Source organism: Peromyscus californicus, unplaced genomic scaffold, assembly GCF_007827085.1.
Source record: "Peromyscus californicus insignis strain IS unplaced genomic scaffold, ASM782708v3 Scaffold_6__1_contigs__length_162567912, whole genome shotgun sequence".
Lineage (NCBI taxonomy): Eukaryota > Metazoa > Chordata > Mammalia > Rodentia > Cricetidae > Peromyscus > Peromyscus californicus.
In genome coordinates, this window is record NW_026294584.1 from 21,533,085 (window position 1) to 21,605,173 (window position 72,089).

A 72,089-nucleotide genomic window follows, 5' to 3' on the forward strand; every position below is an offset into this window, starting at 1 on the left:
TGTTTTTCTAATATCGAATATATCACAGGGGCTGTATTTTTAGGTTTGGTGATGATTTGCTGGTCTAGAAAAATGAAATATTTAACACATCTTCCCAAGTTTTTCCTTTTGTTGGATTTCAGTAGCATATAAAATGGAGTCAGCGTGGGAGGCCACAGAGGTTTCCTAGTGAGATCTGAGCTTGCTTTACCAGCAGGACTGCATAAGAGGATGAGTGGACCATGGGCTTGGGTACCAGGTGTTTGGAAGGGTCTACACTTGGTTGTAACTAGCAAGGGGGAGGTCTTTTGCCTTGCTCCTTGGCACTGTTATAAAAAGCCCCTTTGAATAAAGTTCTGGGCTGGTGGATAAGGATCCAGGCCCTCCCCAGGCTATCCTGTGTTTCTGTCTTTCTCTCCCCTCTATATTTCTATCTAAATCTCTTATCCTTCACTCCTTAAGAATACTCTGGGGGGAAAAGGTGAGGGTGGGTCCCCCACAAGACAGTCAAGTTATCTGCAAAGGCAGAGTGTCTCATAGTCTGCAGGTTCAATATAATTTTAGTCATGAAGAATTGCATGGGTATATGTTCCAGTATACTTTTCACATTAAAATAATATTCATTATTTTGTTATACTATTTTTACTGACCATTTTTACTTATGCTGAGAATTGCCTGTTCATGTCTGTTGCCCACTTATAAAAGGTGCATTTTTGGTTAACTTTAATGACCAAATTCTATATTAAAGATAAGAATCTTGTATCTTCTGTGTTGTAGATATTTTGGGTACTATTTCAATGATGTTCAGGATATTAAGTATCTTCTCTTTATGCTGAAAAAAATTGAGGGAAATCACAGAAAAATAATCATCAATACAGAAAGAACAGGGGAAATTTGTTAAGTGGTATCAAAGTCTAGGCTATATAAACTGTCAGATATTATTTGAATTATCATGGTGATCAATTAATTTGAACGCTTTAGAATCATAACGGATATGGCACATGATACCAAAAAAGTTGCAGGCATAATCTCTAAGCTACCTCAGAGTAACTTCTTCTTCATGTTTCACAAAGAAGAAAGTTTAGTTTTCCTCCTTAGCTCGAAATCGTTTGAGATGGGAAATGAAAAGCTAATTGTGTGAATTAAACTTAAATACACATGCTCAAACAGATAATCACTCAAGCGTGCATTGAAACAAGTCTGAGAACAGAATAAAAATGCTCCCCTCTCTCTCTTTTTGTTCCTGCTGTTTCTGTAGTTTTGACAGCACCGTTAGTGTTGATATGTGAGAAGAGCCACACAATTGGGTCGGGTTCTACAGCACCTGCCGCACCTTGCTTTGGGAGATTCTTTAATTCCTGTAACAATGGTGAGAAAATGGCCAATGTGCCAAGTGTGGAGCTACAAGCCTTTCTAGTGTGTTTTTTAAACTGATACCACAATTCCATGGTGACAGGTTCTGGACACTCTTCACTTTACATACGACAAAATGGACATCATGGGCTTAGATAATCATTTTCTAACTAAAGGTTTGAATCTGAAATATCATCAAGTAGCTCATGTTTTGAAAGCACTGCCCTCCTGGAGACACTATTAAAGGAGGCTGTAGAACCTATACAGGGGGCAGGCCCTGCTGGCAGAAGTAGGTTAGTTGAGATGGGCCTTTTATGAGTGCAGCTCAGCCTCTGGTTCTGGTCTCACTCTCTGCTTCCTAGTCTGCCATGATGTGAAAACGTGTCCTTCATCACAGGCTCCCAGTGCAATGGTGTTAAAGCCATGAGGCCAGGCAATCATGGATGGAGCCCTTTGATACTAGGAGCCAAAATAATATTTCCTTTCTTAAGTTCTTTCTGTCAAGTACTTCGGTAACAGCAATGGTGAAGTAGCTGATAGAACCAGACTCGAATAGTAGCAAATAGCAAGGTCATGATTCTTACCCAGGCCATACTGGTTCCAGAACCCTCGATACAGCACACTGCCCCTCCAAGCACAGACTGAGATAGAAGGAAATGTCACACAGTTATCTTTTTAAACACAGGAAGTAGTCTCTTTGGAGAAAAAGGAGAGGAAATTTGACTTTTCTAAAATTTATATATTTAGCAAATTATACTTGCAAGTATCAAGATACACAGAGGTGAGATTTTTAACAGGGGAAATCTGCTAAATGTGGCATTTGATCCTAGAATTGAAGGAGAGGTGGGAGAGGAGTGTCTCCTGTAATGGGGACTGCAGTGGGAAGAGACACAGACTCAGGGGACAGACTGGTCGAGTTTGCCCTGGGAAGGAAGCATGGAAATCATCCTGTACATACAGAGTACATGTTTGCCCACCAGGCACCGCATTAAAGATTCCCATTTTCCTCATTTGTTTCTTCTGTGGTCTATGAAATCAATACTGATATCACCTACGTCCCAATGAGTAAAGTGAGACATCAGCTGATGCTCCCAAGGTTCGCACGCTAGCTAGTGTTGGAGCAAGGCAGACACCCAAGGCACCCTGCTCGTAACCACTGTCTAACAACCACCCCCTCTTTTCCTCTGAAACGAGAAGGAATGAAGGAGACTGGGAAATGACAGGGATACATTTGTCTCTAGGAGAGAAATTATACTTAATGGTGTTTGTTTCTCTACGTAGTTGGGAGCTGGGCTGTTTGCCCAAAATGAGAGAATATGATCGGGTGGAAGATTTGAAGAAAGTTGTAAACATTCACATTCAGCTAGAAGCTGACTAGAGAACAGGAAGTTATATCCTTTGCAGGTAATCCTGAGAGTGTAGACCAGGAAGGAACCCTGTATTCATAACAAAACTCCTATGCTCAGGGTTTGAGACTTATGGCAATAATGGCAACTAGGCAAGCAGCCCTGGTGCCAGAATCACCAGGGACAGTTCATGGGGACAGGAGACACAGGTCTCTAATCTTTCAATCCAACAGCAATCTGAAGAGCTCAGCCAGGTCAAGTTTCCAGGTCAAGGCGGGAGACAAGAATTTTGGAAAAATCTGGGGCTTTTACGCTCTTGATTAGAAAGCATTGTCTTCCCTCTGGTATAATCAGGAGCTGAGGCAGAAAAGCAACACATTCCTAAGGACTCAACCTTGGTGAAAACCTTTTGTGCCACCCCAGGCCTTGTGACTGGGGCATCGAGAGCACCATGTGATGTGGCAATACACACAGTGTTCACCAGACCATGGGCATTTATGAGGCACCACCCCTGCCATGATCAGACAAAGAGTCTGCTCTCCAGACCAGCTGGTTAGCATAGATGATTGATAACCCAGTCTGTTGCCATGGGACTTTGCAGGCAGCCTTTTCCTTTTCATGGGGGTTCAGCACCAGGAACTCAGTATTGCACAAGTCAGTCCTTCCCATCTAATCAAGCTTCTCCCTTAGTGTGAGGTCAACTAAGGGTGCCTGATAGTAAGGGTAGTAAGTTTGAAAAGTTTCATCCCAGAATCTGGTCCCGGCAGTGATGGAAGAGGGGATCAACACGGTATTGTTCACAGGGTGAATAAAGAGGAATCTAGTACCCACATACTCCCATTCTCACTGACTTGTAGTTACCCACCAACTGCACCTAGTTTTTAATTTACATTCATTAGCATTTTGTACTATCAGTTATTTTATTTCTTTACTGAATTATACTAGATATAATTGAGTGCAAGTATTTTAATTTATAATCTGAAAATGTCCTATTTTTAAATTTGGGTGTGTGTATGTGTGTATGTGAGTGTGTGTGTGTGTGTTCACAGAGGCCAGAAGGGGGATCAGATCCCCTGGAGCTGGAGTTCCAGGTGGTTATAAGCCACAAGATACAGCTGCTAGCACCAGACCTCAGGTCCTCAGGAAGAGCAGTAAGCACTCTTAACGACTGGACCGTTTCCCCAGCACCACAACCTGAAATGGTCTGACACATGTCCATGTCAGTTACACTACCACCATCAGAAAAGCTGCGAGCAAAGACATCACCTCCTTGACCCTTTACAGCCAAGCCACTTAGTCACAGCAGGTATCAGGTGTCCTTTGCAGTCAGCCCACTCTGTCACATCTGAAGTCAGGTGTCCATGCTTTTCACCACATGCCGAGCTGTGTGTGGCTTCGAATCCTTATTCAATTTCCTTTTGGTCAAGTACATCTTGACTATAAAGTTACCCTATCAACTGGGGTGATTTAGAGATCACAAAGTCTAAAACAAAGGGCTAGAGATACAACTATTGCTGTAATAGTGCAAAGTGGAGGCTGAACTGGCAACAGCCAGTAACTATCCGGCAGAACCTTTAGGCCAGATTCCCAAAGCAGACTCTAGTGGACTCGTGCAGTAGGGACAACTGTCACATAGGGAAGCTCTAGCTCTGTCCACTTCTCTCCATCTCCATCTTCATGCCAGTCCACCGTCAGAGACAAGTTCTGGCTCTAGGAAAGAGTGATGCCAAGACCCCTTCCCCCTCCATTCTAAGCTCTACCTTGAATCCATCTTGCTGTGGATGTCAATGGTGCCTGATCCCCCAGTCTCAGTCCATGGCCTTCAGTGACCAAACCCACTAATTCCCCATCTACTGTGGTCTGTACATCTTTCCCTCAGTGCCTGGTTGGGCCCCCTTGCTTGGTCATCTCTGCCTTTGCTAAGTTCCTTCTCCTCGGCCTCAGTACCCAGAACACAGCCGTCTTCTCCCTGTCCTGCCCACTTGTTCTGACTACGCAGATCCATGCATCTCCCTTGGCCCTTACTCGTTTTGTAGTGAAGAAGTTTTCGTGACAAATTATGTTTATTTCTTTAGTTGTCAGAAGTAGGTTAGGACCCAGTAACATAAAAGCAGGATTCTTCCACTGAAACTCAGGATCCCTGTTTGGAAAATGGCCCCTGAATCAGAATCACTTGTGTTTAGACAGTGATTCAAGATGAACCTGCAAAGATAACCTGTGAATCCTGTCTGTAGCAGAGGATGGAGGAAGAAGCCTCAATCGGGCACTTGCCACGTGATCTTTGCCCTCTCTGGCAGTTGGAGGAGATGGTCCAACTGCAGAGAGTACATGTTACATATATATGTGACATAAACTATATATTTAAAACATAAGAGAGGCTTATTTTATGTTCAGCCAACTTGTAAACTAAGCTGCAGCTGTGACTGAAACTATTCTGTCTATAGTATAAATCATATACTATATACCCCTAAGGAAATACTGTCTGCAAGACCTTTATAATATGAACCCCTGCTATTTATTCCATAGAGACTAGAAATTTGAACAGTAAGAAAATTTAAGTTGGACTCATTGAAGAACTTAGGAGCAGTGAGATGGTTAAACCACACAGTGGACAGGGAGAATGCTCTCAAGTCACCGACGACACAGGAATTCTTTCTTAGATTGTTTTAGACAGGCCATTGGGAGACTGAAGGCTATCTCAGGGATGTGACAGTGTTTCTAAACGAGGACTTGGGCCTTTCAGGGTATGTGTTTCAGTATGCATGGCAGCTCCACTGTAGATATGTGGTGAGAATAAGGTAAAGGGATGGCTGTCAAAGAACGAAATCTCGGACTGCGCTCCATGGTGACCCTGGACTCCAGTGCCTTTATCGGGAGTTCATGCTACTCTTTCACATTTTGTTCTGTGGATTAAACGAAGGGATGAACAGCCACCCTCTGGCTCCAAAGGTTTTCCCAGCACAGTGGCTGCTCCCAGTTTCACAGCTTGCTGCTGAAGCAACAGAGGGAATTGCAAATTCTTCAGTGGGCTTTCTCAGCTGGGTGGAAACGGCTCCAAGGTAAGGATTTAATTAGGAAAAAGAAGCCACAGTATCTAGGTTTTTCACAGAGGTGAGAAGTTGAGCCACTCACAAAGGAGTTTCCTGCTACAAATTCTTCAGTGGCATGGAGTGTGTCTCACTAATTGGGGTGATGACCAATACGATGCCGACGGCCGGCCATTTGCCCAGGGTGGCTGCCTCCATTAGGAATGGCAATATGCCCTTTTTGTGTACTCTGAAAGATACCCAGTGGGGAGGCCTGAGGGGCTCCTGAAGCCTTTGTAGAGAGGGCAGGTCTGGGCAGGCTATGGGCCAGCAGGACTGAGCAGCCACCTGCTGACAGGCCCTTTCTTCCTCCTGAACAGATCCAAGGGATTCCATTAGAGAAAGCACTGCTTCAAGCATGCCATGGCTATCTTTAATGATTTCCACGGAAGGAAATGAGTCTCCCAAATCACTTATGACACTCAATTAGGTTACTTAGGCTGATGGATCCCAAGTGAAATCAAAGAATGGCATGTGTTGTTGAAGGGCCTGCAACTCTCCTGGCTTCGGGGCCCAGGGACGTCCCTGTCAGTGTCCCTGTATTATCTGTGAAGAGTAGTGGTTAGTGGCCCATCCAGGCACAGAGTGAGTGCCCAGTCAAAACTGGCTGAGTATAAATTTCAATGTTGCTCTTCCCTGCATCTGATCAGTCTCCAAGAAAACACTTGGAGGACTGAGAATGCTTGGTCTATACATTTTATATGATGGAGAAATGCTAATCACCTCCTCTAAAACACATTTTAAATGCTTTTACTGAAACAAATTTGAAATCACACAGGTGTGTTTCTCAATAGAACAAAAAGGACCAATTAATGCTGGTTATGGCGCATAATTGTACTCCCAGTATTTGGGAAGTGAAGACAGGACAGGCAGCCTGGGCTAAATAAGTGAGTTCCAAGTAGGCCTAGATCACACAGTGAGGCCTCTGTCAACTTGGCTCTACCAAATAACCGATTATTTTGTTTTTCTATGTGATCCTCTCACTAATGAATCAAGAAGGAAATAAAGATGGAAAATTAAGTCCATGCACAGGAGCCTTGCAATTGCCAGAAGACAACATCTATAACTTGTCTCAGTATTAGAAGGGGGCTAATGGGTGACATGTCTGTACACAGGTGTCAGGGAAGAGATCATCAACCAAGCCATGACCAGGAGGTCCTCCTTGAATGCATCACAGGAAGATTTCCTGCGTTTGTGCGGTGTTGCCCTCTCCAACCACCCCCCACCCCGTGCCTTTGACTCCAACTCTGTGCCCAGGGCCTCACCGCCCCCCCATGCCTTTGACTCTAACTCAGTGTGCCAGGCCTCACAGCCACTACAGACCTTACCACCCAAAGAATCAAAACTAGTTGTGCTGATTGTGATCAAAAAAGAAACCCACAGGAGACTAAACCCCAACCTGATCCATAGTCCATAAGCTGTGACTTCTAATTAAAGAGGGTTCGTTTTCTTTTCTAATTTGCACAGAGACACCATTCAGTTAATCAGAAGCCCTGTGGCTGTGTTCAGTTGCATTATCACGGCTGTCTTGAATGACTTATGACAATGCAGTAACTTCACTGAAAGCCTTGGCAGATGTAATATTTGCCATGCAAGCCCCCCAGAAGACAAGAATATGGAGAAAGCCAACTTCTGAATTGAAGGCCTCAAATTTTCCAGAACCGAGGAAACATGAACTTAGAGACACAAAAAGTATGCTATATACTAAGAAGACTTTTATAAAATAAACCCATTCCTGGATACATTTTGGTGAAACAGTAGAATTTAAAATTCTACAGCAAAATCAAAAGGGAAGATTGTTAAAGCAACAGGAAAGAAAATGATCCACAAATTATAGGTAGAGACTCACCACAGCAGTAAGGGAAGCCAAAAAGCAGCGCTGAAATAATATTTTCAAAGTTCTGACATAAAGTAACTGCCAACTTACACCCTCACCATAATTGTACTTCAAGAACAAAGGCGTAGGAGACATTTTTGGCAAACAAATTTGAGATCATCACTAAAAGATCTTTACTGAAGAAACCTCCAAAGTGTGATTTTTAAGAAGAAAGGAAAAAGAAATGTTTTTTTTTTTAATGGAGCTAAGCCTACACATGGCTGTTTGCAAAATAATAATAATAATAATAATAATAATAATAATAATAATAATAATAATTTCCTTTTAAAAGGTGTGTGTGTGTGTGTGTGTGTGTGTGTGTGTGTGTGTGTGTGTGTGTACCACATGAGTGTAGGTGCCTGAGGATGCCAGGAGAGGGCATCAGATCCCCCTGGAATTGGAATTACAAGCTGTTGTAAGCAATCTGTTGTGGATGTTGTGAACCAAACTCTGGTCCTCTGAAAGAGCATGAAGCACTCATAACTATGGAGCCTCCAAATAACAAATTTTCATTTGATATCAAAAAGAAAAAAAAGATAGAAACATTCACGATGGCAGAGAAGGTGATCAGAATTAAAAGTACATTAATAAGGATCTGAATATTCTCTCACAGAGATAAAGGATTGATTGCTAATTTTGCTAGATTTACTTGCAAAATTTGAAAAGTAGTCACTAGCACAGAAGTAAGTAAATAACTTTCAAGAGAGAAAGATGAAATAACAAATTAACAGAGCAGTCTGGAGAGGCAGCTCAGAGAGTAAGAGCATGCACTGCTGTTGTAGAGGGCCGAGCTTGCTTCCAAGGACACGTGTTAGAAGGCTCACCATCACCAGTTACCCTAGCTCCTCCAGACGAAACCCTCCTTTGGATTCCACAGGCACACACACGCATGTGCAGACACCCCCACACAGACACATACATACATATGCACAGAGTCAAAAACAACTAAAATAAACCTCTTAGAAAACTTTAAAAGAATCTCATCACCCCACAAAGGCTAGCAGAGACAGCATAGAAAATAAAACTGAAAAAAAAGAGACAAAGCCAGATGATGATTTTTTTAAGAAGCCAAATTATGTTTTAAAACCATAGCAAGTGCAATTGTATTAAATCTGTCATAAAAATAAGAGTATCGGAGTTCTAGAGATGGCTTAGCTGGTAAAGTGCTTCTCATCCAAGTGTGAAGACTGTGGTTTGATCCCTAGCACCCACATGAAAGTGGAGCATCCCAGCATGCATCTGTAATCCCAGGACTGGGAGGTAGAAAAGAGAGGGTCCTCGGGTTTGCTTGTATCGGTCTGGCAGTATCAGTGAGCTCCAGGGTCACATGTGTTAAAATGCAAAGTGCAAAAGATTGAGGAAGACATCTGATACCAGCCTTTGGCTACACATGGCACGTATGTGTGCACAGGCACACAGGTACACACACATACACACTCAAAATAAAAACATCAGGCAGTATACCCAAAACATATGAAAAGATGTGGATAGTTGAAAATGAGAGGATAGGAGAAAGCTATTCATCAAAAACTAATAAAAATAGAATTGAGAAAGCTATAATACTAGCAGATAAGACAGACTTTGAGCCATGAAATAAAGATACATAGAGTCTCAACCTACTGAAAAAAGTCTCTACTCCCCATGAAGATCTAATAGTTCTAGAATTGCTTCAAATCATATAAATCAGAAGTTGATAGATCATAGAAAGAAAATGACCCATCCTTTCTTACAGTGGGACATTTCAACACACCTCTTAGTCCTTAACGTGCCAAGGATACTTTAAAAGAAAAATTCAGCCATTTTACTGTTCAACAACTTCATTATTTTTGAGTGAAAAAAAATTATAAGTATCATTATGACCATAAGGACTTGATTTAATTCTAGTAAAATGTAAAGCAACTCCACACTTTATTTTAGAAAACCATGTTGTTATTGTATATAAAATTTTCAACATGCATTTAAAAACTTTTAAATTGTTTAGTGATATTTTTACATTACTATCTTAGTTTCACCCACTGATCTAGTAAAATCCACACATTTTAAATATGGTAACATATAAGACTTGACCAAACAATTTATAAGTTTGATATAATAAACATATATAGAAATCTATATCCAATAATGTAAGGATATACTGCTGAATAAATCATGGAATATTATATTTATGAAATTTGACCAAATGGAGCAATTCCAAAGAAATTTCAAACAAATAGAATCTAACCACCATATAATTAGGTTTGGAACCAATATGCAACAATCAATTGCATGAATAAATATAGAAATGAAAATGGAAATCCAAAAACCCTACTTTATTTGAATAGAATAACAAATGAAAGAAAGTTGAGAATAAATAATGTTGGAATGAAAGTTTTGCATGGCTCTTGCTACTTATGAGGCATGTCTTCATACCCCTTCTGTGTCTCAATCCATTCACTGTTTATAAGAACCTTTGAAAATGGAGACCACAACTGTATCTTCTACAGATGAAGAAACAGGCATGGAGAACTTACAGGAGTTTGCAGTTAGTAGTCCAGGAAGTAGAGCTAGCTCCTGATCTTTTCACCACTATTCTTTACCACACATTTCTCTAACGGCAGGCAAAATCTCTGGGAGATCCATCAAGTTTTATTAAGATATCTGTACATGAAAAATGAATGGAATACTGTATTTCTGACTGGAAAAGTTGCATATCATTAAGATATACCCCACCCCACCCCCACACATATGTACACAATTCTTAATTACACTCAATGCAATTTCAGTCAAAATTTTAACAAATTGTTTCATGGATCTAACAGACTGATTTTAAAGTTCATATGAAAAAACAAATAGTCAATGAGGCTAAGGTTTTACTGGCAAAAGAATAAAGAGAGGAGCTGTCTTTTACCAATTATAAAGCTTGGCTATATTTGAAAAATCAGGGTGCTATTCTGATAAAGAAAGGAGTTTGTCCAAGGGGATCAAATGAGCAGGAGGGAAAGTGGGCCTCGTAAAATAGTTGTCGTTTCTATTAGAGATGATAGTTGCATTGCACGTCACTGGGAACAGAACAGATTATTGAATAAACACTATTTGGGTGACTAAAATCCTACTTCCCAGCGTACTGTGTTGGTTGTTTCTCATAGCTGCTGGGACAGACCACCGAAGGGAAGTGACTGGAAGAAGGGTTTACTGTGCCTTGCAGTTCCAGAGTAGAGGGCATCCTGGCAGCCCAGTCTGGTGAGAGCAGCAGGAGAGCAGGTCATTTCACACCTGCCTCAGGAAGCAGAGGAGGACGGAGGCTTGTGCTCAGCTGGTTTTCTCCTTTTTATCCAGTCCAGACCCCCACACTGTGGAATGGTACCACCCACATCAACTAACCTCATCTAGATAATTTCTCACAAACATGCTCTGAAACTGTTTCCATGGCGATTCTAAATCCCATCAAGTCAACATCAACCATCACACCTACAGAAAACTCAGTTCCTCTATGGACTGTATGCTCAAGACTTCACTGTGCAAAGGCAAAGAAGGTGGTTGCTTTATCCAGAAGGGATTGTTAGGGAATGTTTTGTCAACCATGATTTGAGAAAATTTCTTGAATAAAAAACTGAAAGTATAACTCAGCAGAGCAAAAGCATATTACCTAACTACATTAAGATAAAATATGTTTTCTTTTTGAAAATATTTTCTTCAAAATTTCCTGTGTATATAATAGATCTTAGTCATATCCAACTCCCCTCGCTCACCAGCATCCCTGGCCTTTCCACCACAGCTCCTTCCCAACGAATCCAGTTAGCGCTTCCCCTATGTGTTGGGTTTTTTGTTATTTTGTTTTGTTTTTTCAAGACAGGGTTTCTCTGGGTAGCCCTGGCTGTCCTGGAACTCACTCTGTAGACCAGGCTGGCCTCGAACTGGGAGAGCTGCCTGCCTCTGCCTCCCAGTGCTGGAATTAAAGGCATGTGCCACCACACACAGCCCCATATGTGTATAAGTATCAGTTCATCTACAGGAGAATGAGGAACCTAGAAGTAGCCACAACCCTAAAGAAAAGTGAATCCCCTGCTCCCACAGCAGCTATCAACTGCCAAGAGCTCCTCAGCTAGGGTGAGGCATCAGAAAACTGGCCCCACCCTACGCTGGAATGTTTAACTGGCTTGACAGTGTGCAGGTAAGCACAGCTGCTACACATTCATGCGTGTAACAGTCGTGTCATAACCAGAAGACAGTATTTCACAAGGTTCCTCTCCATCCACCAGCTCGTACATTCTTTCCATCCCTTTTCCCTTGATGTTGCCTGAGACTTGCTGTGTGTCTGTCTGTCTGCCATTTATCTCTTTGTCAATGTCATATCTTACAGCTGAGTACTTACAAGCGGCTTACTCTCAGCACTTCGAACAGTAATGAGTCTCTTCCTTAAGCACTACCCAGTACAATACAGAAACTTCTCTAACCAAGGTTGGGAGCAGTCCATAAATATGAACATAAATAGTTAGAAGGCAATATAACTGTTTGGAAAGCAATATCAATAGGTAAGATGAAAGATCTCTGCTCAACTGGAAAAATTTAAACAAAGGTTGGGCACTACATAATATGAAGGAGTCGATAATTTTATTAGACATGACATAGGTGTTGGTGAGTTTGGTATTTATTAAAGAATGACTGTTGGTGATACCTAGTGAAGTGTGTTCTTGTGAAATTATACAATGAAGGGGCTGTCTTTACAATTAAAATTGAAAAGTTGATTTCACAGAACTATCTGCCAGCCTTGAACAGTAGGTCTGATATCTATCTTCTTCCTTTACCACCCCCCCACCACCCGGAACTCAGCTCTTGATGTGTCCATAGTGTGGTAAAAGTGAGCAGAATGCTTGGGCAATGGAACTGGAGTTCCAGATTCAAATCCCTTCTCCATCTCATGCCTCACTATGACATTATCCATGTCTGTCAACCCCTCTGAGGCACATTTTCCACATAAAAATTATAAAACTTTAAACTTACATGATAGGGTTGGAAGCAGGAATAAAAGGGAATACTATTCCACTCAGCTCACAGGGTACTCACAGAGTGTAATTGTTCATATAATGGTTATTACCCAGTGGCTCTGCTTCAGTTTATGCTTTCCAAGATAGAATATTGACAATACCTATTTTTTTTTTTGAGCCTTGAACCCAAAGACATATATCCAATTCCTATGATGTCTGAAGTTTTCTTTCCAAAACTTTAGCCTGGTACTCACCACAGAATTCTACTTCTGTCATTCTCTGTACACACTTTTGCTTCCCAAGACACCAGAGGTGTGTCTTTATGCAAGGCCTAGTCTGTTTAGACTCCTGCAGATAGTCTCTCCCAGGTCCGATTCAAATTACCCAAGTGGCCCCAGGAAATATGATCTTCCAGCTTCCAAGCCTCCAATTCTCCCTCACTAGCCCAACTTCCTATATCCACCAAACCCCATATACTTCTGCCAGCTTTAAAGCATAATGCTAACACATTGATTCATGCATCATACACTCAACATAATTCTTCTAAAAACTGGGGCTGAATGGTGAGGCAAATCTTCCTAGTTTCCTCAGAGTGACACAGCCTAACCCAAACCCACAAAATGTGGTAGGGACAGAACCTTTATTTATTCCAATTGTTGCATAATCAACACCGATAAAGAGGCATAATTCTCTTGAGAGATTTTCAAGGTCCTCCTTAAAGTGTGTTTCTCTCACTATTGTGGTTCTAAACTATGGCCACAGCTTCAAGACCAAATTATAGCCTTTGGCGGCTGGTTTCAGTCTGGTGGTTACAGCAATGAATTTGGAGTCAAGAATCCTGGCGTCTCAGCCAACTATTCCCTGGGTAACCACATGCAAGTTAGCTGCCCCTGTCTCAGTTTTTCTGTCAGTCAAATGGGGCACTTTTCCCTCGCTTCCATCTACTTCAAAGGCATCCATGGGGACAATTCATGACCTCACAGCCAGCAAATGTGGAATCTTCTGTGTAGTAACAATACCATTGTCAGCTTTTCCTCTCAAAACACAATCATTTATCTCGGGATTACTTTAGGGTTTGGGTGGCTGAGTCTCACTGCTGGAGGCTCACTCAGGGGTGTGTGTCGCCAGGGTTTCTCAGCCACACGCCCAGCTGCCTGGATGCTGGCAGATGAAAGCAGGAGCATCTTCCAAAGCATTAAACCAGAAAGCCTGGATGCAGCCCAAGAGAACAACATTGCTAAATCATACTGGTGGCTTTCTGAGTCCCAACCACCCAGGCTTCCCTATAATATCAGAATGTGGAACCACTTGAAAAATACTGTAGGGAATAGTTTATGGTGTTTGTCAATAAATAATACCTGATTAAATATTCTCCCCCCCTCTCTCCCTGTCTTGGCATAACACCAATATCTCTCTTTATTAACCATGTTTAGAACCTATAGTTCTAAAGGAATTCTTTTTTCATACTTCATATTTTAATATATCTGAACACTGAGAAGCTATCTTTTTGAAAACAGTCATTAACAGATCTAATGGAGGTGGAAACTCACCTTTTTAGAGTAACCTTGAAAAGAATTAGCTTTAAGCTTCCTACAGCTAATAGAAGTGATAGCTATTAAGAAAAAGAGTTGTTCAGCTAGCAAAGGACTTCTTAAAGTACTCAAACGAGTTATTTTTTCCACTGCTGATCTTTGTCCTTAATCTTTCTTCATATGGATGTCATTGGAAAGAAGAATGTAAGCTTTGACAGTTGCTGACAAATAGTATAGGTTTAGTACATTCGATTCTGTTTTCTAGAATGTTTGCTGACAACTGAAATCGGGGTAAGAAGAAAGAAACCTCACCACATCAGTCTTTCCTACTATTACTGAGTAAAAGTTACAGCACTGGGGACTTCAGCCAATTACAGCCTGCAACTTTAAATAGTGGGTTTCATTATTAACGCCTAAACAGCTCTGTCCTGAAAAGTGTTGGGTAAAGGTAAGTGTACATTAGGTATGGGAGATGAACTCACTTAGAACTCATGTGGTGTAGTGGAATCTAGTCATCCACCACTTACAGACTCAAGAGTCCCAGGTTCTAGTCTGGCTTCTGCCACTAAGTTTCTCTGTAACTTTAGATGAACCTTTTGGGGATCCAGATTCCTAGTTGTCACAAGTTTTATTTCCTTCCCTTCCCCCTCACCCCAAAAATAAGTATGTTGGTTGCTAACCCCAGGACATTTTGTGATTTTACTAGGAAAGGGGGCCATTGCAGATGTAATTATTGAAGATGAATCATACTGGAGTAGACCCCCGATCAATGTGACTAGTGTCTTTGTAAGAAGATGGCCATGCCAACACAGAGACACACAGGGCGAATGCCACATGAGGATGAAGACTAACTAGGCTGGGATCACACAGCTGAAACCCAGAGTGCTGAGGATCACCCAGTCACCATGGGGAGCTAGGAAAAGCTACCACATAGGTTTCAGAAGGAGCATGGCTCACCTTGCTTTCAGATTCCCAGACTCAACTGGGAAGCAAGGAATTCTGTTGTTTTGAGTCCCCCAGAGTGTAGTGCTATGGTAATACTTGGACTCTAACATACCAGTTCTTGTGATGAAAATCTGCACTAAAAGCCTTATCTGAAAATAGACTTTCATTATTCTAAGCCAGGGGCATCAGACTTTCTCTGTAAAGAGCTGGCTAGGAAATAGTTTAGACTTTGCATGTTGGAAAGTTTCTGTGGCAAATACCTAACTCTGTTGATTGAAAGGTGCCATGGACAAAAGGTTGATAAATCCTTGTGGCTGTGCTCCATTTAACTTTTATTTATAGATACTGAAATTGAATTTCATGTAATTTTCACACACACACACACACACACACACACACACACACACACACACACACGCACTATTTAATTCAATTTCTTTGTCTCAAGTACACGAACGATGGGAGTAGGTGGTCACAAACTACTACTCAGCCCTGGGGAAAACAGGATAATTTAAACTAGACACTCTTCTATAACCTGCTCTTGTCTTACAATGAAGAAATAACCCTGACCTGTTGACAGCATAGATGATTCACATCTATTGACAGATGGTCAAAAAGAGAAGAAAGGACCCAGACAGGGAGATGGAGGACGGTGTAATCAAACACAGGAGCACTTGGAGCCTGTCCCTGTGTGAGCCAGTGCTGGTGTTCAAGTCAGACCTCTTGTGTTGTCCCCTGACAGATCCCAGACCGAACTGTAACCTGAAGCATTCACTGAACCAGCACAGAGGGCAAAGCACTTCATTTATATAAAGGTTAAGTCAATGAAATTATTAAAATGCTAGAGCAGGATTTGAGAGCTTAACCTGCAAGGATGCCATCATCCTGGCACAAGGAGAACATCCGATATGCCTGAGAGAAAATGTCCACAGAGTACAAACCCAAACCCAGCAATCTGCTTTGTGTTACTTTCTAATAAACGTCAATGAGGAAAGTATGTTTATAACTCACTATATAGGGGAGGAAATCCAGTAGCTTGCCACATGGGAGTACGTACTCCTTGTGGATTCCAGGAAAATGTCAAGCTAGTACAACTGCCCAAAGTCTCTCATGATGAGCTGCATTCATGTTGACTCAGTAAGAATAGTAGGCCCCACGAAGTTCCATGAATGTGATATTCCCCGCTATTTAGCAGCCAAACCAATTAAAGCAGGTCGAATCAACAACATGCTTTGGAATTGGAAGTCATCAATGAGATTCAGGTCCAGCTTTGTCCTTCTATTTACCCTTTCCTGGGATGGCTGGATTGTGGGGTGGAATTTTGGTTCCTGTGTTTCAGCAATGACCTAATAGAAATAGTTCTATTATTGGAGGTTTTTGCCCATCTTAATTTGGTTTGCTTGGCATTTATTAAGAACATGACTTGGCCTAGGGGTGACGATGCTGGATGAGGACAGCTCATATCCATGAAGGCTGTAGAATTTTTATCAAGAAAGAAAAGTCTTTGTAAAGCTGATAATTTTACTTGAATAAGCCCAAGGAATAAGATAAAGGATAAAGATAGTGAGTATAATACAAAACTAGAGGGGGCACTAAGCCCAAACTGAGGGTGCAAAAAGAGGTTCCAAGAGAGGACGGGTGAAAGTGAGAGCAATATGTAAACTGAGGAAGAAGAGGAAAGGATGCCTCCACCCATGGGATCTGTATGAGGAAGAAAAGTCCAGAGGCAAGAAACACAGGAGCACAGGAGCAGAAGTTCTAACCTGGATCTCCAACTCAGGCATCCAGAATGGAAAAGACTGGGTGCCTGGACACTACTATTCTTCAAATCTTCAAATCCACAGTGAAAGCTGGAGCTCAGAATGTCTATTCTTGTTCTTCTATCATGTTCATATCAGGATGGAGAACCTAGTCCTAGGGATATTTTTTTTTTTCAGGTTTTAATTTTAGAAAACCAAAATCTGCCTTTGGCTAGTGGTTTGTTTGCGTTGAAATGGAGCTTTGCAGTGACTCCAAGTGAGACAAGTGGAACCACAAAGGCTTCTTCTCATCCTGCTGATGGGCCTGCATCATCCTTCTCCCTGGGGCCTCCACCCAGTACACCCGACATCCACCCCTGGCTTCTCATCCTGCTGATGGGCCTGCATCATCCTTCTCCCTGGGGCCTCCACCCAGTACACCCGACATCCACCCCAGATTCACTTTTTTGGAAAGAAAGACCAAGATGGGTGGAAAACAAGAGCTGTGCCTGTTCTACCCAACTTGACTGTTGGGCACCAAGCTGTAGAAAGTTATAGGTATATACCCCGTAATGAGGTGAGCAGTCTCCATGGCTACAGGTAGTTCAGGCCCACTTAGGTTTTAGCCTTGAGCGAAGGAGCTCTAGGTAGGGAAAGGCAGTTGTTGGAGAAAATGTAGCTTCATTTCTGTTGTTTTTCCTCCCTTGTTTCTAACGCCTTAATGACAGACATCTATCACTGCCCAGATGGGAGGCTCAGTTCTTCGGTTCTCCAACCACAAGTGGAAATACACAAAAACATTATGAAAGAACGATGGCAATACTTTCTTCTCCAGGCTGAGGTAGCTGGTCATCAGGGCCCTTCCCAGCTAGGACTGACAAAACATTTTCACCCGGCACTGGAATTAGTTAGCACAGGCGTCAAGATAGCCGGGGTCTGCACACCAGTGCCACCACTTACCAGCTGTGTGACCTGAAAGAAGTCATTTAGTTCATTTGTTTCCTCATCTTCAAAACAGGGACAATAATAGTACTTAGAATTAAGTGAGAACATGTCTGCTACGGTGGCCACACGTGATATACAGTTGGTAATTATCAGCAGTTATCTGCCTCCCATCCAGCATTCTTTACTCTGGAAAGTATATTTTTCCTCAATAAAAGACATGACTTTCTACTGAATCCTGATGATTAGAACAATAAACTGTGTCACGCTTCAAGTTAAAATCTGCTATCTAGCCACAGGGAGTGGTGCATCCCTTTACTACTACACAGTTCTACAGCATGCCGACGGTGATCCTACCTCCAGACCTTCATCCAGGCTATTTGCTGGCCAGGATAATCTGACTCGTCATGTGCCATCCAGCTATCCACTCGTCCTTGTGTAATCCAGCTCTTTACAATGAAGTCGCATCATGAATTCAGTTGCAGGGTGTAGAGAAAACACCATCCACACCTTCTTTTTGGAGTAGCCATAGCAGCAGATGTAGAAATGAGATACCCCGCATTAGGCTTAGTTGGGAAAAGAGCCTAGATGCTTGAGAGAAAAGACTGTATAAGCAAAGAACATTAAAATGTCAAGCAGTTATGATACTTGCAACCATATAAGCCTGAGCCTTCCTAAAACATATGCACCACTTACACATTCTGTTTGTTCTGCTTCTCCAGTTCCTGTGTGCCCAACCTTAATTTGACAGGTTTCCTGTCAATCTTTCAATCAGGATTTCTTTGTTCCTCCGAGAAGCCTGATTGCTCCTCTGACTATGCCTTACCCTTGTGTTCTCCACCATAGTAGGCTTTCTTTAAAATTATTTTTTCATAATTTTTGGGAATGTATATATGCATCTACTTGCTTCTTTCTTGCTCACCAGACTGCGAGAACCTACTCACACACACACACAGAACTTACAGGTAATTCAGGCTTTTCCTATCAGGGAAATCAGTCCTAACAACCAGGGCTTAAAATACCATAGAACAGTTACCAACATCAAGCCACCCAAACTATACACTAGTAGATTAATGATTTCATAATATGCACAATGACAATATGTTGAAGATAAATTCCACTGAGCTACGCATTGAGCCAGAAATTGGATACACAGTGGAAAGTCAAGGGCACGAAAACATCTCATTTAACATCAGTAGAGTCAGGAGCAAGAAACAACAAGCAGACTGGCTAACACACTCTCTCACATCCTGGAGGCCTGTGCCCTACAAGTGGGGTATTCTACAGCAGGGGTGGGATACACAGAAGACCCTGGGTCCTACGGGAGACTGAGGGCAGAGCCTCATCCCACCCTACAGACAGTACTGTCAATTGTGAGGACTACTTTGCTATTTGTACACATGGAAAGCACTAAAACAACAAACAGAAAACATAGGGCATTTCACTGTGTGTGGAGTAAATATTAGTCTGAGAACAATTCTTTCTATGGAGAACACTGTCTTTTATCCTCAGTTTGGGGTGGGCTAAAGAAACTACATAAAGAGAATAATAAATTCACACAATACTTTGTAGATATTTAATGATGAAACTTCAAGGAATCAACAGGGTCCTCTTTTTCTATTGCTGCTGTCATGGCTATGTGCAGAGAAAAAGACATGAAGAACCAAAACATGGGGTGAGAAAACTTGTCACTGAAGTGCCTTTAGTTCTAACACCTTATACCTCCATCTTCAGAGCAGTCTTTTAAGGGAGCAAGGTCTAGATAATAGTTTCAGAATATATCAATATCTAAAACTTATGAGACATTTATGGTTTCTGTTATATGGCCTCCAATCCTCTCCAAACCTATACAGCATCCTAACAGCACCCTGTATCCTTTTGGGATAAATCAATTAGTATGTGACCCTCCTAGGAGGCACCGAATACTACCTCACTGCCATTTTTGCACAGAAGCTCCCTCTCCACCAGCTAGCCTCTGGTCAGATGGGAATCAGGCAATCAAACACGACCCCGAGATGGCAAGTTATGAGCAAGCAATGTCATGGAAGAGGTCAAGTTTATTACAGCAGCATTGAGGACCAGCTGGATCCTGAATTGAACACTGGTCAACTAAGATGCTGATGTCAGGTGCACAATAGCTTGCCACGTTTTCATTTTCCTCTGGATCTACATCCTTCACTATCCTGGCAGGGGATTCTTTGTTAGTCTTAGATATTTGGGGTTGGTCTCCATTATGGGAACTCAAGAACTCTCATCAGAGATGATATATACAGCCAAGTAGCTTGTATTTTTAAATGGAGGCCTGCAATCTCGTCTGGCTCTCATTTACCAAGCTCATGAGGCAACGTATTTCCAGGAGGAAGGACAGGGTGGCATTTTCCAATTTACACAAGGCATCATATAGGCTGGCGGCAGCTTGGCCTCTGACTGACACATCTCCATTTTGCTGTGTGAAACAGAGGCTTAATGATCAATCGTTGACACAAACTGTGTTTATAGGAGTGGAATGATATGGCATTGACTTCTGAAGCCTAGCTCTGCCTGTGACTGAATCACCGATACATCCCTACATGAAAAAGTGAATAAAAGGGAAATTTTTAAATAGTTCATCCTGTTGTGATAGGGCCCACCACAGTCTAACCTGTAAATGGCTTTCAATTATTAATGGTTGAAATTTAAATTAAATTTAAAAGCATTATAAACACTACTGCCTGGTACTAGGCTAGCGTTTAACAGTAAACACTTCACATTCATTACTGCTGACAGAAAAGCAACTTACAAGAACCAAAACTTTCCTTGACTTACCCAGAAGCTGACTTTCTCCTTTTCCTGGAGAGGCACCCTAGAAAGGTAAAGCTCTCAAATTACACCATCCGATGCTCCAGTCTAACCTCTTTACATTTTACCATTTTACATTTCCCTTTTGTCCTCACTGCCGCCCCGATCTAGATCATGAATGTATCCAGAGGCAATGCGGGCCAGCGTATATACCATGCCTAGAATGTGAACACATTTATTGTCAAAAAGGAAATTAGAGAGTCCCCACTCCTTCCATTAGGCCCCAACAGTTAGCTTCCCTTCCTTTACGAAGTTCCCTTTTACCATATTAAACCCTCCAGTCTTCCTTTCATGTTACTTTAAGACACTGATCAAAATCTTTTGTTCCTACTTCCCTTCCCCATAAAAGAAAATTAGATTTGTTTTCAGGCTTTAATCCTGCTAAGATAAAGCGAATCAGCTCTGTTTTCATTACTGTCCAGTCGGTTCCATCAATCACAGAAGGGAATCAGTAAAAGCAATCAGCGAACAAGGTCAACAGCACTCAGCAGAGGGCCAGCGCGACGGTACTTTAGCAGCTCCAAATGAACACTGGGGACAGGATGACAGTGCTTCACAGCCCTGAGAGGCCCTGGCCAGCATCTTAGGAAGTCGTCTCTAAATGGGGATAAGATAAAGCAGAGAAAGGAATTATCTTTATTGCGTAACAGGTCTCCCAATACCAAGCCCGGCAAAAAACTGAAAGCCTCTGTTGGGGACTAGGGGTATCTTTTCTTGGCACAATGACTCAGAGCTTGAGATGGAAAGCCTAAACCTCAGGAGATCTTACTCTTCTCTGGTCATTGGTGTTGTCACATCTGTGAAAGAATTGTGGAATCTTTTAGGTAGACATGGGCATTAACTGGTAACAAGGAACATGAACTAATTCTGTTTAACTTAAGAAAAGGGGGGCATATTTGAAGGGGGAGAGTTATGAGAATCAATACTAGGTTAAAGAGGCAGGCTTTAAAGTGATAGGATCCAAGATGTCTTGGTTCCAGAGTCCAGAACCTAGTCAGTAGTCTGCACTGCATGAACTCTGAATTCTCCCAAATTTATATCCTCTTGCTTGACACACAAAGTCCCAAGTAACAGTTTAACTGGCCTAGCACTTAATTTCAACCTTTTAGGGTGGACAGAGACCTTGATCTGGGACCCCACTAAGACAGTGGAAAAAAATAAAGGCGTTGAGAGAAGAATGAAGAAGGTCAGCGGCAATGTTAATTACCCACAAGGGAATCTGAGTAGTGTTATCAACATAAAGGACAATGCATCTCAGATGGCCATGATGGAGACAGTGTCCACTATGCTACTGAACACATTGTTTTAGCCCTAGAGGTCAGGACACATCTTGGTTCTTGCATTAACAAACCTCTAATAAAGCACATGTAGACGAGCTTCAGTAAGCAGTACTGTACTTAAGTATTTGCTGAATAGGTGTTATTTGTTCTCATGTTTTCCCGTCTACCACCTATACTTCCTAACATCTAGCAAATGTTCTCTAGTCAAAATTGATAAAAATAGGATCTCTACAAGAACAGGCTCAGTGCAATGGTAAGAAGAGTCCTGCACCGGAACCTGTCCTTGCTTCTACCAAATGTGACCTTGGGGATGGGTCACAACCACTTGGGATTCATCGATAAAATGAAATGGTAGAGGCAGATACTCTTTAGAAATCCGTTCAGTTCTCTTAAATTTAACATCACGGTCACAAACATACAGATGACAGAGACTTGGCTAACAGAAGAAATGTTTATAATTTTCACAGTATGACAAAGCTCTACCCTGAATCTGGACAGAAAGTAAAACCTAACTTACTTGGTGGCATTTAGGAGAAATTGCCAATATCGTAGAAAATCTAGATCACTATTATCAGACTTGAAAAGGAGGGCAATAGAATCAATTTTTCAAATAAAGTCCAACATTGAATTCCAACATCTAAAGCAAATAAAGGTCAAAGCACTCTTCTGCAACAGAGGTGGGGAGACTGGCCCCACCCTCATCCTCCTCTTCTCCCATTGGCTCCCAGCGGCAGCATTTCCTGTCACTCATCTAATTCCTGACTAGCCACTCCTAGACTTTCCTGAAACTTGATTAGCAATCTTGTTTCAGCAAGGAAAATAGAAAAGGCTTTCTCTAGAGTCAACTGACTTAAATGCTATTGGAAGTTTATCAATAGTTAACTTTAATTTAAAAGCAATTAATCCTCCACATTACTAAGAATATGTACAATATGTTTTAAATGAAAACATAGGTTCCATGTGTTTGCCAGACATAATTATTTAACAGATTGAACTATGAAATATAAAGAAACCCTTTCAATACATGTCACTAGCTTTTACATTTAAATTATTTTTAGTCTTTTTGAACGATTTTTTTTGACAGTCCTGCTTCAGAGAAATGATGTGTATGTTTGTAAAGCCCAAATAATTTAGCATATATCCTTTTATAACCACCAAAGGGGAACTTATTGAAAAATATGAAATAACATAAAGGCAGACCGCTATCTCTGTCCCTAGTAGGATGGCTTTCTGAGCCTTAGGAGAGTATAGCTTTGCTTATAAGTCAACACTTGGCCTACTCCTCTACTTGGAAATATCATCACCCAAATGAGGATATGAACTTCACTGTGGGTTTCACACATAACATGCCAAACACAAACCAGTGTGAGCTTTGAAAGGTTCAAGCATGCACATTAGTCATCTTTATTTACAAACACTAACATAGAGAAAAGTACATCGTTTTACCTTAAATTAGAAATTAGTCTTGAAAATATAAACACGATTCACATGCTCAATTTACTTCATCATTACTGAGTTTTAATGATGTCATCTTTTAGTTAGAGTAAAAAGTTATGAAGATTTTTCTGGAAGATATTTCACCATGGGCAGAAACAAAAAAGTATACTTCTTAGTCATTAGTGATCTTACTAACCATTTTTGACAGGATATAAGTTTTAAATTGTCTAGGCGCAGCCAATTAGGTGTGAAATGGCTTAATATGTGGACATATAGTATATATGCAGGTAAGAGGGCAGACAAATGCCATCTGTTACAAAGGGTCCCTGCTTATTGTCTGGCTATCAGGAGTCTGCCAAACTACCTTCACCATTTATTTGATCAGTGGTCAAAATTACAATTAGAAAATTACAAAATTAGACTTGAAAGTGATTAGAAAATGATCAAAATCCACTTTCTAATAAGTATTGAAGACAATCAAATACACTGTAGGCCTGGGGCACATGCTATTGGTGTTCCACTCTGATTCGCATTCCTTTACTTCTAGACACACCTTCACCTCCAACAGCCAGGAACTGGAACTTCGAACACCCTCTTAGCCAGGAATCACTCTTCCTGCACATGGCCCACGCCAGGTGACAATGCAGTTTCCTTACCTGGCACTCATACTGCTTGGAAGGGGTAACTACGAGCAAAGTGTGGTATCTATGCCCTCCCAGGTGGCGTTAAGGTCAAGTTGCCCCGGTGGTTACTTGATTGGTTACACAGTTTATTAGTTGTCTTCTTTCCTCCTTCACTTTTCTTCCCTCCTGTCATCTTTAAAACAAACCAGAAAAACTTCCCTCCCCATCTACAAGCCTACTTTTGGGAGAAGAGAAAAGAGGACAAGGGGATTGAAAGATGGACCCAACATGGACACTCTATGTAAGGATTTGTCTAAAAGGGCAAATACTCAAAGCAAAAACACTACGAGGCAAAAAGGACAAAGTTACACTGTCAATGGAGATGTGCCGGCTCAGGTAAAGACAACAACCTGGAAATACACACACACACACACACACACACACACACACACACACACACACACACACACACACACATTTCAGACAGGGTCTAGCTATGTAGCTTAGCCGGCCTTTCACTTGAGCCTCCTGCCTCAGCCTCCAGAATCCTGAGATAACAGGATTACTCCATCACGCCTGGCAGAGAATCTGGAATTTTTAAGGTTCATGTGTACTGACAGAATGCTGTTCTTGGTCCTCCCTAGACCCTACCATCCTTGCCAAGGAAAGCTGCAAGACTCCCCAGCAGTCTGTAGGTTAAGAAGCTACCTTACCTTGCTTCCGCTGTCAAATGAAGTGTGCATGAAAAGCCGTACGGAAACCTGATACCGCAACTTAAGTGGGAGGGCAATGCAAGTTGCTCAAGGTTGAAGTGGGGAAAGGGGGAGAGGGATGTGGGAGAGGGTGGGAAGATTAACTCAAACTGAGGATGAATGCAGTCTTGTGGGAGAGGGGGGCTTATGGGAAAGGGTAACATCTAAATTTCAACAAGATCTCATTTTCCAAAATAGACTAGAGAGAAAAAGAAGTAGACAGACCAGCTCGGTTATCAGTTTAGTAGGACCCCGTGAGCAATGGTTAGACTGGGATACCGGTAATAAGTGTGCATTGGTTCTGAATATGCTGGTTAAATGTTTCTACAGAAACAGCCAACTTCAGAGTCTGAAATAAAATTACAGACTCATTGTACAGGAAGCCAGACATAAGGCAGGCGGTGATACCCACTAATCCTGTTCTTTTTTAAATTACATTTATTTATTATGAGTGCCATGGTGCATGTATGGACATACATATGGGATCAGCAGATAACTTGCAGGAGTTGGTTCACTCCTTCTACTATGTAGATCAAATTCAGCTTTTCAGGCTTGGTAGTGTGTTTCTCTGCTGAGCCATCTCACCTGCCCCGAATCCTGTTTTTTCAAGCTTCTTTGAGTAGCCTCACCTACAACCTAAAACTGCTTTCTAGATGACTGTGGCAAGTAGGGCTCCACCCTTGTGTATTTACATCCAGAGGGAGAGGCTGGCTTTGGGAGGCTATGTATGCAGCAGGTTTCCTCCTCAGAGCATCACAGCCCCTTTAGCTCACTGGCTCAACATTCTTTACATTTGCCTACCTCTTACTTAATCATTTCCAAGGGAGAACGAGTTCCCAGGACTGGCTGAAGATTAAGCAGAACCTGGCCTGGGAGTGGGATGTGTTCTCCCCTGGTCACATGTGAAAGAAGAATGGCCATCAGAAGAGGGGAAACAGGTTTCTAATGAAGAGGACGGCAATGGAGACTGAGCAGACAAGACTGGGATCAATGACATGGAGGGAAGAGCACAGTTTCCCAATAGGTGGGGTACTTCAGAAATCAAAACACAAGGCAGATCTTACAATCTGCCCTTCGGTAGTTGGGTAGAAAAGGTGAGGTAGGCAAGACCGGGTGGGTGAAATAGCAAGTTTGAGAAGGATAATCATGGCTTCTGTTTTCCCTTTTTCACCAAGTTAATTTGAAGATGCTGCTCATCTGTCAATGCAAAAACAATCAAGTTAGTAAACAGAGAGTTTTAGGGACAGGCCATAACTGAAAACAGATCTGAAATCATACATATATACATTTTTAAAAGCAACTGATACAGGATGAGATTAATAGAAATACAGAAAGGCAGACTAGGTGCAAGCTAGGATTTAGAGGTAAGTGTTCAAGACACATCAAGTAGCTAGAAGATCCAAAAGCAATCTCCATTGTCACATGGCAGTGGACTGGGGGCACTACAAACTGACAATATTCTACCTAAGCAGTGGTTCTCAACCTTCCTAATGCTGCAACCCTTCAATACAGTTCCTCATGTTGTGGTGACCCCAACCATAAATGATTTCTATTGCTACCTCATAACTGTAATCTTGCTACTGTTATGAATCGTAACGTAAGTATCTGTGTTTCTGATGGTCTTAGGCGACCCCTGTGAAAGGGTCATTCGACCCCAAATGGAGTCATGACCCAAAGGTTGAGGACCACTGGCCTAAATGGAGGGAGGGCTATATTGCTCCTCTTAACTTGGAAAGGGCAGGGTAGAAGCATACAGTTTCCTTTTTGAGTACAGTACAAACTGAGACATATAAAAAATAAATCCAAAGATGAATTAGAGGGGAGTGGTTGCATGGCTCCTGGAGTAGATGCTGAGCCATGCAAGTGAGGCTGACCTGCTTGCAGGTGGAGCACACACAGGGGCATTTCCAACAGCTGCATTCCCATGTGGTATGGGATAATGTGCTGAAGCACATGTTCCTGGTAAGGGATAGATACACAAATTCAAGCCACCAGAGTAGGGCATCCTAGGAAGAATCCCAGGGTACCTGTCTCCTCAATATGGTATGAGTAGGCACTGAAAAGGTTTCATTACATGATGCTAAACCTTGAGCACCTTAGATCCTGTGGAAAAGCACCTGGAAGGATAGTAAAAACAGTAACTAAGGCACCTGAACAAAGACACTCTAAGTAGGAAGAGTATTTCCTGTAGTCATTCAGTTGTTGAGTGAAAGTTAGAGGGCTGGAAGTGGGCCACCTCTCTATGAGTTAGTTAATTGGCCACAAAAGCCCCGAGGACCTATAAACTGTCACGACTATTGCTAGTTGTTGGTTGCATGAGACTAGACAGTAAGACTACTGCAGGAAAACTGCAGTCCATGGAGAAAGGAGGCTGGGACTGGGCTGGAAGTGCTCACCCTGCTGGCTGCCTTGCCAGCACAGGAGCAGCTGGGGGAGAATGGCATGTGCTGCCTGAACAGTACTCAAGTAACAGCCAGGTGAGCCATGCCCACTGGTAACAGTGACACCACTTCTGAAAAAAAAAAAAAAAAAAACCAAAAAAAAAAAAAACCCAGCTCCATGTACAGGGCATTCATTTATTCTGTCCAAATACTTTTCTCTTCTTTATTCCATTCCATCATTTACCAGTTTCAAAGAGTCCTTTATGCACCAAATTAAATCTCCTACTCAAACAGTAGGTATAGCAACAGTAATAATTCCCAGAAACTTTGTTGTGTGAAATGAATGCATGTGGTAGCTGACAATACATCCATGTTGCTGAAGTATCCCAGGCCCACTTTCCCAATTTTAACAGAGGTACCACTATTCTTAGGACTAGGAACAAATAGCAATGGACTCTACCAATCACTAATAACACTATTAATGACTCAGGAACTATGTAAATTACAGCTGTTTAAAATGATTAATATTTTAAAAACACAGGTTTTGAAAGTCCCCTAATAAATTTTAGTAAATGTTGCCTACACTATCAAAACACAGAAGACATTAAAGTTTAATGTGATATAAAAGCAGCAGCTTGTAAAACTGGACCGATATTTCATTGATGTGACTCAAGAAAGGTGCTGAGTTGGAGATCTGATGAATCCCAACATCTGATTGTTTCAGCCTCAATTAATTTAAAAATCTTCATAATGTGGACTTTTATTGTGTCAATATAATAAGCTTCTTGAAAATCATGAATATAAAGGAATAGAGGCAAAAGATCAAGACATCTGAACCAAAAAGATTAGATCAAAACATTTATTTATTTATTTTGTTATAAAAACAAAAATAAATCCAAGCAGATAATGAGATAAACATAGTCTTTAAGTATCCCATCCTTGTTTCCCTGGCCTAGAATTTAGTACACAGTCCATGTTTAAGGTTCTTGAAACATTTCTGGATGCTATGACGTTTCCATCTTGTAACCATGCTTCTCTAGCTCAGCGCTGAAACACAGACAAAGAAGGACAGCATTAGCATTCTTTGCGATAAATCAGAGAAACAGCTGTTTCTAAGACATAATAATAAAGAAAGCTTGAGTCACTAACTTAGAACATTACCAAATAGCTTTATTTTAGCCCCTAAAATGAAACCATAAGGAAACTGGGTATCAGTCAATATAGTAATTAAAAAATTTGTTTTTCCCCAACTACATTTTATTTTCATTAATTTTCTCATATATGAACCTACTTACAGAATAAATGAGACTTTCTACTATCCTCCAAGAACCTTGCAAATACTATACTAATGTCCTATTTCTAATGTACATTTAAATAGTTTAAATACTCTTAGATTTATCTGTTTTATGTGTATGAATGTTTTGCCTGCATGTGTGTGTGTCTCACCTGTGTGCCCACTGCTCACAGAAGTCAGAAGAGGGTGTCTAATGGTTGTGAGCCACCATGTGGGTGCTAGAAATTCCATCTGGGCCCTCCTCAAGAGGAACAAGCATCTAGACCAGTGCACCATCTTCCCAAGCCCTAACTATGAAGTTCTGTGGTTTATTTGTTTAGGTGGTGATAAAGACTAAAATCAGTGCCTCGTGCATGCAAGGTGAGCACACTACTATTCAGCTGTATTTTTCGATACTTCAACAAAATTTTGAGATCTACAAAGTTCACATCAATATCAAAATTTTACCAATTATACAATCAGCCCAAGCATAACTGCTATATACAGGAAGGAAACTAGTTCCTGTTCAACAAATGATGTTGGGAAACCTGGGTGTTCACATGTAAAAATGAGTTATACCCACATTATATGCAAAAATTCATTCAAAACGCTCGACCTAAAAGAGCTAAGCTATACAATTCTTCCAGAAAGACACAGGAATAAATCTTCATTATCTTGAATTTGGTAATGAGTTCCTAAATCGGATACCAAAAGTATATGTAACAAAAGAAAAAATAAACTTGACCACCAAAATTTAAAATTTTGCAAATGACATAACAAAGTAAAAAAGACAACCTAGCAGAGTATCTGACAAGGTTTTAATACCAAGAATATGCAAAGTAGTCTCACAATTCATCAACAAAAAGTCCAATTTAAAAATGGAGAGAGGATTTCAACAGACAGACTCCTCCTCCCTCAAAACGATACATATGGTCACGAAGCACACAAAAGCCGTAGTCACCAGAGAATTAAAATGGAAGTTACAAGGAGACAGTGCTTCCAAGCCTTCACTTACAAGATGGCTGCATTGACAACAGAATAAACGAACAATATCATGCTTTACCACTGCTACTGGGACAACTTTTCAGTGACTATAGACAAGTCTGACAGGTCTTCAGAAAGTTAAAACAGAATTACCATACAACCTAGAAATGTCACTTCATGTTCCTTAAAACCTGAAAATAGGTACTCAAATACACGCACATGCATGTTCATAGCTGCACACTATTCACAGCATATAAAAAGTAGAAATGTCCCCAAATTGACAAATAACATAAAATACGGTATATCCTATATTAGAGAATTATTGAGTTATGAAATAGAATAGTATATTTCTAAATGCTGCCATATTTCTAAATTTGGGAAAGATTATGCTAAGTGGAAGAAGCTGGATACACAAGGACAATAACATTTATATGAAATGTCCAGAATAGGCAAATTAATACTTTAATACAATTAAGCAGACTACTAAACTCTAATCTCTAAATTTGAGAATCACTAATTGAGTTCCCCAATTAGTTCTGATTTTAATTTCTGCCCAGTTACTCAATACTGGTTGAAAATAAATGTTAAGATTAAATTCATGAAAAATAGGAAATATGCTTCTATTTAACTACCCTTTTAGAAGGAACAAAAGGTGTATGCAATTTCCTGAAATATTCCTGTTTAGAAATCCAAAGGGTGAAGGTAATACGTCTTATTTTACACAATGAAAGAATCGTCTCAAAAGTTTTAAGAGAACAACCATCTATGTAAGCTGTACATTCCATGTTTAAAATGAAATAAGATTCTGGCTGAAAACCTACCGTAACTGATTGGAGAAGTCATCTTCTACATTGTCGTCATCCCAATTATCCTCCCAGACGTGTGCATCTTCATCTTCATCTAAGCCAGCCCAGTCTACAAATGGAAACAGATGCCTAAGTATGTCTCATACATTATTTCCAAAGAGATAAAAACTTCAGCATCCTCACAATTCAAACAAAACAAAACAGCTAACACTTTACCTAAGAAAAACTGAAATCTTCCTCTACAAATCTCAAAGCTTTTACTATCTTGTTCTCATTTCCTCCATAGACGACAGGGCAGCTGCATACAATGAACTCAAAGTGACTTTGTCAGCATACACCAGCCTCATGCAAGCTCAATCAGGTCAAATCCCAGCATGGAGAGGGGATGTGGACATGAGTTCCCATGCCTGGCTGAGGAGCTGTTCTGAGAGTAAGAGTCAGGTTTTCTTTAAGAGCCCTATAGAAAGATGATCGTGTTCCAGGGGAAGGCCAAACATTCAGAATATATGGGAAGCACACACTGGACTTGATGGTTTGGGGGGAAAAAGGACACAAAATTGGGTGGGAAGGGAAGGGAGCTGGATCTAGGAAGAATTTGGGGGAAGGGGTGAATATGATTAAAAGACATTGAATGAAATTCTCAAAGAACTAAAGGGAAATTAGTTCAAATTATAAGCTAACACCAAAATTTAGCAAATAAAAATATAAAATTTAGAAGTCTTTTGTCATTTGTTTTTTGAGACAGGATCTCATACAAATCAAGACCAGTATTAAACTCACTGTGTTGGGGAGGAGGCCTTACAGTATTATTGATCCTCTTGCCTCCATATCCCAACTGCTGAGATTACAGACACTCAACAGGAAGCCCCACTTGCCTTTTAACTTGTCTTTAAAGGACAGACTTAGATTTCAGCTTTACTCTGAACCAGAAAAACACTTGTGTAAATATCTCTAGACATTCTTGTAGGGGTTAATATCTATTGAGGGGTTGGAGAGATTGCTCAGTAAAGTATGCAAGCAAAGGAACTGGGTTCAGATTCCCAGTACTCACAGTAGCAAGTGCTTGTAATGGAAAAAGGATCTGTGAGTTCCTCATTCAGTGAGAGTTGATGGAGTTAAGAAGGATACAGAAAGACTTCTGACATTCACCTCTGGCCTCTGCACATGTGTACACATATCCACATATATGTATGCATACACACACTTACAAAAGGAAGTATCTATTGCTAAAATAATACTAACAGCACAGAAGCTCTAAAACAACTCAGTAGTCAAGCAAAGGTCTAATCAATTAGATAGCTTTACTACAACCAAATATTTAGTACTATTTCAGAAAGTAGGAGACATACAGTGAAATGTAAGTTACCTCCAAATTGCCTTTTCTTTATGCTTTTGAATACTAACTCATGGAATGCCTGAATTAGGAACTGCATCGCTGATCCATCCTCTATGTTAGTTTATCTTTGAGTGACGGTTCAGCAATACACTGTTGATTTCCAAATACATCCCCACTGCTGAACTATCCTTTACACCTTCTAATTCTACATATAACTGACTCTAGACACAAATCCAACTTACTGGACTAAAGAAGGAAAAGCAAAGGAATCATCCTAAAATTCCTTGTTTTATACATGCATCAAATTCTGCTTATTTAGCTCTTCAAATAATTCTAAAGTTGATCTTTTATTCCTATTATTTTTAATCTAGAACAAACACTCACATTAGACAGGGTAAGTCCCTACTGCTGAAGACAACACGCATTTGGGACACATGGACCAGAGGACTTGAAATGGATGGGATCTGAAAGACTCCACTCCATGGTACCAGAGGCATCATGCAAACTTCCAAAGGAAGGAAGCAACCAACAGTCCTACCCAGCTATGGTGCCTATGAACCACAATGATGACCATAACCTAAAGTTGCAGTGGTGGCATGCATAGTTTGATGGTAAGCCAAACACTCTAATGGGGGGGGGGGGGGGGGAGGCGGGAATCATCCCTAGTACTGCAAATTTAGCCAACTACCCAGGGCTAGTGAGGTCATGGATCTTGGAGGAGAACCTGTAGGTACTATTCTAAGCCAGCACAAGCCCTAACTACATTCTAAATATTTTTCCATGTACCCACATATAAGTTATCACTCCTCATCATGGAAATTTCACTTTTCAACAAATGGAGACTATTACAGAACTGATCAAAATGCAGTGAACAAGTGACCTGTCCAGTCCAACTCATATACATCTACAATACAATTCCTACACTTAAGGTTCAGGGGTCATTTCAGAAGACGGGGTGGCAAGAATTTTTTAGCCGGAGGAATAGGAAGTCTGCTGTGAGACTGTGTCTCTTAGAAATATCAGAAGTTACAACCAACATGGCTGCCTAAACATAACCTGAACAAGGACGACACCAACAGACGTGCTAACATGGAAAGGGGAAGCTCATGAGGCCTCAACCCTAAATAAAGAGCTACAGGCAACTAAAGGCTGGTGAAAGCAGGAAAAATAATGTTTCACAGGGAAGTGTACACCAGCTGGTTCCAACTGGTTACCCAATACTAAATAGTCCTGAAAACATATATACAAGCAATATTATACAGAATTGTGCAGGTTGTATTTATGTATTTAAGAACAGAGACCACCACCACCTCCACCACCAGAGAAAAGAGGCCATGCATTTAAAAGACAGTTGGGAAGGAAGGATTAGAGAAGGGAAAGAAAATGGGGAAATAATGTATTATATTATAATCTCAAAAAACAACAAAACCCCCAAACATTTACACTATCCCTTTTTACCTGGTTCCTTCTACTTCAGATCCTGATGAAAAATTAGCCTCCTAGGAGATGCCACTTTAATCCCCACCCCCCTTTTTTTTCATTTGAATGACACCAACCTATCTCAGAAACAAGAGTATATGCCTCCAAACACCTCCTTAGGCTTATACAACCACTGTAAACCTGACTGACATATTTTTACAGGTTGTTTTAAAGTAATATTTTTCCAGGTGTGGTAGTGTACACACACCTGTAATCCCAGCACTAAAGCAGAAGCAGAGGTTCATGAATTCCAAGCTGGCTTCAGCTACATAGAAAAATTCTGTAGTAAAAGGATCAAAAAAAAAAATCAACATTCCAATCTACTCATTCATAGTTCCTTCATGTTTGCCGTGTCTTTCTTACACTCATCCCTCTAGTGTGGAAACTGTACAATGAAGACTTACCTATAAGATCTTAATGTTTAATTAGCTCCTAGTTTTACACTTCATATTTTGAAATTAAAATTTTTTTTGGTGTGTGGGGTATACATGTGACTGTGGGTGGGAGTGCACATGCGCATGTGTAGACACCCAGGTCATCAGGTGTTCCATGCCATCACTTTCCACCTTGTTAAGGTAAGGTCTCTGTCACTGAACCTGGAGCTAGGCTGGCAGCCAGCAAGCCCCAGGGACTGTTCTTGTCTCTGCCCCGCCACAGTTCTGGGGTTACAGGCACGTGCAGCCTTGAACAACCTTTGTTACAGATGTTGAGCATTCAAACTCAGGCCCTTCTGCTTACACAGTAAGCACTCTTAATTCCTATCCCACTGAACAATCTTCTGAGTGCCTGCTTAAAATTTTATAAATTATCAAACATTTGATGCTGCTCCTTATCTCTCTGTACCATCTTCTGAATCCATCCACTACTTGGTTGACTTTTACTTCTGAACTTAATTCAAACACTATTTATTCCACCATTATAAAAACTACCACAGCTTCCTGAAGAAATGGTTGATTTCAAATCTGTGACATGCAAACTAAGACAGGCAAATTAAGAGATTTATTTTTAATGCCAGAAAGCACATCAAAGCTAACAGAAACTTCTTTAAAGGAATAACATACTGAATAAGGAGGGGAAAAGCCAGTCTACTGTAATAGGACATTTCTCTCCCACCTGCCAGTTCCTGAATAACTGCTCAGAGGCTTAATATAAATTATAAATAATAAATGCTTGGCTGGTAGCTCAGATGTATTACTAACTAGCTCTCACACTTAAATTAACCCATAATTCTTATCTATGTTTAGCCACGTGGCTTGGTACCTTTGCTTAGCACAACATTCTCATCTTGCTTCCTCTTCATCTGGCTAGTGACTCCTGACTCCGTCCTTCCTCTTCCCAGCATTCTTAGTTTGGTTGCCCCCATCTATGCTTCCTGCCTGGCTACTGGCCAATCAGCATTTTACTAAACCAATTTGAGTGACAAATCTTTACAGTGTACAAGAGGATTATTCCACAGCAAAAAGAAAGTGCCAGGCACAGTGACAGCCTGGGCTTTCTCAGTACTTGGGAACCAGGAACTCAGGTCATTCTCAGCTACATAGCAAGTTTGAGAAAAATCTGGGCTACCTGAGACCCTGTCCAAAACAAAACAAAATAAATTTGAGCAAGGTATGCTGAAAAATTAGAAACCAGATGGCTGTTCACAGTTTTACTGTGATCCTAACACATGAAAAGCTTGTGTGTGTGTTTGAGGCCAGCTCTACAACAAATATCAGACAGAAAAATAGATAATCTTTACAGTTCCATCTGTATAAGTACAAAAAAATAACAGTTAGAAATGGTCATTTTGCAAAACTTCATTGCAACTTAGTAAAAGATCACTAACCAGTATTAAAATTATAGAGTAAAAATGGGTGGTTTATAGGACAGGCTGCCTACTCATTATAAAGTGTGAGACATAGCCATTGTCACCGTAGCCAAGTGAACAAACGGCATTACACTAAGTTAGAACAATTTAGCTTGTGTTTCTTAATGAAAGAAGTAAGAGATACTCATCACCTCAGTAGAACTCTGGATAAAGTTAATTCTGAATCTATAAGACAAATGAGAAGGTGAGACGTTATGTAACTGGCCTCTTCAAAGAAGTCAACAACTCAGAACTACCTTCCTAGAAGCAGCACTACTCACAGTGGAGGCTGGGCCCTTCCACATCAATCATTAATCAAGGAAATGACCCAGAGGCTTGTGTACAGGCCAATACTGTAAGTGCATTTCCTCAGTTGGGGTTCCCTCTTCCCAAATGGCTCTAGTTTGTGTCAAGTTGACAAAAAAAACTAAGTAGCACAAAAATCCACCTTGGAAAATACCACCTCTAGAAATTTTGAGTATCACAACATTAACACCCAGACAAATAATTATTACTTAAAAATAACATCTATCATATTTGCCTCTGTAATTTAATGACCAACAGTACTTAGCACATGAACAAGGTCATGAAACATGAACAAAGTCCTAAATCACAACAGTAAAATCAGATCATGTATATTTTTTATTTCCCTCCCCTCCATCCAAAAACCAGTAATTACTGGGTATTTTCTGTATGCCCTAAGCATTAGTTTCATCGCTCTTGTCACCTATTAGAAAACAGTGTGCACAGGAACTACACAGGTCCTTTGAGTATATAGTATGGCTTCCAGAAAGTTCCGTGTTTTCATGGGGTTCCAGACCATATGAACAAGTGGGTCTCTGTTCCTTGTTCCTTCTCTTGGGCTCTTTTCCTTCTGCTTGTTTTGTCCAATTCCAGTGTGTTAGTTTTGTCTTATCTCATTATCTCTTAGAAGCCTGTTTGTTTTCCAATGAGACAGAAAGGAAGTAGATCCAGATAGGAGGTAGGGAGGAACTGGGAGGCATAGAATAAGGGGAAATCATAATCAGGGTATATTATGTGACCAAAAAAAAGTCTATTTTCAATAAAAGGAGGGGAAAAAAGAAAACAGCTATGAAGATTTCAATCTCATGGCTTGAATTTGAAATATCCCTGTGTTGAAATGTTGGTCTGTGGCCCATGGCACTATTCTGAAGGCTGCAGAGCTTCCAGTGGTAGGTCTGGCTGGTGGGAGTACATCAGCAGGGTAGACTTCGGAAGATGTCCAGGGGAGCTTTCTACCTTTTTGATTACAGTCGTGTGAATGAGCCCCCACCTCACGCACCAGGGGCCATGCTCCCCTGCTACTGATGGGCTGCCATCTCCCTGACCCTGTGAGCCAGTTGTCTGTCCGGGATTCATTCTGTCAGTGTCAAGAACAAAAAAACCCCCACAAATCTCAGAAGAAAAGTTAATAACAAAGGCACGATTTAGGTTTTTTATGTGCAGATGTAATAGATCCAAAATATTCAACAGCAGTGGCTCATGAGGGTATTTTATTCCAGTTACGTACTTACATTTTTCTGATTTAAGAACAGAAAGAAGAAAAGTACTTCATTTACCTGGTTCCACAAACCAGAAAAGAACAGGAACTTGGAAGGTATCCTAGCTATTCTTCCTCCTTCAACTACCACAGTCACATCTTTTCCAGGTTTTCGTGTTGTTTGCTTAGTTGTTTATCAAGATAGGATTTCTCTGTGTAGCCCTTATTATGTAGACCAGGCTGTCCTCGAACCTGGAAATCTGTCTGCCTCTGCCTCCCAAGTGCTGGGATTAAAGGTGTACACCACCACCTCCCAGCCCTTTCCAGTTTTAATTCCTAACTATCTTAAGTTGCTCATCTCCCCCTACACTTAACTCGGCTATATCAATGCGGGTGAGATTATTTCCTTCATGGACTATCACTGTACCTTTTACTGTTAAAAACACAGAGAAATATTACATGACAGGAGCAATGGATGCCAGGATTGATCGAATGTTAAAGACAACAGGAGCTTCAGAGCTGGAGACATGTTCAACAATTAAGTGCTTAAACTTCTTTTAAAGAACTCAAGTTTGGATCCCAGCACCCACAGCTCACAACCAACTGTAATTTCAGCTCCAGGGAGTCTGTCAGACACCTTTTCTCTTGACCCTCGACGGACACTTACATGCATGTGGCACACACTCACATAAGGCACATACACATAAATGAAAAAAATAATGTTTAAAGGAGTTTCATTTCAGATAGCAGATGTTTCTCTACATCACTAAATCAAAGATCAATGTGGTTTTAAGTTTTTAATTAAAACTGACCAAAGCCTTGAAATAATCCTAGATTTGTTTATAAACATCTAGCTTCTTGAATGGAAAACTTGCAACAGAACAACTGAATTTATTATCGTTTTGCAGCAAGTGAGCACTGCCTGGTAATATTCCTGTCACTCCTCCATATCCCCTCCAGTCCTACTGTATGGACTATAGTTTTGTGGCCATTTAGTAACCTAATTAGTTTCCCCCTCCCAAAGAAATGGTAATACCAAACTCTTCCTTATTAAAATTTAAAAGAAACTACTTCATTAAACTGCTTTATAACAAATTTAGGCTTTATCCTTCAAGTTTTTATAAAATGGTCAAGACATGGCTATTTAAAAATATTTGGAACTAGAAAGAATTACTCTTTTTGGTTTGAAATAATCACCATTACGACAATCAAAACCAGATGAAGAAAAGTTTGCCTCAGAAAAAGATACTAACTTTTTAAAACTAATCCCCCACCCCTCCAGTCTTAAGTTCCTGGTTGTAAATATGCAGTTTGGGTAGAGCGCAGAAACAGGAAGGAACGGCAAATACCTGTTGAGATACTTTTAGGAATTTTATAATCACACTTAAAGGAGTTTAAAGTTTAAAAACAAAATTAGCCAAACAATAATCTGAACAAAGACTAGACACAGTTTTTGAGAAAAGGGGGTGACATGTCAATAAAACTACAATAGAAGAATGATTAAGGCACTGAAACATCAAACCCCAGTCAGTCTCAAACACTTCCAACTAAAGAATTCCCTACTAAGTGAGGAGTTTCCATTTGCACCAGTCCCTAAAAAGGAAATGATCATGTGTGGAAAGAGGCAAGTTAAGAATATAAAATAATAAAAACATGGTACTTTTTTGATAAAGCTTATAAAGTCTTTCAAAAACACTGCAGAACCTTAATTGTCTTCTAAATTGCCTTTTTAGAAACACTAAAATTATAGGGTTCCAGAAACTTTTAATCTAAATGATTATTTGATTCAAAATGTTGATTTCAATATTGTTATTACTTGGTGTCATTCAAATGTCTCCATGATGGCTTTACTTCTTTTAATTTTGTGAGGGGGAAAAAGGCTTGTTAATTTGTAACCAAATGCTTCAGAGAATCACTAACAAGAAATTAAGTGAGTCAGTGATTTATTTTATGAAGTGCCAATTCAGAATCCGAAAAAGGCAAACTTCTTACCCTAAGTGCCTTTTTCTTTAAGATGGTACAGTTTCTAATCTATCAAACTGAATAGGAGGAGCACTTGGCATAAGAATAAAGCACCTCTCCCTTCTTTTAAACAGGCACCTCATGCTTCAGGAGGGGAGAAAGAAAAGGGTAGAAAAATTGTCCTCCGAAAAATAAAATATCTCACAAAGCAAGGAACACAGTAAATACCACAGGCAAGGCTTGAGGAATCATGAAAATAGCTCTATTTCCCTGGTAATTTTTAAAATTGCATTTACTGTATATGTGTATGTCTATGTATGTGTGTGCACATGCCATGGTGTCCATGTGGAGGTCAGAAGACTGCTCACAGGAGTTGGTTCTCTCCTTCTATCATGTGGGTCCTACAAACCAAACACAGGCTGCCAGGCCTGTAGCAAGTGCCTTTACTACCGAGCTAGCTAGCCACATTGCCGGCTCATTCCTTGGTATCCTTACCTCCCTAAGAGTTGTCGTGATCATGGTGTCTCTCCACAGCAATAGAAACCCTAAGACAGGTGCCTTATTAATATCTAATGTTGTCCTTTAATATAAAAACAAATACACATTTCTACCTTCAACTTCAATACATTGCCAGAACTGTGATCAATTAAATAATTAAAGCTTTTTACCTCAATTTTTCTGCCTCCAGATGTGTACTATTTTAAAAAAGAGAGTTCCATATTTTTAAATGAATTGGAAATAACCAATAACAGTGTCCTAATAAATACATTTCTAGTAATTCTAAATTTAAGACTTTGCATCAAAGTTAGCTTTCTTCTCATTTGCCAACCAAGAACTACATTTGTTACTAACTTTAAATTTAAAAAAAACTGAGACTACCAAATATCCCATCAATTACAATGGCATCTAAGTGTGGAAAAGGCTCTTAGAAAATGTTTTTAATAGTCTTATCTTCTAACATATGTTCTCAAATTCCTTAAAAGCACAAAGTGTGCCCCTTTGGAGAAATGTAAAAATTCTACTTAGCATTTTCATGGTTTAGAAATGTTTTCTATCAGCCCCAAAGGTGAATCTATTATCTTTCTGCTAAATGGACATAGTACCACCCCCTGCCCCGTAGATTTATGTCTCTCTACCCACATATTTGTGTAATTCTCAGACCTCATCAGAGAAATGTCTTTATGCAGTGGGTGGTGGTTTAGCACCAGAACTCCTAACTGGTCAAAGGGCAGAAAGGAAGTGTCTGAGGAGCACTTAGTCACAAATGGGACATGTATATCACACGCCCTTCTCCAAGGATCAGGGACCATCATGGGGGGTGGGTCAAGAGCATGGAAGGGCCAGACGTTTAGAGGACTGAAGGGAAATATGAGCTTCTAGATATGACAGGACTAATACATTCAGGAACTCCCAGCAGCTGAGGTTGCCTTCACAAGACCTACAAAAGATCCAGTCAGTTAGCATTTCAACATGAAAGGGGTTCATGAGCCCCCATCCCTAACTGAGGAACTATGGAGAGTTGATGCCTTCTGGAGGAGGTGAAGTCAGTTTTCTTTAAGGGTGTGGCTCCTGGTAGGTGCACTACACTCTGCGGGGAGGCTCCACACCATGAGTATATATTTGAGCAGCACAAAGTGAACTCAGCAGGTTTTCCTGAGAGAGAACGAACACAAAGTTGGAGGGAGGAATGATCTGGAAGTAGTTGGGGGAGGAAAAGGGTGCAGTGAATGCAATCAGAATGTGCTATATGAAATTTTTAAAGAAAAAATAAAAATATTTTAAAAAATGAAACCGAATTTCATCAAATAGAAAAACATATGTGCATATGCAGAACATTATATGATGAAAAATATACCAAACTGCACTTATTATCAAGCGAGCGTAAAAGAAAACAGGAACAATTACAACAGCACTGTGCCCCACGTGCGAGAATGGCGCCACACCAACTCTCATCAACTGACAGGTAGACTGTGCTTTTCAGACCTTTGCTTTCTATAGGTTATCCCAATGCACTGCCTATTTAGTAGACAAGAAACTAATGACTGCCCAGCACAGCACACTGTTCTCCCCCACTTTCTCTAACTGCTGTCAAAGGAGAGCCTCAGAGTAACCAAGCAAAAGCAATCCATATGATGGTGCTTCCCGGCCACTGGAACATTCAGTTACTGTGGCAAGGAGTCTAAAACTAATGTTCAAAATAACCTATAGAGCCATTATAGTTATCCACAATTATCCTTTAAAAACCCAACTCAAACTCAATTCTTTTCATCAATAATATATACTTGACAAAATATTCCCACTTCATTGTCTTTATTATTCAGTACCTTCAATTTTATTTAATTTGATAGAGTTGCCAAAAATCATTAATCTCAAAATGCCCTTATGACTTAAAAATCTTATCTCATTTGACCCTGTTTCTCACTACTAGGCCCTAGTCAACCTGAGCTCCACCATCCATTTCCTAGGCACAAAAGTACAAAATCAAAATCCCCGACCTGTAATTTGTCCTAGCACCCCATATAACAGCCCAAAGGTAATCAATCCATTTGCCTTCCTGTTACTTATGCACTGTTACCCCACTTCACTCCTAATAACCTACTGGAGACCCTTCTTATCTGAGGTATTTCAACAATGTACTGCTTAGGCCACCTGACTGTGGCTTCCACCTCTGCAAACTAAATCTGCTGGTTTAGCATCTCCCAATACAGTACTGCCTATACAAACCTCACACGCATCACTTGCAAAAGCAAAATGAGGAAACCATTTTAAAAACAACACCCCAAACCCCCACAACCACTTCAAATCTATTTAAGAATGAAGTCCAAAAGAGTTATGACTTAAAGATTTCCAAGATCAGTCAGTCGCCGCCTTAAAAAATTATTGGGGGGGAGGGGGAGGTTGAAACATGCCATGTTAGGTAGAAGCCAGAACAACTTAGGACAACTTGCTGGAGTCATTCTCTCATTCCACCTTTACAGGGACTCCAACTCAGGCCTGCTGAGCAAATGCCTTCACCTACCCCACCCCACCAGTACTAGCTCATACTAAATACCCATGGATTTCCACCACCAAGCATTTACTTACCCCTTCTTTTGGACATTCCTTTTCTATATTTCAATCTATCTCTCTTTTAAAAAGATTTATTTATGTATATGAATGTTCTGCCTGCGTGTATGTACACAATGCGAATGAATGCCTAGTGCCCAACGAAGTCATAAGAGGGTACAGATCCCCTGGAACTGGAGCTACATGTGGTTGTGAGCTGCCATATGGGTGCTGGGAATTGAACCCAGGTCCTCCACAAGAGGTTCTTTTAGCCACTGAGCAAACTGTTTTCCCCATTTCCATCTCTTAAACTATCTGTTCCAATGGTGCTAACTCGTGTTTTAAATACATGGAAATAATTGCCTTTTTTTGAACTGTTGTTGAACTTTACAACTGGTTATGTTCTAATATCACACACACACACACACACACACACACACACACACACACACACACACACAAGAAAACAGAAATCTCACCTAGAAGCCCAACAGATAATACAGACTAAATCAAAATTGTTCAAGTTTAACCAGAGACATGTGTATGGAGGGTCCAGGGGAGAAACTAAGGCCTTAGAGTCTCCCTGGGATAGGAATTTCTCAAAAAGTCCTCTACTTGGTGACAGCCACTGGTCCTTATTCCTCAGCTTCCTTACTACATTCAAACAGATTCTGCATAGAGTGAAATTTGCTTCAGTGAAGTATCTACTGGCGTGAACCTGGTTGTTATTATTATTATTATTTTGCTAAGCCCTGGGTGAAAACTCTATACCTCACAGAGTTGTTATGAACAGTAAAAGAGACTGTGAAACATTTAGGACTGGCAATGGGAGCTAAAGTCATTTTCTCTCTGTATCCCTCAGTACCAGATTTACAGGAGGTAATTAATATATATCAAATCAATAAATCACTTGTTACATGCTAACTACAAAAGCAGTTGCGGGGTGGTAAGAAATTTAAGTAGAGAAACCTTTTCCAGAATGAAGACAATACCACAGCTACCAAATCAAATAAAGATACACTTCAGATCATCTAATTTTTGCTATTTTTATTTCCCTTTTACTGTTTTCATAATTCAGCTTTCAATGAGCAAAGCTTAACAAACAGGTAGTAATGTTAAACACTGAAAATCACAATTGCTTGTTGTTTGCTCACTCTACACAAGCACTGAAATAGTTAATCAAGTAGTAATCAAAGAATCTATTTGTACTGTTTAACATTCTGGTTTACAACTCTTATCACCTACCTCCATAGGGATTATTCAATCTGATTTTCACAATCCCTAAACAACATATACTATGTCTATGCAAAGTATGCTATGTATATATAGATATGCATCTCATGTGTCTTTAAATTTTATATGAATAGCACACTAGTGTGGGAGTGGGCTAATCCAAACTGAATGAGATCATGAAGGTGTGGACCTCATGAGTCAACTACAGTACAAAAAGATAAGGCAGCTCTCCTCTTCACCAGGAATGACTCTGTCCACACCTGTCTCACCAGACTGAGTAAGAAAATAAAATCTGTATTGTTTATTTAAGCCATTCAGTCTATAGTACTTTCTTCTGGTAGCCCAAGCAGGCTCATACAGTTAGGAAAATCTCTCATAACTCCAAAAAAAAAATAGTATCCATAAATCATGGGCAAAGAAACTAAGGATTAAGGCTAGCAATTCAAGGAATGGGATAATGGTTAATCTCACTCAAATAAACCAACAGAAAAAAAAGGGACTTCGCTCAGTTGGGTAAAATGCCTGTGGTGTAACCATGAAGATCTGAATTTGGCTCCTCAGTACCAATGTAGAAAGCTGGGCATGGGAGAAGCAGAGAAGATCCTGAGGGCTAGACTTGTCAAACTGGGGAGTTCTGGGTTCACTGACAGACCTTGCTTCAAATGTAAGATGGAGAAGGCAGCCCCAGACATCAACTTCAGGCCTCCATATGCATGTACACACATGAACATGTACACATGAAGAATGAAATTGACCCAAAATAAAATGATACGATCCCATTTTTCATGCATCAGATTGCCAATGACTAAAATGTTTAGTATCTAGTGCAAGAAAGCTTAATAGAGAAAAGGTGAAGTGTAAATGGAAATATATATCATATAATTCTTCTCAAAGGAAGATTTTAGATGAGGTGCACAAGCTGATGAAAGACAACATTTCTGTGAAGGGGCAACATGTGTGGTTGGTGTATCACAGCCTGAAGAGAATGAAGAAGTCATCCATACTAGAGTGAGGAGGAGAGAGCGAGCCCTGGCATATAGAATGCTAAGCCCAAATAAGGTGAGCAGAACTTTACAGGCTAGCAGAAAAGAGGATTAAACAAACAGACAACACATTTAAGAGAAATAGACAATATATTTAAGATATGGTAGCCAGGTGTTGAGTTACTAGAGGATGGAGTTACAAATGTTGAAAAGGATAACAAAAAGCAACAAGGAACCTGTGGTTCTGAATTCCAAGTGGAGGGATCGATGCGAACTTGAGGTTTTACACACACACACACACACACACACACACACACACACACACACACACAAACCACCCAAAAGCAATAAGCATAACTGGAATCAAGATCCTGTTCTCCACTCCAACCAAAGTCGGGAAATACTAGATTAGCTTCAAATATCTTGTGTCAAATACTAGCGAGTGCAGAGAAAATGATGGGGACGTGTCAAAAAAAAAAAAAAAAAAATCACACAAAAACAAGCTTGAAGGAGTTTTCCATATTCAAATATGGGACAACTAGAAGGTAAGAATAAAAGTAATAAATTATAATGCATTGAATTAAGAGTCCGTCGGCACACAGTAATATAAATAAATGAGAAAATCAGAAAATAAATGCATTAAAGGCTTAGCGATTGGAATTAATATTTACATGGTTTTAATTAATGTCCCTCTCCATAAACAGCTACTAATTACTAATTGCAATTCAAAACCTTACTTCTTTGGATACAATTTCTAACAACAGATATTCAATAGGTGCCTTCCCATGTAGATTAGGTATCTTCAATGTTTTAGTGACACAAATTTCTTATTTCATACCAGTACCATGTAACTAACTTAAATGTTGGATGATCTTGTTTATATGACTACTATACTATACTTAATAACTGTTAAGAGCAAAGCCCCCTTTGGTACTATGTAAACAAACTGGCACAGTATGGAAAGCAGTCAACAATGGTTCTGTCTCCCTCCTTCATTTATGTAAAAAATCTTTCTGCTAATTGCTTAGGACAGTTAGTACCCAGTGTTCATGTCAATACTTTAATGGTGCTGTTCTTACGACAACTCTTCCCCACACACATCTACGTATGACATAATTTAAATTCCTTGGCTCCGACTCACAAAATGCTGGCCATTTTTACCTCTGTGAGTCATGTGAATGTGATACACTAAAACATCCACCAGATGTTTAGACCTCTACAAGATGCCCTACTTTGTCAGACACCAGTGCGAGGGCCTTAGTTACCCAGTAGAAGCTTCAGGGATCACCAGCCCACTGTCTGACTCAGCAGATTCTGAACATTCTCTACCATACCAAGGTCTTACCCAGGAATTTGATGTGATAGGATGAAGAGATGGGTAGTAGTGTACTTCTGATATTCTGGTGTATGTGTGAGCATCACTGATTATAGAAAAAGTAGAACTCTTGCAAATCCTGTTGCTCTATGAGGCAAACTCAGTTTCACTTAAATATTCTAAAAAAGCAAGACAAAATAAACCAAAACATCTTAGCTCTGGAAAAGGAAAAAGAAAATAAAGAATCTACAGGACCACTGTTTCTTTCCACTTTTAGCATCCACTTCTAAATCCTTTCACTATCTGTCTGATAAGGAAAAAGTAGTTAGAGGTTTCAATCATATAACAACTTCAATTTTATAACCCAGTCTATAACCACCAACCTAAGTGTAGGATAGATGAAATTTGAAATATTCTCTAGACAAAGTTGTTAACTGGGTCTAAAACTTCAACCTTGTGAAGACCTCCAGAAATATATTAAAACAAGTCTTACCAGAACTTTGAATTTGAATGGCTTCCTTATAAAGCCTATTCTCACTTAGCATAAACAACTAGAAATTGTGTAGACTGCATTCCACAAAGATTCTAAACATGATTTTGTAACAGCACCTACTTAATGACCATTATAGTTCATACCCACCAATTAGAATAATTGTAAGGAATTGCCAATGTAACAGATTCAGACTAAACAAGGGAACTGAGGGATAAATGGAACTTTTGTTCCTTTATACCTTCAGAGATTCATTCCAGATGTTTTACTTCACACTGAAGAAGAGCTATTCAGATCAAACAATGAGGCCTCCATCCAATCATTAACTTTTTTTTTGAAAATAAAATTTATCTTTCTTTAAGATCACTAAATTGAAATCTCAACAAGCAGGTTCTTACCTAGGAAAAGCTGTACCAACAGACAAACCATGAATTTATAATTCAATGACTTACCTATGACAGGCTCTACTGTGTACAGTCTACACACAAGTTAATCCAGAGACTGGTCAGCCCCACTATGGAGCACTCTCAGACTAATAAAGCTCTTGGAAGTAAAATGTCCTATAGTTGGCAGAGATAAGTAACTCCAGATTGGCTTATTTATTCTATTATTGAGTTTGTCAATGGTGTATTTGTGACAAAGGGCAATCAAATGAAAAACTAAATTTTCCAAAAGAAAAGTACTTGAAAGTAAATCAGGGTACTAATAACTGAACAAAAAACTCAAATACTGAAAGATTCAAATTCTAGTAAGTGTTTCTAACATTCTCCCAAATAATGCCAATGCCAAGACTGGTGGTCAATGTACCACATTTCAACATCAACAGAGAATCCGTATCATGACAACAGCAAAAATATGAAAGAACATGTTCAGTCTCAAAGAAACAAAAAGTTTTTCAGTGATATTTTTTCAGGTTTATTTTTTTCTTTTAATTTGTAATCAAAAGTTTTCACTTGTAAATATTTAGTGGTTTCATCCAGTGGGCTAACTTTGTATACAGCAAAATCTCCCTATCCCAAATTAAGGAAAGGCTATTTAACTGATAACTAGAGAAGAAACATACACTTGCATAACAAATGCATTTCAAGGTTATTTCTCATTCTAAATGTAAAGATAACTCAACAACACTAGATCTTCTACATCCAGAGACAACAAATTCCTAAGATGGATAAATGACACAGCACATACACTAGCAGAAGTCTCTTGTGCATCCTTTTGTCTTTAGAATCTTTGCTTTTCCTTAACTTTAATGAAATGTCTAAACACAATACAACTGTCAACACTGAGCAGACTACTGCTCCAAATACAGATTCTGAAGAACAGACACTACACAAGCCGATGAAGGGTGCTGTGAAAACCCTAGTACATCATCAAGGAGACAGTTACCTCTAAATTCGTTTGTCAATTCTCAACTCTAGTTATTTTAAATAGATACATGCACTAAATGTAAGGGATAAAATCTGGATGGAAGCCGGGCGGTGGTGGCACACGCCTTTAATCCCAGCACTCTTGGGAGGCAGAGGCAGGCGGATCTTTGTGAGTTCAAGGCCAGCCTGGTGGTCTACAGAGCGAGATCCAGGAAAGGCGCAAAGCTACACAGAGAAACCCTGTCTCAAAAAACCAAATCTGGGTGGGAATATTGGTCAGAAAGACCTTTAGATCCTGAGTTGGCCAGTTAATGGCAAGGGTTTGTTTGTTTTCTAATATGTGAACCTCTGCTGCTTCAGGATGGGATGTTAGACTATACAATGTAAATCAAGTGTCTAACAGTGGAGCTTGTGTGTAATCAGGAATAAAGGGCAACTGGAATAAGCAGTTGGGATAGAACTGGATCCTGCCCTCACTTAGCTAATTCTACCACAAAGCTCGTCAGAGGAATATTAATGAACCTGAAAACAAAACAAAACTCAGATTGAGCAGACAAATTCATCATCAAAACAAATGGTAAACTATCCCATAATATACTGTAGACCCCTAACTGGAAGGAAATGTGCTCTGAATTGGTTTATGAGGCTGTGTAATATGCACACTAAGCTCTCTTTCACCAAAACTAAAACACTGCATTATAAGTAAACAGACTAAATGTTCCAGTGATGTGGTTTTATGCACAATGAGATCATGATGGGGCAACTTAGCACAATTTTTGTCAAGTGATAATTGCTTGATGCCACATATGTGCACACCACTAACCACAATTTTTCTTCCTATCATCTTCAGAAAGGCAACAGTAACTCATATTTTTCAAAACAAGGTAAATATTTGGGAATCCTACTCATAACAATTAGCCAATAAAGCACTCAATTATGAAAACCTATGGTGGCAAAGAGATCTAGCAAACAGAAGATAACAGCTGAAGTCAAGGGTGTGAATCAGGGTGTCCCTATTTCAGTTTTATCAGGCCCATTTCTAGATTGTTCCAAACTTCTGTGTCCTTATCCGAATAATGGTAGATACAGCAATATCCATTTCCTATACTTGTGGAAATGGAATTGTTTTAATATAAGGGCAGACTTACATTACCAAGATCATGGCAACCTGCTCCAACATTAGCTGTATTATTACCTATAATGTGAGAACTAAAGCGTCTCTAGTTTTGGAGTTAATTCAGAATGCAGACGTTTAAGAGTTTTATAAAGCTTGGGTTATGTTAATTCAAGTGGCTGTAACTGGTGAGGAACAGGAGTTAAGGCACATGACTCTGCCATCCTACTTCGCAGGGCCCATTCATGCCGTCCCAAGAGTGGCTGCCTTGGGCCAACAGTGGAATTTTAAGAAGTTTACGACCAAAGGAAGGCTGTGAAACCCAGAGTCCGGTGCTGAAGATAAAAGGCCACAACCACGCTACAGCGTGCGGCCCAGCTTGCACCGGGCCCCTCTCGGCGCCGGGGCACAGAACACGGGGCCGCGCCATGAAGCGACGGCTCCGGGGACTCCGAGGCCCGGACAGCCGGAGGCCGCGCCGGGACCGCGCCGCTGGGCTCAGCTCATCGCCGCCGACGCAGCGAGCAGGCCCGGCGCCGCCCCACCGGAGCCCCGGGGCCCAGCGCGCGGCCCGGCAGTTACCTTCCGCGGGAAACTCCTCGAACTCGTCGTCCTCTTCCAGGAGACCCAGGTCGACAGGCTGCTTCTTCTCGGACATCGCGCCCCGCCGAGCCCCACAACGCTCAGAGCCGCCGCAAAGTTGGAAGCCTCAGTACTCGTCAGCCGCCGACACCGCCAACGCCGGCGCAACCATAGAGACGAGCCAGGAAGAGTTACGGGGCAGCGCGAGGAATGCTGGGATATCCGAGGTCCGCCCAGCGCTTCCTGTGGGCGTAGCAGGTCCCCTGGCTTAGAACAGTGGGCTGTTTTGTTTTATAGACTTTGTTTTATAGTCCGTTCGTTTTTTTCATTCATGTAGGTTGCCTGACTGTGAAAGATTAACAGTGTATAAAATTACTAGAGACCATTACTTAGCTTATAACCAAGAAAAGAAATCTAGATGAAGTAACTAACATTTTAGTGACAGGCCCTTAGCATACATTATCCCATACTCAAACCAATTCCTTGGGCATGCTGCTAAATATTTCCACATCACAGGGAACTCAGGACCAGAGCAGCCAAAGTCACCCAGATATGCTAGACTCCTGCCTGTCCTCCAGCTTTTCCATTATGCAGTGCTTTTTGGTCTTAGAATTGTTTGTGGTAGGGGCTTTGTGTTGTAACTAGTCGACAGGTTGTTGTAAAAATAAACGAGTAAAAAAATGATGTAAGATTTTATTGTTGTTCAAAAGATATAATTTGGGTTTCCTTTTCATCGTTTTAATTGTTGTGGCACATGGAAAAAACATACAATGACAGATGTGAGAAGGGTTAGTACCTAAATTAAGCACAAAGTAATATGTATTTGCAGAACTTATAAATCTATGCTCTATTGCTTCTAAAAAGGGTCTTATATGAGTTATTTAATTTCTATGTTGTATATTTATTTGTAGCACCACAGTTAAGATTATGCATATTAACATGCATATTTATAAATGCAAGCATAATTCTATTAGATAATCAGGAAATTGAACCAGGTCTGTATTCCCTACTACTCAGGAGGCTGAGGCAGAAGGGATCTTTGGCTACAATATGAGTTCAAAATCAGCTTGGGCAACTTAGTGAAACCCTGCCCCCAAATAAAAAGTAAACAGAGGGTTAGAGATACATCTCAGTGCCTCACTCCTCAGTGAGTTTTTAAATTTTTAAAAGGGATTGGGAAAAAAATGTTTTAACAAATCCTATGTGCTTTGTAGCTATAAATATGGATAAGGTGGTATGTTGTTTTACAAAAACGTATATTAGAAAGTAGAAAATGGAACATCTTTTGTAGGAAATAACTTCATTTTATTCAAACACTTTGTTCTATATTCATCTCCATTGCTATGATAAAATAGCCTGGCAAAAAGCAGCTCAGGGGAGAAAAGCTTCATTTGGCTTGCAAGTCTAGGTTGTCGTCTATCATTGCTGGAATATCAAGGAAGAAATCTGAAGCAGCTTTCACATCCACAGTCAAGAGCAGAGAGTGAATGTGTGCATGCTATTTGTGTTCAGCACTGTCTCTGCACTTAGAGACCAGGACCTCCTGCCTAGGGAATGGTGAGCCCCTAACGGGCAGGCTTTTCCATTTCAATTAATGAATATTGTGTTGAGTTGACAATCAAAATTCATTATCACACACCGAGTTCCTTGATCAAATGTTCATTCTTTCTGGATCTTTAAGATTAACTCACTTTCCCCTGAATAGGAACCTGAATGCCTTAAGAAAATGAACTCTTTCCTAGTCAAGTGGACTTGAAGCTAACTCTAAACCCTTCTGGGGTTTTATTCCTATTATCATAAGAAGGCAACATGAGATTTACCCTATTAAATTTTTTTTATATTTGGGTGAGTTACATCTTAAATTAAAAAATATTATTAATCTTTTGGGAATTCCTTACCATGTGTTTTAATTATTTGATCAGTTCCAACTCCTCCTTCCCCTAACTCCTTGAAGAACCACTTCACCTCTCATCTCCCCAACTTTGTGTCCTCTTTATATATATATATATATATATATATATATATATATATATATATATATATATATATATATATATATATATAGTTTTTTGAGACAGTGTTTCTCCTGTAGCCCTGGCTGTCCTGGAACTTGCCTTGTAGACCAGGCTAGCCTTAAACTCACAAAGATATGCCTTCCTCTGTCTCCCGAGTACTGGGACTAAAGGCCTGCACCACCACTGCCTGGCTCTCTTCTTCCTTTTAATAACCCATCAATTCCAGTTGGTGCTGTCATATTCTCCCAAATGTAGGGCCATCCACTAGAGCATTGTCAATTATGAGGAGGCCAATCCTTCAAAAAAAACCAGCTCTCCCTGCCCCAGGAGCCATCAACTGTCCAAAGTTGCTCAGTGTGAACTACTTTCCCTCCAGCTAGAATGTTGACTAATTTGTTCTTGTGAGGGTCTTGTGCAGGCAACCACAGCTGCTATGAGTTCAATGAGTAAAGCATCCTGTCACATTTGGAAGACACTGTTTGGCTCCAGTGTTCTCCGACTTCTGGCTCTTAGAATCTTTCCATCTCTTCTGTGATAGTGTCTGAACCTTGGGGAGGAGGTATGACATAGATGACCCATTTGTGGATGAGCATTCCACTGACACTTACTCTATGCACTTTGACCAGGTTCTATGACCAGTGACTTTATGCATTAACCACTATCTACTGCATAAAGAAAGTTCTGTGATCAAATTTCAGGGCTGCATTAACCTGAGTAGAGAGATACAAATTTAAAGGGGAGTTTATACTATGTCCATTTTGCTGTGGATATCGCTCTGTATAAACAAAATGCTGATTGGCCAGTAGCCAGGCAGGAAGTATAGGCGGGGCAAGCAGAGAAGAGAATTTTGGGAACAGGAAGGCTGAGTCAGGAGACGCTGCCAGCTGCCGCCATGAATACCAACATGTAAGATACTGGTAAGCCATGAGCCATATGGCAACATATAGATTTATAGAAATGGGTTAATTATGATATAAGAACAGCTAGCTAAAAGCCTGAGCCATTAGGCCAAACAGTTTAAATAATATAAGAGTCTGTGTGTTTATTTTATAAGTGGGCTGCAGGACTGCCAGGGCTTGACGGGACCTGGAAAGAAACTCTCCAGCTACACCATTTAACATGATGATGATGATGATGATGATGGTGGTGGTGGTGGTGGTGATAAGTTCACTCTTGGGACCTGTGAGCTCCCCAGCTTGGGGTTCTTGGCTAGATTGGCAATGCCAGGCTGTGTTTTCTCCTGTTGACCAAATCTTAAATCCAATCAGAAAGCAGTTGGTTATTCCATAACATTTGTGCCACTCTTGTACCCACAGGCATATCTTATAATACTATTGAAGTTCACAGCATTTGCAGCTGGGTAAGACTGGTGATGATTTTCTCCACCCAGCAGCTTGCACAAAACCCTCCAGTACTATGAAAGCTAGCCAGCAGGGAGGGTGCTTCTGGGTTAGTACTGACTTGATTTCTCCACATCTTGTGACCAATGGCATCTTAATTTTATACTTGATTTCTCCACATCTTGTGACCAATGGTATCTTAATTTTATAGCTGAACTTTTATTCTTAATTGATGAACCACTAATAGCATTTGAAGGCACACACACCTCTCTTAAAAGAGGAAGGTGCTTGTTTGTTTTTAGATGGGGTCTTACTATGTAACCCTACCTGGCCTCGAACTCACCATGTAGACTAGACTGCACTGCTTGCTTCAGAGCTCCACCTGCCTTGCTTCCCAAGTGCTGGGATTAAAGGTATGTGTCACCACGTCTAGCACTCTTAAAACTTGAAGAGCACAGGACTGTACTGCTAAATGTAGATGCTCAGTTATACAGCAAATTTCTAGAAATTACTCATTGTATAAAATTCTCAAAGAGCCGGGCGGTGGTGGCGCACGCCTTTAATCCCAGCACTTGGGAGGCAGAGCCAGGAGGATCTCTGTGAGTTCGAGGCCAGCCTGGTCTCCAAAGCGAGTTCCAGGAAAGGCGCAAAACTACACAGAGAAACCCTGTCTCGAAAAACCAAAAAAAAAAAAAAAAAATTCTCAAAGAATTAATGCTTTTTAAAAATGCTTTTTAAAAATTAAGTTGCAAATCTCTAAAATGCAAATTATTTTTGTTTGTTTGCTTTTTGTTTTTTGAGATGGCATTTTTCTGTGTAACCCTAGCTGTCCTGGAACTCACTCTGTAGACCAGGCTGGCCTTGAACTCATAGAGTTGCCTGCCTTCCAAGTGCTGGGATTAAAGGTGTGCACCACCAAATGTAAATAATTGAAGAGGTCAGATCTTATGTTGTTTTCTTACTACAACAACAACAACAACAACAAAAATTACCCCAGTACAGTTTAGAGTCAGCCTCAAGTATCCAAAGTTTACTTGGGACCCCCCATTTCCTTTGCCTCTGGCAGCCATCACTGTATTCCATGTTTCTATAATCACCTGTTTTATATACCTCACTTTACAGTTAAGGTCTTACGGGTCTCTAGTGGCCCATACACTGAAGGTTTGCTCAGCAGCCTGTGGCACTGTGAGGTGATGGAGACTTGGAGTCTAGTGCAGGAAGTCAGGTCTTGGGGGCGTGTCCTTGAAGGGGATGTAGGTAATGTAGGATGTAGCTTTGCTCTCCATGTTCCTCCCCACACTGTTCCACCCCACCACAGGCCCCCAAATCGCAGAACCCAAGCAGCCATGGACTGCAATCTTTAGAATCAGGAGCCCAAATATTTTTTTCTTTTTTAAAGTTAATTTTCTCCTTTTAAGTACATTTCTCAGTGATACAAAAATCTGAATAACACATTTCATCTAATACTTGGATTAGGCAGGATTTGGACTTCTATGGCAGGCTTATTTCACTTAGAATAACGTCCTCCCCACAGCTCTTTTGAGAAGCATGCATTACGCATGGCAGGATTTCCTTTTTTGTAAGATCAAATCCTCCTATATACCAATTTTCTTAATTCCCCAGTTGATAAATAATGTTTGTTTCTATATCTTGACTATTATGAATTATGCTGCAGTGAACATGTGAACATCAAGTACAGCTATCTCGTTAAGATCCTCACTTCAATTCTTTTGGATATATACTCAGAAGTAGGACAATAGGATCATGGATAGTTCTATCTTTAATTTTTCTGAAGACCATCCACCATGTTTTCCACAGAGGCTGCTTCATTTCTCACTCCCACCAGTAGTGTACAAGTCTCCAGCTTCTTCATATCTTCATCAACATTTACTATCTATGTTTTTGGAGAATAACCATTCTTAAAAGGTATGAGCCAGGCTGGGCGGTGTAGGCGCATGCCTTTAATCCCAGCACTTGGGAGGCAGAGGCAGTCGGATCTCTGTGAGTTCAAGGCTAGCCTGGTCTACAAAGCGAGTTCCAGGAAAGGCACAAAGCTACACAGAGAAACCCTGTCTCAAACCCCCCCCCCAAAAAAAAAGGCATGAGCCGGGAAGCTGTGGAACACGCCTTTAATCCCAGCACTTGGGAGGCAGAGCCAAGCAGATCTCTATGAGTTCAAGGCTAGCCTGATCTACAGAGTGAGATCCAGGACAGGCACCAAAACTACACAGAGAAACCCTGTCTTGAAAAACAAACAAAAAACAAAAAAAGGCATGAGGTATCAGTTCACTGTGTCTTTGATTTGTATTTTCCTGATGATTAGTTGTGTTGAAGAACTTCCCGTGATGCCTATTTTTATGTCTTCTTTGAAGAAGTCATCTGCTGTGATGGCTATTCTTGGTTGTCAACCTGACTCGATCTGGAATGAACTACAAGCCAGAAATGAGATAGGGAGACACATGCCTTTAATCCAGATCTTGAGGAAGGATGACACACCTTTAATCTGGGCCACACCTTCTGCTGGAAGCCTATATAGAAGAAGGAAGCTCTTGCTCTTTGCCTGCTTACCCTCACCTTGCTAGCACATCCATTTCTTCACTGGTATTAGAACCTACTCCTTTTGGATTCCAGCACATACTGAAGAACAGTTGAGACACCCAGACCTGTGGGACTGTGTAGCAGGCTTTCTTGGACCGCCAGCCCCCAAATCATGACACAGAGACTTATTATTGATTATGAATGCTCAGTCTTTAGCTTATGCTTGTCCCACTAGCTCTTATAACTGTTTCTCTTCATCTACATCTTGCCTCGGGGCTTTTTACCTTTTTTCGTTCTGTATGTCCTACTTTCCTGCTTCGCCTGTGTCTGGCTGGCTAGCAGCTGCCTGGCCCCAGGCATCTCTCTCTGTTTCTCCCTAGTTCTCTTCTCTCTCTCTCTTTTCTCAAGCCTAGACTCCTCCTTCAACTTTTTCCCTCTGCTTGCTAGCACCACCCCTCCCTCTGCTGCCTTGCTATTTATTGAGCTTTTTGTTAGGCCACTCAGGTGCCTTAGGCAGGCAAGGTGAAACAAATATAACACATCTTTACATAGTTAAACAAACGCAACACACCTTTACATGGTTGAAGTAATATCCCACAACAGGACTGGACAACTACTAGGTTCTTAGACTTTCTGTTCACAGCTACTACTTGTTGGATTAGCTGAACTGAAGCCTGTAAGTCATTCCAATATACCCCATAAGTTCTGTGACTCTAGAGAATCTTGACTAATACATTTGTCTATATTTTAATTGGGTATTCTGGATTTTACTATTTAATTTTAGAAGTTCTTTCTGTTGAATATTAACCTCTTACCAGATATTTGGTGAGAAAATATTTTCTCCAATTTCCTAGGCTGTCTTTTCATTGTGTTGGTTAGTTTCTTTACTTTGCAGAAATTTAGGAACGTTTGAGTTTTAAGTCCTGTTTGTCTGTTTTTGCTGTTGTTGTTTATACTTATAAGCCAGAGTCATAACTCAGAAACCATCCAGTAAACCAGTGGTATGCAGCTCTTCTGTGTTGCTAAGAAGAAACATGTGGCAGGTCTTCTATTTATGTTAAATTCATTTGAATTTGTGTGTGTGTGTGTGTGTGTGTGTGTGTGTGTGTGTGTGTGTGTGTGTATGCATGTGTGTGTGTTTTATTTAATAATTTTGTGGGGACAGTGAAAAATGAAATTTAAGAATATTTTCTTTTAAAAACGTAAACTTGCATGTACATCAGTTTTGAGAATTAATTATTTAATATTGTGTATACATTATGCTCTGAACTGTACACTGTAAATGTCATATGAAGAAATGGTCCCTTCCCTTGTAGAGTTCATATCCTAGTGGGTTCCATTCAATTCCATCAGTTTCTCTAGACCAGCAGTTCTCAACCTTCCTGTGACCCTTTAATACAGTTCTTCATGATGTGGTGACCCCCATCTATGAAATTATTTTCATTGCTACTTCATGAAATTTTGCCACTTTTGTGAATCATAATGCAAATCTGTGTTTTCTGAAAATCTTAAGTGACCCCTGTGAAAGGGCTGTTTGGCCCCCCTTCCAGGGGGTCCCAACCCACAGGTCGAGAACCACTGCTCTAGAATAACATTTCTAACTTTTTCTGGAGGAGATATTTTGGACTGACTATGCTTTTAAACTTCAATGTACATTTAAATCTCTAATGCTCTTTTTAAAATTCAGATTCTGAGTCAGTCTGTATATGGGGCCTGAGAGTCTACATTTTTAACACTCTCTGAAGTAATGTGGCTGCTCATCTGAACATACACATTATAAAATAAAAATGTGGATTAAATCACAGTAAAGGAAATATTCGAGTCTTAAAATTGATCCAGCTAACAATACCATGGGACTCTCCTAAAATATATGATTCTTTTAGCACTTGGACTAGAGATGATTGCATCTCACTCTTGGAACTTCTCTTCTGTGTTACTCTTCAGACAGTAGGAGGACTAGCTCTTCATGCGTGTGTGTGTGTGTGTGTGTGTGTGTGTGTGTGTGTGTGTGTGTGTGTGTGTGTCTATACACAATTCAATTTAGAGATTCAATAATGTTATGAGTCTTTTATATCCAAATCATATTAATTCTGGGCCTTGAAAAGAATTTCAATTCCAATGGAAAAAGCTTTTTTTCCTGGTGTGGGGGGGTGTCTTTTGTCACAGCAAAATGAGATATCTGGATAAATAAAATAGAAAAAAATTGTAAATTAAAAATATATGACCTTGTTATAATTAGCAATGAATAAGGAAAATGTTATATAAATCCAAAAGTTAATAATGAGAAGTACTTAATTTACCACGAACTAAAAGAACTTCCATCTTGCACCAAAGATCCATCTTGCACCAAAATACATGTTCAAAGATCGATATTTGCATGCCCAAGACTTGTTTGAAAAGGCGATTATGGTCTCACAAGCAAATCATAAGAATTTTAAAAATTTTGTAAATGCTGTATTTATATGACAGACAAGAACCACTCTGAAGGAATCATTATGGTTTGGGAAATGATATGCAATTTCAAAATCATCTAAATCATTTCAATTGCCTGTATTTACATTTATATAATGGGTATTTATAATGGTGATTATTTTAGAACTTACCTTGTTTTCCAGGATCGCACATTGGTTTCTATGGGAACCAGATTGGCTCTAAAGAGAAGCGTTTTAAGAACTCTTTTCACATCCAGTGACTGTTAACTGAACTGTAAATTCTGTTTGTTAACGGTTTTTAACACTCAAATTTTAACATCTCAGGAAAAAAGTTGAGCATTTAGCTTTATAAATCATTTTAAATAATAAAAAATTTAATGAAACATCTGGCATATTGGAAGGTTTTTTTACAAAAACACAATAATTAGCTTTAGGAGCTAATGATCTGTCCCCTGCATTGCTTTCATCAGTGGCTGAGTCACACTAGCCATGTGTTACTTTCTCTTGGAAAAAAAATCATACAAAGCAAAACTTCATGTGATGCATTGTTTCTGCACACTTTATCTGCTATCGATATGTGGATATCTATTTCCTTACTTTTGTAGAAATTCTTTAGGTAAACAATGTAAAATGTTCTGCACTGAAAGTTTCCCTCTGCCTACAACCTCACCCATCCTCCAATTATTTACCTAGGTCCCAGTCGTACCTTGACTGTGAGTTGGGACTCTATCCCTGTTCCCACACCACCTGGAACTTATTTTTACTGTTTTTAAAAACAAGCTCCTAAGTCTTCAAAATTCAACTTTTCTTTTTCTTGGACTAGATTTGTAGATCATAAAAAAATCCAATGTGTGGCTTATGTATTACATTTTTTCAGTTTACTATATTTAATTTTCCCCCACATTTCATGTTTTCCCATAAACTTTATTTGATTGCCTGGAAAAATGATATTTCACTATATGTTTATTCAGTTCACTCTACAAATAATTAAAGTCCACTAAAAAGAAGAAAAACCTATTTCAAACGAGTGCTAAAACTTGAAGTTTTACTCAAACTGTAAAAAGATACCGACTGCAAGCTCATGGCATCTCGTAACCATAGCCAGTTTCTAGAATAGTATCACAGTCATTGCTGACACATAATCTCAAATCCAGAAGGCACAGGTTTTGTGGCATGGTACCACGTGGGGTTGAGTAAGCACTGGGCTACGGGATTTGCTGTTTCTTCCTCTTTAGGATTGGTGGTTTCTTTCTGCTGTAGCCTGGTCCTGGTATTGGGTCATTGGACTTCGGACAGTGTGAGAAGAGAACTTGCTAGGATATCAGCTTTGAAGAGATTATTCTTTAACTAGGCTAGGTGGATGGATATTCTATGACATTGTAGTGATTTTTAGCCCTCTTAAAAGTATTCTGATATTGAATTATCATACGTATAGTTATAATTAATAATTTTTTGAGTATTTATATTCTGATTTTGGCCAATGAGCTAAATTATGAATTGCCTCACAAATAAATGAGAAACAGGTAGCCAAAGGTTTGGGGAGAAATTATCAATTGATTGTTCAGCTTTTCATTTGTTTTTTTGTTTTCATAAGCCACAGTAATTCATTGTCAGGGTTAATACATACATCCTTCTGAGTGTTCTGTTTTTTAAGTTGACCTTGAATTGAAGTAGAACACAGTGGAAATACAAGACTAATGACAGTCTTTAGAGGCAAAAATTTCTCTTCAAAGGCATTTCAATCTAAGGTGAAGAATGAAATTAGCTCTCACGGGGCTTTTCATGATGTGCCTGTCCGAGATTGCTCTAGGAAGTTGCCATGAACACTTAGAGAACCTTAAAGCAGTTTGACAATACATTCATCTGATGCTGAGATTCAGTATTTTCTAGAGATAGGTCTATAGCATTTGATAGCATTTGAAAAGTTTTAAATTTTACCCTTGACTACAAATAGTGATGATCCGATTTAACACAAATTACTATTAGCCCGAAAACAAGGAGTGCCATTTGAACTTTACAGTACTGAGAATAATTCATCATGTGTCACTCTGGGAGCTGGGGAGTGAGGTGCTTCTACCTCAGAAAGATCTCTTTCTAGCCCTAGAGTCACGTATTTATTTGCAAAAGACTGCACTAAAGGAGGATGAAGTGGATGCTAGTCTCTCTTTTGGCAGTTCCAGAAACAAGGATGCACAAGGCATGAGTGAGGTTTCTGCACAGTGGCCATCAAAACACGAAAGTTGAGTGAACGGCATCTCACAAAGCTCGCTTCATATTCTGGCGAATAAAATAAAAGCGTGCCAGGTTGACTCTGCAGCAAACTGAATATCGTCACCGTTGCAGATGGCAGATGGCAGTGCTTTGTCAACTTCAGGCTTTAGAAGGAGCATCGGTGTGTCACATTTGTCCCATGGTGACTAGTGGAATTACACAGACAGCAAATCAGAGTGAAGACAGAGGAGGAGTTCAGTAAGCAAAAGCAAAATTAAACAAACGGGAGGTTGGAAGATGAAGCTAAGGATGCATGTATGGTTTGCTTTAAAAGCCAAAAGAACAGAAATATAAATCTGCACCTCTCTGAAAGGTATAAAATGCCAAAGGAGAAAGAGCTTGCTACCTTGAACTGTAAATAGGAGAAATAAAGTGAAAATAAGAAAAGGAAAGTTCAGGCAACACATTGGGGATCCTTGTTAGTTGTCAGAAGCATTAGATTTGTTGAATGGGTACTCAAGGACTCTCAAGATATTTGAAACCACGCTGAATGCCATGGACATTGTATTGTGAAACACAAGACTTAGGGGGAGGAGGGAAAGCCTGGAGCAACCAGGAGGATTTTTCCAGCTCTAATTTCTCCTATTCCATAGTTCTGTGAAGAATAGTTGCTAAATTGCTTGATCAACCCAGACAAATAGAATTCAACACAAGAACAAAACCTCAGACATAACAATAAAGTCAGCCAAAATTGAAACACGCCCCTAAAAATAAAAAAAATAAATAAAAACCCTAAACCTTGCATCATACACTAAAGATGACAAATTTAGACCCTGGCAGTCTGCCCAGAAGAATAAATTCCCAAAGACAGAATCCTTAACTAAGCAAGCCCAGCGAACAGGTTGGGAAAGTTTGACATACTTGCAAAACCTACCTGATTAAAATGTTGTAGCAGAGTCAATAGTGACAGAGAAAAGAAACACAGGTTCGGAGTCTGCTTTATCCGTGAACTAAGGGTTTATTGAGTGCCCACTATGTGCCAGTCACTCTCCAGGTCTGGGCACTTGAATAAACAAAACAGAGAAGTTTACATTTTGGTGTGAGAAACAGTGAAGTGTCAACACCATTGGCCGTATCTTCAGTTAGAGGCAGTAATGCTAAAATAGGCAGGATATAGGATAAGCAAGAGGAAGAATTGGAGTTGGAGTATTTAACAATGGAGAACAGAACTCATAAATATGGAGAGGGCTTCAGCAAGACTAGAAGGAAATGCAGAGACAGCTAAGGACATTTTTTTTTATTTAGCAACTGTATTTTCTTTATTTTTTTTTATTTTGCAATACAATTCAGTTCCACATATCAGCCACGGATTCCCTTGTTCTGCCCCCTCCCGCCCCCCTCGCCTTCCCCCTAGCCCACCCCCCATTCCCACCTCCTCCAGGGCAAAGCCGCCCCCCCCCCCCAGATTGAGATCAACCTGGTAGAATCCACAAAGATACCCCCACTACAGACTGCTGGCAATGGTCGAGAGACAGCCCGAACTGACCTACTCTGGTGATGGGATGGCCAAACACCCTAATTGTCATGCTAGAAACCCCATCCAACGACTGAGGGATCTGGATGCAGAGATCCATGGCTAGGCACCGGGTGGAGCTCTGGGAGTCCAGTTAGCGAGAAAGAGGAGGGTTTATATGAGTGAGAATTGTTGAGACCAAGGTTGGATAAAGCACAGGGACAAATAGCCAAACGAGTGGAAACACATGAACTATGAACCAATGGCTGAGGGGTCCCCAACTGGATCAGGCCCTCTGAATGGGTAGGACAGTTGATTGGCTTGATCTGTTTGGGAGGCTAAGGACATGTTAAAGCAAGAACATTCCAAGAGGGGAGAACCCGCAAACCTGCTGTGTTTGAAGAGCAAGAAGGAGGCTACGATAGAAAGAATGCTACGATAGAAAGTCAGAGATGCTTTCCAGGCTGTGACAAAGACCTCGTCTTTTTCTCTCAGCCAAATGCCCTCAACTTTCTGCTTTGAAAATATGAAAAGCTTAGTAGCTATACAAATTTGTAATTCATGAACCATGAGATGTCAGCCTCCCTGGAAGCTACTCACCCACCCCTCACCTGGTGCTCCTGTGTGACTGTTCAAGTGTTCTAGGGGTGATGTTTAATAATGTCAGCATGGCCTAGCATGGTGGGTTGCTATCATATCAACATGTCCTACAGTCACTGCTATTGACAATGTTGGCAGAATTGTAAATATTAGAACTCTGAATATTTACTTCCTTTTCTTTTTTAGAGTAGCAATAAGAAATGTCTAAATTTACATGTAATCCTTAATGTTTGTGCATATATAGAATGAGAATGTGTGTTTATTGTAATAAAACTCCAACATGTTAGCAATTCTATTATAGGTTCATGACCTTTGTAAACTTGTCTTTACTAAGGGTTTGGCAAACATTTAAAGGTAGCTGGGGGCTTAAACATCAATTTAGAAAGCAAAGTCAATTTGATCGTGAGAAGTAATAGTAAAAGGGCTGTTAGGCTTTTCAGATGTTTAAAAGATGGCAATTCAATAAGTTAGAAGAACCATTGTTGGTGCTCATTAATTAATTGAAAAAAAAGTTTGTGTGTCTGCTGTGTTCCAGACAGGATACATTAGACTCTGCAGATACAACAGTGTGCAACACAGGACAGCCTGGATGTAACATGTGACTTCGTTAACATTCTTTTCAGATAGATCGCTGGCTGTTCTTATAAAGCAATACATAACCGAAGAGATGGGTCAGTTCAGGCTTATGTGCAACCCAATATCTCCTGTTAAGATGGTCAGGAAACAGCTCTCATGGTAGGCCACCACCTGGCCAATTTCTCCAGCATAGCCTACATATTTAAATGTTGAAGAACCTCAGAAGGAGAAGTTTGAATCGAGCTTATTCTGTAGCCACAGCTACATGAGGAAGGATACTGAGCAACTGAAATTTGGTGTTTCCAAATAGAGACACACCCCCAAATATACTGGACTTTGACTGATTAAAGACTTAATATGAAAAGGTATAGTATGAAATAGCTCAAAACTTTGTGTTGATTAAGTGCGGAAATGATATTTTTGATACATTGGGTGGAATAAAATACATTAAAATTTCTTCTGCTTTTAACTTGGTAAAATATGTCACTACAGGAAAACACATGTGTGTGTATGTGACTCATTTTCTGCTCTTCTAGAGGATGTGTATTTGTGTCTCACATCAGCTTAGTGCCAATGTGTAACTGCTGACTTTACTACTCATTAAATGACTGGCCCTTTTCAAGCACATCCCCTGAGTTAAAACATCTGATCCTTACAGTAACCCTGTAAGGAACTATTTCTCCAGATGAATATTTTCAGATGTGGAAAGGTCAAGAAATTTGCCAAAAGCTGCACATCTATTGAGTGGAGGAACAATTATGTTCTAGAAACTGTAACTACCCCCCTGGCTCAAACCGGAGTGAGCCTCAGAGTCACCTGGAGTGCTTGCTAAAACAGGTTACTGAGCCCAGCCCTGGGGGCTCTGACTCAGTAGCTAGGTGTAACCTGAAAAGCACATCTCTACTTGCTTCTGGGTAAGGCTCCTACTGCAGAGCTGTCGACTGTGGTTTGAGAACCACTGAGCTGATCAACCCCACACCACCTCCTTCTTAATGAAGTCTGCAGCCCTTCCCAACCACTGAATTTTTCCCCTTGAAGTACAGATAGCTCGAATACCTGCCTTCCATGGCATCACATTCTCCATTTTACACTCCATGAGTGTAAAGCTCATGATTTTACTGCATTTGCACTTTTGCAAACACCACCGCTATTTCTAGAATATTTCTATTACCAGAAAGAACTCCAGTACTTATTATAATGACACTAACCTTTTGTGTTTAACTTCTTTCTCCAACACATTTTCAGAGTTCATCTAACTATATATATATAAATTTTCATTTATGGCCAAATATTATGTAATTATATATGTATACTAGCTACATTTTGTTAATTTGTCTGTTTATGTACATTTTTGGCAGTGTCTATATTTTGACTAATTTGAATTTTTGTAGACATGTTTCCATTGCTCTTGGGATATAACTGTGGAAGGCCTAGTGTCTTAGTTACTTTTCTGATGCTGTGATAAAACATCATAACCCAAAGAAACTTAAGGAAAAGGGAGTTTATTTTAGCTTGCGGTTGCAGAGGGACAAGGGTCAGTCATGTTGGGGAGGTGTGGCAGCAAGCAGCAGGAGCAGGAACTGAGAGTGCTCATCTTTTTATTGGGAGCACAAAGCAGAGAGAGCAAACTGGAAGTAAGGCAAGCAAGGCTCAATGATCACAACTCCTACACCCAGTGACATACTTCATCCAGTAAGGCCACACCTCCAAAACCTTCCCAAATAGCACAACCAACATTGGACCAAATGCTGGAACACTGGAACCTATGGGAGACATTTCTCATTTTTACCTCTACATGCAGCAAGAATGGAGCCATCACTTATAACATATACATTTTTACATTTACATTAGCATGTTTATATATTTAAAAGAACTGTCAAATTGGTTTTAAAGGGCTATGCCATTTTGTGTTACCAACAGCAATATATGATGATTCCATTTTCTCCACATCTTTGCTGCAACTTGGCATTTTCCTTTTTTTTAAATGGCCATCCTAATGGATGAAGAGTTATTTTACTTTGGCTTTAATTTTGCATTTTCACTAGTGACTAATGACATTGTTTATCTACTTTATGAGCTCACTAGCTCACTAGACATTTGTAATTCTTTTCGCAGACTTTTGTTGTCAAATAATTTGATTGTTTTAAAAATGGGGCTGTCTTTTTATTGTTGTGTTCTATGAGTTCTTTGGTTTTGAAGACAGAATCTCACTATGTAGCTCTGGCTGTCCTGGAACTCACTATGTAGACCAGACTGGCCTCAAACTCATAGAGATCAACCTGCCTCTGCCTCTTAAGTGCTGAAATCAAAGATGTGAGCTACCTGTAAGTTCTTTATATATTCTGCATACAAGTTTCTTATCAGGCACATGACTTACAAATAATTTCATTCTGAGAGTTGTCATTCACTTCTATGACAGTGTACATTGAAGAAAAAAAAATAATGCTGTTGAAATGCAGCTGCCTAATTTTTTTCTTTTAGTACTTATGCTCATGGATTCCCATCTGAAAACCATTGTGTAACCTAAGGTCATGGGAATTTATATCAATGCTTTCTAAGAAAATGTTACTCACACATTAAGGTCTATAATCCATTTTGACTTAAGTGTTGGACATGGTGTGAAATAAGAGTCCAGTCCCATTCATTTTCATATGGATATCAAGTTGTCCTAGCATTATTTGTTGATTATATCCGTTTAAACTTCAGGTAAGAATGTTGTAAAGACTGTCTCAATTAATATTTCATTAATATAAAGTATACTATTTTCCCTCTCCACATAGTTGCATACTCTTAGAAAATCTTTTTAATCACTGTAATTAGGACAGAATAAATGTCTTCTGAATTGAAACTCCAAGTTAGTAATGAATGACCATAAGTAGGCTTGTTCAATTCCACCCTGTCATTTACTGTTATATAATACAAAGTACTAAGATCTTAACATTATGTCATTCAGTATTAATTCTCCATTGACATTTATAGAAGGCTAGACAAAGGGGCATTTATCCTAAAGGAAGCTCTTCTGTGATTTAATAACATTTTATTGTTGCCTATGCTGTTACAACCTATCCAACTTATGCTAGAAATACAAAAAAAACATGGAGGATTATTCCTATATATTAGTGTATTCATTTGATAGAGAGGCTAACATAAGAAAAATTGTAGAAAATAAGTTTTAAAAAGTAAAAAAAGAAAGGAAAAGAAAAGCCCTACCCAGTTGCAAGTCACAGCAATTAGTAAATTATGTACATGAATACATCCTTTCCCTCAGAAATCAGGTAAACAGAATACAAAACAATAGAGACATTATTAAAATGTTATAAGATGGTGGCAATGAGGATTAAAATACAAAAATTTCAATGTGTGGATTCATATGTCATACATAAAAATGTGAATTGTAAGGTAAGGGTTTTTCGTTATGTCCCCAAACTAAAGTCATCCAGACTTGTGTCAGGGAAATTTGGGTTTCTGGGTGGACATAACCCCAAGTTACCACAATTATAAGAAGAGCTGTAAGCAAGGCATCTCAATTTCAAGAACATATTCTTTTCTTTATTTCCACATATGCCTATCCCTGTCCTGGGATTATGTGTGAAGCTGGCCACTAGAGAAAAGAGAAAATAGACCTTCTTAGCATAGAGTCGGAATTAAAGCTAGTAGACCATTGTGCTGACTCTGAAGAACACAGTGTCAGAGCAGCTCTGCTGGATGAGCTTTTGGTCTGAGGAACGGGTGAGGAAGGACATTTAGGTGAATGCTGAGTGCCAGCAACATTACGGATTAAGGCACTGAAAATGAAATTGCAAACCAAGCCACAGAGCCTTATGGATGTGCTTCAGAGACGTGTTTAGATACTCAATGAATTCTGGTGACTCTCATCAGTAGAACAGTAGAAACGAGTTGGAGAGATGAAATATGCCATATTACTCTTTTTTTTTTTTCAGTGTATTGACTCAACATTCTACAGAAATGCTCGGGGCAGGCATTATGCTCCCAGTGATAAAACCCATGGAGGTTGGTTCCTGGGTTGTGAAAATGCCCATCAAATTTGGTAGCATATGCCTGATACTTCCCTAAACTGAAATGTTGCCCATAAATACCAGACAAATCAGTTTTTCCTTATTATTTATTCTAAGCTTTATATTTATGAAGAAGAAATAAGAGCCAAAGGGTGTCATTCTCCAACTGCAAGCTACAGACTATGCCAGAAAGAATTTTGCATAGGTTGTTAGGCCTTTACAACCTTCTCCATACTTATTACATTCTTTCCTGATGTCATCATTCCCACTGCACTTCAAACCTCTGAAGCAGAAATGCCATGCATGTCTCTACAGTTAACAAGAGAGCATTAGGACTGTGGCTCTTTGCTCACAGCTGTCACAGAGATGGGTAGAGAGTAGACTATGGGACAGAAGCAGTAAGGCAGTACAAAAGAGGAGAAGGCTGAAGAAACTGAAACTTGTCTACAACCCCCAAGTCGTAAAATACCTGAAGTGAAGATATAAAGTCCACTGTATTTTTGTCTCATAAATTCTTGTGAGTATCCACCATGAGTCAGATCTTCATCGCCCAAGTCCCTGGGACCTGCCTGAGAGATGAAAGACACTCAGATATTACGTTGGGTCAAAGAGTGGACCTACTGGGTTCTCTTGTTTCCTGATCCTTCCACAGCCTGTTTTCTTGAAGCGGGAACCAACAACAAAACTACAGATTACAGAACACAAGTGATGGCCATAAGTCACCCAGGCTGCCTAGTTTCTGTGTAAACACAATCTCATCTCCTTTGAGAACCTGTAATCATATGTGCTATGTTGTGAGTACATGTTTTGCTTACATATGCAATGGTTTTTACACATAAGCTTATTTCTGAATTGAGTAACTCACTTTACTTCACATTAACTTAGGAGATCAAGCAATTGTGTATTAATACAGGGAGTTCCAGGCTGGTGTATAGGGGCAGAGGTTGTATGTACAGAAAACCCAGCACCTAGAATCTTAGAAAAAAAAATGTATGCACTCTTGGGATATTAGAGAAGTTGGCTTATTCTAAATTCTGGTCCTAATTCTAAGCAAAGCAAAACTCCCCACATCCTGGGCAGAGCCAGTCTGTACATGTGGCCGCCTGGATGTCTTCTCTCTAGGCAATCACTTCTCTCTCTCACCTCGACACGTCCTAGCCAGGTCGCCAAGGATGTGTTTCTTGCATGGAGGGGCTGATTCATCAAACTCCGACTTGTACATCTGGGTCACACTGTGTCCTGGATTTTAAGAAGACTGCAGGAGCCTGGGTGTGGACCATCTCTGCAGTTCTGCCCCCAGCTTGTGTCAGCATGTTCTGGTATCTGAGCAAGCTTGAAGTTTGTGCTCATGTGTATGAAGAAAATGTTAAAAGGGGGGATAAAACCACAGTAGATCGGCCTCTTTACTCGCAGGCTAATCAAATCAGTCAGCATTTGAAACAGAATACTTAAAAAAGCTCTCATGTTAGAACACCAGCCCTACCATAATTCTTCCCATGTACTGTCTATCTATATCTGTTTATTAAATTTTAGAAGCCTACTTCAAGGTAGCATTTGATTCATTTTACAACTGACAGATGACTTTTTTTGGCAATTTTAGGGATATTTACTAAAACATTAATTTTTCTATACGATTAGATTTACCTGTCCAGTCTTCATTGATCAGATTTCTTTTGAATCTACATACAATACTTTTAACTGATTTTATTTTTAGATGACTTTTAAATATCTCTAATCAATAACAAAGCTAAAGAAAATGGTTGTGTCTTAATCTCTGTTTATAAAGCCAAGGCGGGAAAAGGCTAACTTACTGACTAATGCATTTTTCCCTAAGAAAACACATTTCCTGTGAATAAGAAAAAATGATTTTGTGACTCTGTTCTTCAGTTTTTTTCAAGAAATGCTAGAACAGGAGAAGAAGAATACAAATTTTAAGGAATTTATTAAAGGCAAATTCTGTCTTATGTCCCTTCTGTTTATTATCTTAATTAGCATCCTATAAAGAACATGTTTGTTTGTTTGTTTTTTTAAAGAATTGTATAGCTAGTACAGAGATTCACATCTGCCTCCCACATAACTTTCTGTGGATGAGGACCCAGCGTCGCTGTGCTATTCTTAGAGTTCATGATTTTTTCCCCCCAGACTTCCTTAGCTTTTATCCAATGTCTTCTTTCATTCTACTCCAAGATCCCATCCAGGAGAACACACTACATTTACTCACCATGATCACATGTCCTTAGAGTCCTCACAACTATTACAATGCCTTAGATTATCTAGATTTGTTATGGCATTGGGTATTCAAGAGTACGTATAGTTCACAAGTATATAAACACATAGGATGTCCCCAGTTGAGATTTTTCTAATGTTTTTCTCACGTATTTGTGAAGATAGACTATGAGGTTAAAGTAACAATTTTATCCCATTATATCAAGGATACTATCAACATGTCTCATCACTGTCAGCGTTAATCTTGATCACTTGTCTTAGAGTTTATAAGTTTAAATGCTCTTTGGAAATTGTAATTAATTATAAAGCATGATATTTCCCTTAAGTGAATATTAAATTTAATTTTAAGCATCATTTATCCAAGCAGTAGTACCATTAGAACTAGCTATGAACCATTCAGGTTACAATACATTAAAGATGACATTGCATATTTAGGAGTGCTAGGAAGAGGAATTGCATGATAAGAAAACAGGTTTAGTGAGTTTTAAAGTTCATTTTGAGTACCATTCATGTGCAAGAAACTGATATGATCAGTTCTTGCTTAGTGTATTTGATTTTGCAAAGCATGTTGTAATCACTCTGGGTGTTTTCTTTTTCCAGCATCCCTGTGAGGATGGACTTTGGAATCAGAGACTAGCATTTGGCCCGGAGTTTAGTCAACTGACCTTTAGAATAATCTTCGGGTCTTCTCATCAATAAAATAGGTATAAGTAGCATAGACCTTAGTGTAAATAATATATAGAAGATTTCAACTAAACTTCTAAAATATGTACAAGGCATTCTCTTTATCATTCCTCCCTCCACACCATCTGAACTTATAAATAAATAGTTTAAGATTTGGGAATTATCAGGATGCATGGTATTTTTAAAAGTGATGATTAATATTTTTAAAAGCTATCTTAATTTTTGTTTGTGTCTGTGTTTATGTGTGTGTAGATGCACACATGCATGGACATGTGCATTCCATTATACATGGGTGTGGAGGAATGAGGACAAATTTCTACCATGCCCTGGGGATCAAACTTACATTGTTAGGGTTGGTAGCAAGCACCAACCATACCTACTGAGCCATCTCACTGGGCCATGAAAATTAATCTTCATTTTTAAAATATCAAATGCTTTATGAGAAAAATTTGACTTCAAACCAATGCCAGTCTTATGGTAGTAAACAAACACAGTCCTTGTGTCCATCCAGACATTAGTAAAATACCAGCACTATGGTCATGGGATAATCACAATTTCCTATATTGTTTGGGCATAATTCTAGATCTCCCAGACCCTACTTATAGCTTTTTCCTACTTTAAGAATAGCGGGGGTGGGGGAACCATTAAAACTATAATGACCACAATGGATTTGAACACTAATTGGTAATGCCATTGTATTGTTGGGATTACCTTAACAGGGTACCTTGAGGATCTATAATAATGTGAACCTACACAATTTGGAGGGAAGTTGCAACATGTGTGCATTTTATGTAAGAGAAGGCAACTATGTACACTCAAGCCAGAAATACACATAGCTATTTTTTTGTTATCTGTGTGGGAATAGTTCCAGAACTTTCAGGCATACTAAAACCTGGAAGTTCCCTAAGTCTCATATATAAACTATCCTAATATTTGCTCACAAACTGTGCACATCTTTCCATATACTTTATCAGAGCTACATCTACAGTATGAGTTCTTTATAAATAGTCATTACTCCATATAGTTTAGGGAGTAATGATAAGAGGTCTGTACCTGCTCACTGCCTATGCAATTTAAAAATATCTTTGAGCTGTGGTTGACTGAGTCCGTAGATGCAGAACTCATGGATACAGAGGCCTGATTATATACATCACAAAGGATGGAGGAAGATCATTTCTATATGTCACTTTCCTCACTGGGTGTAGGCGTTAGAGTAAGTCTGAGGTAGAACTATGTTCATGTTTTCCCCTCAGGTTGTGCCTCTCAGAATTCCAGACTTTTGTCCATACCATGTGTGGCAATGGTATTTAAAGGTATTCATTTTTCATAGAGCAAGATTCCTACATGTAAGTTCACTACTTCATCTGAATATTATATTAAAGAAATTGAATTGTCATCAAAGTCTATATTAGTGCCATTTATCTTCCATGTGAGATATTTCAATGACCCCTTTTGACACTATCTCCTTTTTGCCTTATAAATTAACCCCAACATAGGACACAGTTCCACTGTTTTCTATTATTAGTTTATACATAATATAAATTATATAATATGAAATTATCCATACCATACCTTTTCCCAGAAAATTAGTTTTGGCACTCGTTTGGTAAGAAAAATGGCTTTATTAGTACCAACCCTAGAACCATCTGGTTCCTGGTATCCAGGCTAGTGCTGGGTTTTCCTATTCTGATCTGCTTAAATTCCTCCACACATCGCTATGGGAGACACAGACATAATGTCACATAATATGTGTCCCAAAGTCTGACTCCAAGAGTTAAGGGAGTGCTAATGAAGAAGTATCATGCTCCCTCTGAGCCTCGACCTTAACTAGCAAAGGTTCCAGGAAAAGAGCTCCAGGGACATTGTTCCTTTTTTTCTTCTATGTTAATGTAGACAAGGTAGAGGTGGTCAAATTTCCACCCTGCTGGGTCAACAGCAAGAGGAGTAGTTCCCTGGAAGGTGTGGGTTACCTGTGGGGTAGACAGTAGGAATTGGGCTCTTCTGTCCTGCTTGAAGAACTGTATGTATTCTTCTTCCTTTTGATACCAGCAATGAACCAGAGATGGAAATGAAGACAAGTCAGAGCAGTCAATTAATTCCTACCTCATTTTCACCATCTTGTCTTTTCATGGCTGGTACATTACTGGGATTCCCAGTGAAGTGGTTACAACAGGGCCAACAGGGAAACTAATCAGACGTATTAGTTGCTTTTTTCCTGACTACATCCTTGACAGGGGAGTGAGGTTTATTATGGTCTGAGGATTCTGAGAATATAGTCTGATATGTTATGGAAGAAAGTCATGGCTGCTGAGGTGGTTTCATCTGTAGCAGTGGGAACATGAGACAACTGTTCCTCATGCCCTAGTAGATCAGGGAGCAAAAAACTCAGAACAACAAGCACATCTTAACTTCAAGGCTTGCCCCCAACAACTCACTTATAGCTAACTCACAGCCTCTCAAAACAATGCCACCAGCTGAGGACCAATTTCTCAAACGTATGAGCCCGTGGGATAGTTTACATTCAATCCATACCATCACAAACACGGAGAGGGAGGCAATATAAGTGAAGTAGGTAGAAAATTTGAATTTTGTGGCTATTTTACATATATATATATTTGTGGTGATATTGTATCCCCTAATATATTGTGCACCCTAATAAATTTATCTGGGGTCAAGAAAAGAACAGCCACTAGATAGACATAGAGGCCAGGAAATGGTAGCATGCACACCTTTAATCCCAGCATTCCAGAGGCAGAGATCCATCTGATCTCTGTGAGTTCAAAGCCACACTGGAAACAGTCAGGCATGGTGACATAAGCCTTTAATCCCAGGAAGTGATGGCAGGAAGCAGAAAAGTATATAAGGTGTGAGGACCAGGAAATAGAGGGTTTTTAAGCTTTTAGCTTTTAGCAGCAGTTCAGCTGAGATCCATTCAGATGAGGACTCAGAGGCTTCCAGTTTGAAGAAACAAGAAAAGCTGAGAAGTTGGCTAGGTGAGGTTGGATATGGCTTGTTCTATTTCTCTAATCTTTCTGCGTTCACCCTTATACCTGTCTCTGTGTTTGTTTTTATTAATAAGACCTTTTAAGATTCATCTACATATATTCATAAACATTCTAATTATTATGCCTATGTGCTGCATGGCACACAAAAAATATGGGAAGCAGACATTCTAGTATGGTAGAGAGACACAGGCCTACTAAGTAATCCATAATCATTGTACCTGATGTGAGGTGAGTGACATTTTAAAAGGTCAGGGTTTAGGGTCAGCAAACTATGTTACTTTAAAAACTCCTGATGTGTCACTTTCTATAGTGTGGTACCAGGCATGTTACTGAACTTCTCTAAGTTTTGACATACATCTGTAAAATGTATGTGGTTTGGAGGATTAAAGGAATGTACTCAGTATATTAGTAATATTAATGCAACCTGAATTTCAGCTGGCTTTAGAGAAGTAGAGTCAATTAGCCTCGGGAATAACTGGCAGGAAATTATAGCACATTCTTAGCTCTTTGCTTTTGGTGAAAGAATTGGGCTCATCATGTCCTA

At 39.9% G+C, this 72,089-nt stretch overlaps 1 long non-coding RNA gene across 1 annotated transcript; it reads right to left on the minus strand.

The window, feature by feature from the left end:
• Positions 1–27,918: 27,918 nt before the first annotated feature.
• LOC128099289 (uncharacterized) lies at positions 27,919–48,565 on the minus strand. The gene is made up of 3 exons (XR_008214486.1): positions 48,390–48,565; positions 30,152–30,245; positions 27,919–28,120 (listed from the first exon to the last, which is right to left on the minus strand). It is a non-coding gene; the product is annotated as an uncharacterized LOC128099289 (long non-coding RNA).
• Between the last annotated feature and the right edge of the window lie 23,524 nt (positions 48,566–72,089).